Consider the following 71,015-nt stretch of genomic DNA (forward strand, 5'->3'; position numbering starts at 1 on the left):
TGAAATGATTCAGCAACAGTGCTACATGTAAGGGAAGCCGATTCTTCAATGTGATTTTTCAGGTCCCTGATTCATATCTTGCCTCCCTAGAATCTAAGGGAAATTACCCCTAGGATAAGATCTCATCTTTGTCTCCATCTTACCAGCACATCCACTCTCGTGTAATTTCTAGTATTATCTATATAACATCTCCAGTTTTTGCTAATTGGAATAAATGAGTTTATTCAAGTGATTTTCCAAAAGCTCAGGTCTGATCATGTCACACCTGTGCTCAGTAAACTCCAGTGGCTCCCTGTGGTTTCTGGGAGCAAATACGAAATGCTCTGTTTGGCATTCAAAGCCCTTCCTAACTCAGCCCCCTCTTACCTTCCCAGTCTTCTTGCCCCTTCCTCCCAAAGTGTACTCTTGGGGCAGCTAGGTGGCGCAGTGGATAGAGCACCAACCCTAGATTCAGGAGGACCTGAGTTCAAATGCGACCTCAGACATATAACACTCACTAGCTGTGTGACCCTGGGCAAGTCACTTAACCCATTGCCTAGCAAAAAAAAAAAAAAGAAGAAGAAGAAGAAAAGAAAAACCAAAGCGTACTCTTCTATCCAGTGACACTGGCCTCCTGGCTGTTCCACTAATAAGATCCTCCATCTCTCAGCTCTGCTCCACTCTGACTACTGACCTCTCTGGCTCCTTATAAGTCCCAAATAAAATCCCACATCCTACGGGAAGTCAACTCCTCTTAATTCCAGTTCCTTTCCCCTATCAATTATTTTTTATTTATCCTGGATATAACTTGCTATGTATATATTTGTTTCCATGTTGTCTCCCCCATTAGATTGTAAGCTCCATGAGGACAGGGACTTCCTTCAGCTTCTTTATATATCCTCAGCCTTTTACACAATGCCTGACACATAGTAGGTGCTTAATGACTGTTTATTGAGTTGAACTGTTCATTGTTTGTAAGGGTCTTTTGTGTCACTAGCATTTTATGGGAAAGAGTTAAGCCTCCAGATGCAAGCTTGAGGTCAATTTCTGCTTTAACAGCAATAAAGGAAGTGATTTGTTTTGAGGCCATTGTACCTTAGATAAGCAAAATTTAGGGGGCCAGATAGATGTAATTCTAGTCTGGTGCACCCTGGGAGGCTGTCCTAAAGGGGTCCAGCCTGGTGGTACTCAGGAAGCTTGCCTTCAGCTTCCTTCTCAGCTTTCATGGCAATTTTCCTCATTTCCTCAAGGGTGGTCCAGACCTCGGATTGTGTCTATCAATGCCTCCCCTGAGCCACATTTAGACTACCCAGTAGACACACATGTCTATCTTACACAGGCACAAACACGCTTTACCCCTGGAGTCTAGCACGGTGCCTTATACATAGTAGGCACTTTATAAAGGTGTTGAATTGATTTCCATACCTCTTCCCTTCTCCCCCCTTCCCCCCATCCCTTTCCCTTTTCTGAACATCTTCTTTTCATCGTCCCCTTCCCTTCTTTAAATTCTTCCTTCTTTCTCCACTACCATCTAAACGAGGTATTTGTAAAGCATTAGCAAGCCTTAAAACCCTAGGTAAATAATGATGAGCATTACTATCTTCCTCTGTCTGTCCCTCCCCATTCATTGTCCCTCCCCTTCCTCTCTCCCTCCCCGCTGCCCCTTCCCTTTCTTTTGTCTCTCCCCTCTGCCTCCTTTGCTCCTCCTTCCCATCTCTCTTTCCCTCCTTCCCCTTCCCTAGAGACTGCCTGTTCCCAATGAACTATCCCCCTACCCCAGCCTAACTTAGGCTTAACAGAGAGACTAATGGGTAGGGAGGTGGCCACTTGATATACTGTATTCTGGGACAATCAGGATAGGAAGGTGCCACAGAGGCCAATCAGGCCTTGGTGAGGCTGAAGGACAGAATGGTTGTATTGGGGGTGGGGGTGGGATGTGGGGAGGGTGATGTGAGAGAATGTGGTAGAAATGCTGGCTGACTCTGAAGAGATTGGGGTGAGAAAAAAAGAGGAAGGTGGGATTCAGAGATGGCCAGGGATCCTATCCACTGGCATCTCCTCACCCATCCTCTCCCAGCGTCTGCTCAGCAGCATCCTCAGCCGGGTGTCCAGGGAGTGACTGGGCATCTGGCCAATGGAGAGACAAGCCGTCCTGGGAGTGCACTCCTGGCCCCTGAGTCAGTCTCCTCGCCAATGCAAGCTGTTTGTGGGGCTTGGCGTATTCCTTCTCTTCAGGATGCCTAGCAGGTGACAGTTCTTCACTCTTGTGCTGGCAGTTCTTGGAGAGCAAAGGGATGACATAAGCTCCATCAGGAAGGCAGTGCTGCTACTGCAGACCACCCCCCAGACCCGACCCTCCCCCTTCTAATAATCCCACCCATGCCCCCTACTGTGTGGTCATTCAAGAAGGAGATGGGGCTGCTTCTCGTGCCATCCATGCTTAGAAGCCTCTTGGCTGGCTGACCAGAAAACCGTGGAGTTTGTACCCAAACCAGCCCACAACTGTCCTTCATCATCTCAACCAGACAGAGCGTGCCATTGGCCCGTCTGGTCTTTGTGGGCCTGCCCCCAGAATCGGGGAGGCCAGAATCCCTTACTGTCCCCTCCCATTCTGGTTCCACATCACCAGTCCATGGGCTGGAGCTTGAGTGAAGTCTGTCTTCTCCCAAAGAGTTCAAGGTGAATCTCTCTGTTCAGGGTCCAACTCAGACCTCCTGCTTAGATGGCTTCCTTCTCAGAGGCTTCTGCCGTTGAGGAATCATCCTGGCTCATCCCATTTTCTAGATTTAACCATCTCCAAGGGGGGGGGGGATGGAAGAGCAGCCGCTGGCCTTTCTCCTGAGGCCATTCTGACTGCTCAGGGAAGCCCTAACCACACCTGTCCTGGAAGGTTTGCATTTTCATCTGGCTGAAGGCAGGGGGCTGAGCCTATTGACCTCTTCAGATCCTTCTTCAGGCCCTGTGCTGGACACCCGAGAGAGACGGCAGGCCTGGCCTTACAAGACTAAGAGAGAAGAGGCAGAAGAGCTAGGCTTCATAGGACTGAGGCTGTCATATGGAGAAATGGTAAGTGCTGGCATGAGGGTCAAGAAAAAATCAGAGATCTGGTCTGAACCCCAAGCTTTCTTCTTACCACCCTGGTCCTACATATTCTTGATTTGCCTCAACTCAAAGCTCCAGGAGACCTGCTCCCCTCCCTCTGCGTTTGCCTATCCCCCTCCCCACTATTTCCTTCTCTCCTTTCTGTCTCTTTCTCCCCATTGCCCCCTTCCTTTTTTTCTTTCCTTCCCCTCCCCATTAACTCATTCTTTCTTTTATCTTCCTTCCCTCCACACTGCCTTTTCCCATTCTTTCTGTTCTCCTCTCCCCTCCCCTTCTCCATATCCCTCCTCTTGTTTCTACCCCAATCTCTCCCCACTGCCCCTTTCCCTTCTTTCTGTTCCCCTATGTTCCTCATTTCCCCCAACCCTCTTTCCTCCTTCTTCCTCTCTCCTCCTTTCCCCATGAAGCCTATGTGAACCGCACACACGGCACCCAGTCTCATACTCAAGAAGTCTCAGTTTCCATGGTTTCTCCCAGGTTGCTTGGTGGGGACTTCCTGGGGGAGGTCCAAGAGGGATGTCAGTGAAGAGGAACAGACCTCAGGGTTACCTTGCCAATTTCTCTTTCCAAATCCTGGACTGCTGTCCATTCCAATCCCAGTACCTCATTGTTGGGATCAGGAGCATCGTCTGGCTACACCAATGGGGTCAGGAGAAGACACCAAGTGCTGGTTGACCCTATGTCTCCTAAGGAGTGGAGAGGCAAATGTGTCCATGTGTTTGCACTTGGGGCCAAAGTGCCAGGGGCCCCAGGATGGATGTCAATATGAGTGAGTTGGGATGCATGTCTGGAGTTTCCAGGCACCGAGAGTGGATCCCAGTGAATGTGCCTGGCTATTAGGGAAAGCAGCAACATGTATGTACCTGGGAGAGAATCTGTATGGTGATATGTGTGTCTAAGTGAATGCCTGTGCCTACATTGGGTGAGTGCCAGCATAGTATGTGGTCAGGAACCAATGTATAATTGGGTGTGCGTGTCAGTGAGAATGAGTGCCTACTGGTGGATTGGACACGGAGGAGGCACTTATTAGTGTTTATTGATTAAAAGACTGATTAGTAAGAAGTGTCTGTGCATGTGGGAGGCATTGAGTGTGTTTGTATGTGGGGCAGACATATACAGGTGGGTGAGTATCACCAAGCAGGTGACGTGAACCCATGTTGGACATATCTAGGAATTACGGACCTCGCACTGGAAGAGACCTCAGGTCCCATCTTGTCTAACCCCTTCCTTTTACGGATGAGGAAACTGGACCACAGGATCATACCTTTAGAGACCAAAGGGACCTTGGAAGTCATCAAGTCCACCTTTCTCATTTTACAGATGAGAAAACTGTGGCCCAGAGAAGCTCACTGATTTCTCCAAGGCAGCACAGTAGTAAGCAGCAAGGGGTGAGATTTAAACCCAAGTTCTCTCACTACAAACCCACCGTTTTCCAATGTGTCCTTGTGTTAGCAGAGCCAGGAGGGAAGGAAGAAGATCAGTGTTAGGGTGAGAATGTCACTGGTTAGATGGGTCCACGTGTACATTGATGGGTACATCAGTGTATGGGTGAGAGTGGGCTGGGGTAAGGCTGCTGAGAAACAGGGTTCAGAGGAAAGGAGAAAGACCGGAGGAGTGTTTGGACAAGGCCATGAGAAAACAGGTGGTAAGAAGTCTGATGGTGCGTGTGCCTAGACTGTGTGAGCTAGGGCCAGAGGTCAGTGGGATGGTGACTGATATCCAGAGCAGCTAAGGTAGGATCCGTACCAATAGGTACTGTGCTCAAGAGCCCCTGGAAGCAGCCAAGGACCCAGAGGCCCAAGGACAGAGGATGTCAAGGAACCATGAGTGGGGACTAGAAAAATGGCAGCTGAGACCCTGACTGATCCAGTGAACCCATGTAAGATTTACAGGCCCAGGAAGGAGTCTGACCTGTTCCATTTGTCTTTGAACTTGTCCTGTGGCCTTTGAGCCCCAAGGGTCTGTGTCATGGAGAAACTTCCCAGGGGCCTGGCACAAAGGTGCCCCAGGATGGCCCTGTGCCTAAGTTTCTTCTCAAACCTCTTGCTGGGCCCACTTTACCCCAACATGCTCTGTCTCTACTCACACACCCAGGACCAGTATGACAGGAAGGCCCCAGGATTGAGGATTGGAGCCCTCCCCAGGCCTAGCTTTCTCCCTGGGGCTCTGGGGAGGGAGCATAGCTTAGGTAGGTGGAGGTGGCGTCTTAGGGATGTGTCTACACTCAATCTCCACCGGCAGAGGGTCATAGATGCTGCAGGACGGAGTGTTTCCCTTGCAGTAAATATTAAGGTAATTGCGGTGCTCCTCTTGGTAGGTTTGGTTGTTGAGACATAAGACAACATTCTTGTCACATTCACACGTCTGCTTGTCACACTCTGTCTCGTTCTTCTCACCTGTAGGGGGAAAGGCAATGGACTTGGGGCTGGCACCTGGGGGTGCATAGGGAACCTGAGAATCTTCGATGGTCAGAGCTAGGAGGTCCCTTAGAACCCAGAATGTCAGAGCTGAGAGGGCCCTTAGAACCCAGAATGTCAGAGCTGAGAGGGCCCTTAGAAGAGCTGGGAGGTCCCTTAGAACCCAGAATGTCAGAGCTGGGAGGGCACTTAGAACCCAGAATGTCAGAACCAGGAGGGCCCTTAGAACACAGAATGACAGAACTGGGATGGGTCTTAGAACCAGGATGTCAGAGACTGGAGGTATTATAAAGGTTATCTAGACAGATCCTTCATCTTACATGAGAGGAAACTGAGGCCCAGGGAAAGAGTTTCCTCAACCAGGAAGTGACAGAGCAGGTGCTTGAACCCAGGACTTATTTGCATCTCCCCCCACCTCTTCCACCCCTCCTTGACAGCAGTAACTGCGCTCTTTTTGTCTTCGCACCTCCAGAGCCTTACAAAGTTCAAGCTCATAATAGGCATTTGATAGACAGTTATATAGAGAATCTCTCCATTAATACAGATCAGCAACTCGCTATAATTTATAGTTTCAGGGAGTTACCTAGGGCCTGAGAGGTTAAGTGACTTATCCAAGTTGACACAGCCATGAGAACCTGGCTCTTCCTAACTCCCAGGCTAGCCCTCTCTTCTCTAGCCATGATGCCTCTCCTTCACCATAACATGCCCTTAATAACTCTTTGCCTTTGTTGAATTGACTTGTAGACTGACCTCTAAGGAATCTTGGGGCTGAGTATAGGATAGGGGAGGGGTTAGGTGAATACAGTGGGTACAGTACAGGACTTGGAGTCAGGAAGACCGGGGTTTGAATCCTACCTCAGACCTTTAATAGTTGTGTGATCCTGGACAAGTCTCTTAACCTTTGTCTGCTTTGGTTTCCTCATTTGTGAAACGAGGATAATAATAGTATCTGCCTCTCCAGGTTGTTATGAGGAATAAATGAAATCACATTTGTAAAGCGCTTTGTAGACTTTGAAGGGCTCTATAAATGCTGGCGATCATCATCGTCACTGTCATCATTATTATTCTGCTTTGTCGGAGCCTGGGAAGTCTCAGCTCACCAGCTCCCAGCCTGAAGGATCAGGCCAGTGGCGGGTAGCTGCCCCAAGCCCGCCCTCCAGAGGAAGCCATACTCACTGCAGGTGATCGTCTGAGTTTCGTTGTCAATGGAGAATTCGTATAGATCAAGAAAGGGATGGCACCCCTGGTCAAACAGCTTCTGGTAGCAGCAGTCATGGGCGTGGCAGCACCTGGGGTTGGGAGGCAAGGAAGAGCACAAAGGAACAAAGGGACTGTAGCCAGACCTCTTCAGCTCCTACCTACCCTTAAGTTCGTAGATCGAGAGCTGGAAGTCACCCTCATTCACAGAACCCTCCATGAACCTCCCCTTCCCCAGTCCTCTCCCTTGGCCACATCAAGATGGTTGTCGTTGAGTCATTTTTCAGTTCTGTCCGACTCTTTGCGATCCCATCAGGGTCACATCTTAGCAAAGATACTGGAGTAGTTCGCCATTTCCTTCTGCAGCTTATTTTACAGATGAAGAAACAGGCAAATAGGGTTAAGTGACTTGCTCAGGGTCACACAGCTAGTAAGCGTCTGCAGTTGAATTTGAACTCAGTTCTTCCAGACGCCAGGCCCTGTGCTCTGTGTATTATGGCGCCTCCTAGCTGCCCTAGGGTTGGTTTAGCTTCATGGAATCTTAGCTGTAGAGCTGGAAGAGGCCTTCATCATCTAGTTCAAGCGCCGCATTTCATGGATGAGGAAACTGAGGCCCGAAGAAGGGCTGTGACATTCAAAGTCACTTAAGTAATTAAGCAACAATGGGAGGCCACACAAGTACAGTGGAAGGAGCAGGGGCTCTGGAGTCGGAAGACTTGCATTCAAATCCTGCCCCTGATACTTCCTACCTGTGAGACCTTGGGCAAGTCATTTAGCCTCAGTTTTCTGGAAAAGACCAATGCTGGATGATGGCTCGACATCATGGACAGAGAGGTGGGGGCCTCTGGGAGCTGAATTCGAGGTACAAGTTCAGATGTGGCCAGTGTGTCAATTTGTTTGGCTTGGTAGTAGTTTGTTTTTGGTTATAAGGTACAGGTTTTTGTTTGGTTTTTGTTTTAATGGTGGGGGGAGGATTTGGGAGGAAGAGACTAGAAATGGGCATGGGGGGGAAGGAAAAGAAAGGAAATATTGGTACTGTGACACTTAAAAGAGAACAGAAGAACAATTGATTGTATTCTCTAAAGAATGTCTCTGTCCTCTTCTCCTGTTCTTTTGTGCAGCTGGTGCACTTGTGTTGGTGGCTTTTGTCACCTTCGAAACAACAAAAAATTGAGATTAGAGGAAAAGGGAGGGGTTGAGGGGCAGCTAGGTAGCACAGTGGATAGAGTACTGGCCTCGGAGTCAGGAGGACCTGAGTTCAAATCTACCCTCAGACACATAATACTTACTAGCTGTGTGACCCTCGGTAAGTCACTTAACCCCAATTGCCTCAGCAAAAAAAAAAAGGGGGGGAGGGGTTGGACTTGACGGCCTTGGAGGTCCACTGGGGTTCTCCATCTGAGACCCCCTGAAGTAGGTGCTGTAGGGATTATTCTGCCCATTTCAAAGAAGAGCAGCCTGAGTTCCTGGTTCACACGAATAAGTGACAGAGCTGAGATCTGAAGCCAGGTTCAAATCTACCGCTCCACTCTGCCTTCCTCTGATGGTACTTGAGCATAGAAGGAAGAAGGACCGGATTCAAATCCTGTCTTTAGCACTCGGTATGGTACTTCACACAGAATTTTGTTTAGTCATTTTTCAGTCATATCTGGCCCTTCATGACCCCTTTTGAGTTTTTCTTGGCCAAGACACTGGAGTGGTTTATCAATTCCTTCTCCACTTCGTTTTACAGATGTGGAAACTGAGGCAAACGAGGTTAAATGACTTGCGCAGGATCACACAACTAAGAAGTGTCTGAGGTCAGATTTGAACTCACGAAGATGAGTCTCTCTGACTCCATCCCCTGGGCCACCTACCTGCCCTGTGCACAGAATGCGCCATTAATAAATGTTTGAATTAATCAATCAATCTCAGAGCTAGGCCTTGAATCCATATCTCCTCCCTCCTAGTTCAATGGGTTTTCCTCTAGCCACCTTGTCTCAAACTCCTTTAGCTTCTTCATTCTTTCCCCACCCTCTTTCCATCCCCAGATCCTCATCCCTCTCCCTTAATATGTGGCTTACATCCTGACATAAAGCCAAGAGAGGGGCCACAGGGTTCAGGCAAGGACCATTCGTAATGTCAACAACATGACCGAGGAGCCTGAGTTGCATTCAGACAAGACAGTTGCTGTCTACCCTGTGCAGAACCCTGGAAAAGGCCTTGAGTACACCCACAGAAAATCAAGAGCTTGGCTCAGCGTGCCCAGTAGGACGGAGCTGGAACCCTGGGGAGCAGAGGGAACTTACCAGTCCACTTCGTCCATGGGCAGACCCCTGCCTCCTAGCCCACAGTAGCAGCCATAGCCCACAAAGGAGAGGATGGCACTTCTCCCTGTGATGGTTTCTACCATTGACTTCAAGTTCAGTAGGCCTCCATGGACCATTGGCAGGACTGAAAAACAGGCCAAGGGGTAAGGTATTTAAAGGAGAATTCTGCTGGAGCATGGGGGTAGACAGGAGTCATGGGGAAGTGACAGATTATAAAAACAAGAAAAGAGAATCAATAAAACAGTATTTACAGAGGTAAGAGAGACAGAGAGAGGAAGAGACAGACAAAGAAGACCAGGATAAGGGGCAGCTAGGTGGTGCAATGGATAGAGCACCAGCTGTGGAGTCAGGAGGACCTGAGTTCAAATCCAGGCTCAGACACTTGACACTTACTAGTGACCCTGGGCCAAGTCACTTAACCCCTGTTGCCTCACAAAAAAAAAAAAAAGAAGAAGAAGACCCAGGTACCCCACGTGTCATCTAGCAGCATCACCGGGGTACAGTGTTCTGGCTGGTTGTCTTCCTCCCCTCCCCCATTGGGTGTCATCACTAGAGCTCTGAGTTCTCTCTTCTCTCCTGTTCTTTTCCTACCAATAGGTCACCTGCCCAGCTGCCCACATAGGCCAGGTTTCCCTAGGGCAGCAGCAATGGTTTGAAGTCTGAAGGCACAAAAGAAACCAGAGACAGTGGAAAGAGCACAGGATCTGAAGTGAGATGTCCTAGGTTCAAATCCCACTTTCACTTCTACCTCTACAAAATGAGGGGGTTGGATTGGATGGCCTCCAAGGTCCTGTCAAACTCTAGATTATCCAATCCTAGATTTAGAGCTCACCTCACGTCAACGAATCCCATCAGCTGCCAAATCTGGTTGGACCTAATTCCTCCTTTCTCACATCTGTTCCCTCCTCTCAACTCACACAGCCACTACCCTTGGTTAAGAGAAAATAACTTCCGGGCTGTTTCAATCACCTGCTAACTGGTCTTTCTCTCTAATCCCTCCTCCGTGCTCTCCTACTCAATAACCTTCCTTCCTCTCCTACACCTAATTCTCTGGACTTCTTTCTCCATCATACTCATCCTGGAAAATCCCTCCCCTTCTTCAGCCCCTTCCTCTGATTGGTCATTTCCTCCTGCAACTTCCATTTGAAGGAAGGACCCACTGTCCAGCCACCGTCACCCCTTCATTTCTCTCTGGGTCCCACTCCTGACACTCTGAGCTTCTTTCTCCACTATGTGTGTTTAATTCTCCCCTCTCCCCACTCTGAGTTTCCTATTTTATATTCTCTTCTGCCATTATTAGTACATAAGTTCCTTGAGGGCAGGAATGGTCTTTCTTTTTGCTTCTATTTGCATCTCCAGTGGTGGGCACAGTGCCTGGCATATAATCAGTGTTTAAATCATGTTTGTTGACATCCTTTGACTCTAATAAACTCTAGTCAACTCTTGTTGACCAAGGGATCAAATACTGGCACAATGGATAGAACATTGGGCCTGGAGTCAGGAGGACCAGAGTTCGAATCTAGCTTCATACTCTTGACTCTTAGCAAGTCACGTAGACCCTGTCAACCTCAGATTCCCCATCTGTAAAATAGGGACAATAAACCCTGTCCCCCAGGGTTGTTGTGAGGATCAAATAAGATAATAATTGTAAAGTACCTGGCACATTATACTGTGTAAATGTCAGTTATCATTATTATTATATTATTTCATCTTTACTTTAACCTTTTAAAATTTCTGTTTTGGGATTTATACTATTCATTATTATTCATACAAGTATATGATTATATAATTCATAAATAAGTAAATATACTGTAATAGAGATGCGTGTTCAAAATTTTTTTAACTACTGGGCATTCGCAACCAAAAATTCAGAGGCTCACTTCTCCAAACCGCATTCTCCAGCACAGAAGCAGAATGACCTTGGTCTGGCCTACAAGTTATTAGGAAATCCCGTAGTTAGCATGCCCCCATTGAGAAGCCCAAGTTAATGCTCGCTGATTGATTGACTGTTTCCTGAGAAGTATGTATTCTCTCTCATTTAGGACTAAGTTTCCCTCACTAGCTACCTTGGAAGCTTCTACTCTAACCTGTTCCAATTTTCTTCTGAAAGGAAAGATTTCCCATTTCTCTCTCTTCTTCCCATTCTCCCGGGATCCCAATGCCTAGGTTCTTAATGATGGTGTTATTTTCTAAGCTCAAAAGCACTTTATCACTCTTCGAAAAGACAAGGGGAAGGGTAGCCTGTCAGGACCTGGCTTTCTCTGCATTCCTTCCCCTTTCCAAAATCAACTCAATAGATTTTTATTAAGTACTGCCATGTGCAAGGCTCAGCACTAAAGGCTATGGAGAAGGGTCTCATAAAATACTGTCTTGGGTTTGCACTGGAATGGAACTACCCAGCAAGCTGGACCCATGTACCTTTCCTTCCCTACAGATTCTGCTACCCAGGCCCTGAGATTGACTCGTTCTCTAAGAGAAGGCAAAGCTGGCTGGGACAAAGTTTCGGCTCAGTTAATAAAGTCTTCTTGCTTCTGGACTTCTGCATTCTTAACCTTTAACTCCTTAAGTATCTATTCCTGGTGTAAAACCATTTGCCTCACCCCACCCCCATCACCTGAGAAAGGCCTAAAACCTGGATTGGTCAATCAGGAGAAAGACATTTTGGCCCACTCTGAGCTTAGCCTACCATAATGCTTTGCTTTGCTCTCTGAGTGAACCCAAAATGCCCCTTCCCGTGTCAGCAACCCCAAGGCCAGATGGAGCTGACCAGGAACATTCTTCTGTTTATGACCACCAAGGACAAGGCGCCTTGAGCCAGACACTATCTTGAATAATTGTTATATTATGTCACGTTAATGGTAAAAGAAATACAGACATCCTGGATCTATAATTTCAATCGACACTTTGACATTCTCTTGTCTTATTGCATTTACAACCTATTCCACTAAGAAATTCCTTTCTCATATTATAGTTAACACATGTGGAGACTATCATTTTGGTTGATACAGGCATCCTGACTTGATTCTAAGTATATAAAGGGTCTCTGACTCCATCATGCATGATTCTCTGGCTTAATGAGAATAAATAAACACGTAAATAAATAAGCAAATGTAAAGCCTGATTCTGTTTGCTCCTTGTTCACATCTTTGGTAAGGTGAACCCCATTCTGTTTGTACTTTGGACAAACCTTCGGTTAAAAGGGAAACTGATTCTGTTTGTTTCTTTGGACCAAAGCTTTGGTAAGTGGGTGACACTGGGGATCTCTTAGTTCTTGACCATATCCATAGAATCACAAATTCTCAGTGTTGGAAAGAGCCTCACAGGCCAGATTGCGCATCCTATACTTGAACAAACCCTTGAGGGACGCTGGTGATGCCACAGAGAAAGCAAAGGACTTGTAGTCAAAGCTGGTTTTAAATCCCAGCTTGGCCACATACTACCTATGTGACTACAGGCAAATCACTTCTCTGGGCCTCAGTTTTCTCATCTGTAAAATGAGGGCACTGGACCTGATGAAGGTCTCTTCTATCTCTTCATCTATGATTTCATGGATCCTGCCTTTTGCCTTTCTTTGAATAGCCAGCACTTACCAAGCAGGCTAGGTGGCTCAGTGGGTAGAGCTCCGGGCCTGGAGGAAGGAAGATCTAAGTTCAAATCCAGACTCAGACACTTACTAGCTTCATGACTCTGGGCAAGTCACTTCACCCTGCTTGCCTCAGTTTCCTCATCTGTAAAATGAGCTGGAGAAGGAAATGGCAAACCACTCCAGTATCTCTGCCAAGAAAACCCCAAATGGGGTCACGGAGAGTCAGACACGACTGAAAAACCACTGAACGACAACAGCAAACTTTGGAATCATGTATTCTCAGGGCTGGAAGGAAACTTAGAACTCTCACCTTGTCCGACCTCCTCACTTACAAAGGAAGGAACTGGGGCCTTGAGAGGTAAACAAAGGAACCAGGAGTCAGACCTAAAGGCCTATAGTATTTACAGCTTGTACTTCCCCTCCTCAGTGATACATATGAGGAAACTGAGTCCCTAAGAAATTAAGTACCTTTAAAATAATAAAATCAGGACCCAAACTCAAATCTTCTCAGCCAAGACTAATACTTTCTTTTTTTCTTCAGAAAAAAAAAAATCTAGGGGCAGCTAGGTAGTGTAGTAGATAGAGCTCCAGCCCTAAAGTCAGGAGGACCTGAGTTCAAATCCAGCCTCAGACACATAACACTTACTAGCTGTGCGACCCTGGGCTTAACCCCAAATGCCTCGCCAAAATAAACAAATAAATAAACAAATAATCGAATATGCCCATTCTACCCTCCTCCCAGGAACTGACACCTCCCTTATATTTATTTTTTTATTATTATTTTTAGGCAATTGGGGTTAAGTGACTTGCCCAGGGTCACACAGCAAGTAAGTGTCAAATGTTTGGTCTGAGTCCGCATTAACTTCAGGGCTGGTGCTCTATCCACTGCACCACCTAGCTGCCCTGACACCTCCTTTATAACAAAGAAAACCGCTTAAGGAAAAAAATTAATACAATGACTGCCTCTGATGATGTATATAAAGTTCTGTCAAGCAGGCCCCCACCTCTCAAAGGAGGAAACTGAAGTTTGCTTCCTTATCATTCTCTAGCATCATTATTGGTTAAAAAAACAAAACAAAACACAATGTTCATTCTAGTATGTTACATAGCTTCTCATCTCCTGATGTCAATTCCCTTTCCACTGAATTTAATATAGTGGACATCAGCTTAAATATGCCGAAGAGATTACACACTCAATCGTGCTTGTGAACAGAGGACAATTTACACACACATACACACACACACACACGTACTCATATGTACACATATGCACACATGCAAGTCCACACAAGTATTCACTGCATCTCAGTAATGCAGGAAGCGGCATAGTATTAGTGGAAAGCATTTGCTCTGTAGTCAGAGGACCTGGGTTCAAATCCAGTCTCAATTACTTACTACTATTGTTGTTGTTCAGTCATATCTGACTTTTTGTGACCCCATTTGGGGTTTTCTTGGCAGAGATATTAGAGTGGTTCTCCACTTCCTTCTCCAGCTCAGTTTACAGATGAGGAAACTGAGGTCTAGAGAGGTTAAGTTAGTGAGTAGCAGAGCCAGGATCTGAACCTGGGCCCTCTGATTTTGAAGGCAGTACTCTTTCCCAATGTACTGTACTGCTCCTCCCTACCCAGTCCCAAGGCCCGTGGCCAGCTCCTCCAGTTGGGCACATCCTCCTCATACAACCACCTGCTCCTCAGAGAGGACACTAAGTTCTTCTGCTACAGTGACTTTGGGCATGTCACTTACCTTCCTCTCCCCCTTCCTCAGAAGCTTCCCCTGCTCTGCCTCCAACCCCTCCCCAAGCTCTGCTGGGGCCATTACTTGCTCCCCAGCAACTTAAGGGTAGCCAGGGAGTGCACAGGGACAGGAGACGCACCATAAACATCACCTTTTAATGAGGCTTGCTTAACTCTGGGGCCCTAGCAGGCTCAGGCCTCATAAATGCCAGGTGACGGGTTCCCGGTGTTTGTACATGGGCAGCCTGGGGTTAAACAAGAAGGAGGAAGCTGGACTGGGCACAGTACCCACAGATGACAAGAGGTCACTTGAGGACAAACCAGAGAAGTCTAGGAGACCCCAGGAATGAGCCCTTACTCACCGCTGCCTGCTAGAATGGTGATTGTGAACAACTTCCTGATGCCTGGGATGGACCTGCAAGACAGAGAAACCAACATCCCTCATCAAGTTCCCTTCATGCCACATACCCGGGCCTGCTACAACCTGTGGAGCCCTGGCTTCACGTTCCCATAAACACGTGTTAGATGATGCGGCTGCCCCAGCTCCGCTCCCCTCCCCTCAGTCCACACCAATATCTGTTTTTAACACCTGGCTGCAGGAAGAAGGTGGCAAACACCCTAACTCCTTCACTGTCCCCCTGCTTCGAGGCAGAAGGGATCCATTACTGGCCTTGCTATTGAGGGGAGGGAGGCCCCAGCCAAGGATCCATAAGAACTCAAAGAGTAAGCCATCAGAGCAATGATTGGAGGACGGTGGCCCATGGAGAAATGGAGAGGAGGCCAAACATGAGGAGGAAAACTATAGCATTCAAAGTTGGAATGGACACGTAGGGGTATTTCAGTCCAAGCCCTTCATGTTGCAATAGAGGAAATTGAGGCCCAGATTTGTCCCTTCTCCTCAAGTGGCAAAGGACTTGGCCAAGGTCATACAACTATAAAGGAGCGGAGCCTAAGGATTCTTACTCCAAATCTGGGGACACTGAGTGTGGGACTTAATATGATAGGGGTCAGGAGACCAGCTCTGCTATGGCCTTGATCTTTGACCCTTAACCTTGACCTTAGCCTTTCAGAGGCTTGGTTTTCCCATCCATAAAATCAGAATGGTGAGAGCAGTATTAGATTAGACAATCTCTAAACATTTCTATGAGTCTAGGGAATTTCTCAGACTAGGATTTGGGAAACCAGATCTCCCTTCTCTGAAAAACACTAATATTTAGAAAAATCCCACCCTACTTCCCTAAGGATGCCCATAAGATTGGATCTTCTTCTCTCCCCTAAGGGCCTGGCACTTACTTGGTGGCCTTCCAGAAAGAGGTGGCCCAGGGGAAGAGCATCCCAGTCTGCTCCACTGATGTCTTCCAGGACAGGGGTCTAACCAGCCCCTTCTTCCTGAACTCTTTGGGGTTGGTCTGAGCCCCATCTTCCATCTTCTGAGGTCTGGAGGGCCAACAACATAGGGTTTGCTCTGTCCACAAAGCACAGGGAAGGCTCCAGGGAACAGGCCCCAGCTTCACTCTCTCTCTCACACTGGTGAGAGGCAGTCCTAGAACAATGACCAGTGCCCAAAGGAGTCAGGGTGACACACGCCCTGTTCCTCCTCCTCCTCTCAGGGAAGAAGAAGCACCACCCACACCTGGCTAAGGAATCCCCACCCATGTCTGGCTAAGTGATGGTGCCCTCCTAGCAGCTATGTACTCCCCCATGTCTGGCATGGTCCGACCCTCTCCAAAGTCAGTGGGATAATAGGAGCATAGTTCTAGGGCTGGAAAGGATCCCAGAGGCCTTTGAGTCCACCATATTCCCTGGGAAGTTCAGCAAGTGTAGGGATAGGGTGGGGGAAGGGAGCAATGTTGTTTGCCCCTCTGGACAGTGGCTCTGAGACCCTGAATGCTCTGGTCAGAGGCCAGACTTCTGAGGGATAGGTCTGGGCCTGAGCATTCCACCCTGGCATCTGGCAGCATCTAATGGGAAAGACAAGAAGTCTGGGAGTATAGAATACTCATAGGGCTCTGGAGCTAGAAGGGACCTTAGAAACCATCTGGTCCATTTTACAGAGGGAGAAACTGAGACTCGGGAAAAGGAAGTAACCCACAACTAGCTAATAGGACAACCAAGCTTAGTTTCTAGTCACTTCAATTAAGCATTTATTGGCCACCTACTATGTGCAAGGCCTTATTGCTAGGTATCTCCAGGATCAAATATGAAGTCGTCTGTTTGGCATTTACAGCTGTCTGTCCTCTCATGACCTTTCCAGTCTTCATATATTTTCTTCTCCTCTAGGAATGCCATGTCTAGCTATGCTAGCCACTATAGTCCATCTTTCTTTCTTTGCACAAGCTGATCTCCGTTCCTAGAAATGTTCTCTCTTCTCACCTCTGCCTCCTGGCTCCCCTAGGTAATTGCAGAGGACTGCATTAGGAGCAAACAGGAAGCATGTCTTAAGCCCAGTCTAGAATAACCTGGTATTTTGATACTTGGATAAACCCAAAGATCCCAATGATTGGAGCAAGAACTATTCCACAAGCTGTTGGGAAGACTGGAAAGTAGTCTGACAGAAACTAGAGACAGGCCAACATGGCACACTGTACCTCAAGATAAGCTCAAAATGGGTAAGTGATACAGATAGAAAGGGTGATATCATAAGTGAATTGGTGGAGCATGGAAAAAGTTACCAGTCAGATCTATGGATAGGGGAGGAGTTCATGACCAAACAAGAGACAGAGAGGTTTCCAGCAGGTAAAATGGATAGTTCTGACTACATAAAATTAAAAGGGTTTTGCACAAGCCCTAACTATGTGCCAGTCATTATGCTAAAGGCTGGAGACACAGAGAAAAAAACAAAACAAAACAAAAACCAGTCCCCACCCTTAAAGAGTTTAGATTCTAATGGGGGAGAGAACATGTATGTAGATAAGTACATATATGATCCATGCAGAGCAGGTAAAAGGAAGGCTGGGGGCGGGGGTGGAACAGGGAAAGGCCTCCCCTGGAAGGTGGGATTCATGCTGAGTATTGAAGTGAGTCAAGGAAACAGAGCCAGAGGTGAGGAAGGAGAGAAAGCATCCCAGGCCCTTGAGTGCCCCTGGCTTCCTTCAAGCCTCAGCTCTGATCCCACCTTCTGCAAGAGGCCTTCTGGACTCTACACAATTATTGGTCCCTTCCTATCTGTTCTTCCTATAGCTTTCATATACCAGATTATTCATATATTGCCTCTTTCCCATTAGAATGTAAATTCTTTGAGGACGGGGCTGGTGGTTTTGCCTTTATAGTATAAGCACAGTGCCTGGCACGTGCTTAATAAATGATTTTTGCTTGACTGGTAGAATACAGAGGTTCTTAACTAGGAGTTCATGAACTTTTCTTTTTAATGCTTTGATAATTCATTTGGTATAATGGGTTTCCTTTGTAAATCTCATGTATTTTATTTGTGCATTTAAAAATATTCTTCTGTTTGTTTGTTTTTTGAGGCAATTGGGGTTAAGTGACTTGCCCAGGGTCACACAGCTAGTAAGTTTGGTCTGAGGCCGGATTTGAACTGAAGTCCTCCTGACTTCAAGGCCGGTGCTCTATCCACTGTACCACCTGGCTGCCCCAAAAACATTCTTCTGAGAAGGGGTTCTTAGGCTTCACCAGACTGACTGGCAAAGGAAAGGTCTGTAACTGACACACAGAAAGTGAAGAACCCCCAGTGAAGTGGCTGCTTTACCTGGAGATAGGTGGAATCCCACCTTTGAAACTTACCAGCTCAGGGTCCCAGAGCAAGTCCCATGTCCTTTATAAGCCCCAGTGATCTGATCTGTAAAATAGAAACACCACCACCACCACCACCAGCACCCGCAACAGCAATACAATAATGACAACAATAATAATAATAACTGTAGCACCTTCCTTGCAGGACCAAATGATGTACTGTCCTTTGCTAACTAGAAACTACGGTATAAATGTCAAGTATGATTCAAAATGAATGAAATCTAGGTCCTGCCTTCAAATAGCTCAAATTCTAATGTGAGAGGAATAAGACATTCACCCAGGGAGCTCTAATACAAGGTTGAGTGTAATTAACCTAGAATTTAGGCACTCTATAATTACTTGGGGGGGTCACAAATTAGGAGGAGACTAGAGACTGTACCATACAAAGATCAGCTGAAAGAATTAGGAATCTTTAGCCCAGAGAAGGAAAGATGAAGGGAATGGGGGTAGTTCTGATAGCTTTCTTCAAGTATTCAAAAGGCTGTCCCCTTGGAAGAAGGGTCAGACTCAGTCTCCTTGGAAGAAGGGTCAGATTCAGTCTCCTTGGAAGAAGGGTCAGACTCATTCTCCTTGATGCCAGAGGGCAGAGTGAGGAGCAGTGAACCAAAGTTGTAGGGGGGAGATTTAAGGTTAGGTCTGAAAAGGGAGAAAAACTGAGAGCTGTCCTAAAGTGAAATAGATTATTTTGGGAGGAGCGAGTCCCCGAACACCAGAGGTCTTCAATTAGTCAAGGATTTTGCGGAGGGGATTGCTGCGCAGGAATAACTTGGACTAGATGCCCTCCAAAGCCCTTCCTCATTCTGAGTTTGTGTGATCATCGCTATATGAGTATAATAAGAATCAGAGGTGAGCCAATGTGATTGGAGAGACTGACCCAGAAGCTAGCTAGTCTAGAGCTAGCTAGAAGGAATGTTAGTGGTTGTCTAGCCCAGTTGCTCAATTTGCAGGTGAGGATGCAGGGCCCAGAGAGGTTGTCACCCATCCAAGACTGTGTGAAAATCTTAAGTCTCAGAGTCAGGATTTGAGCCAGGGTCTTCTGAGCCAAAATTCAACGTTCTGCCCACTGCTCTGAGGATATGTAACTGGAAGATATATACTGATATAACTGAAGACATATAAGTAGAAGGCCAGACATGTAGAAAGAGTGAACAGGTTATGTGATCCCTGGATAGCTATGAAGCCTGTTCAACCTGTCATGAGGTCTTGAAGAAGGACTCCAATCAATTGGGTGAACCCCACCCCCATAAAAAATTTGGCCTAGATCTAGAACGTGAAGGGACCTCAGAGGCCATCCATTAATCCTAGGGTCGTAGATTTAAAACTGGAAGAAAATTTAGAGATAATTTTGTTCATCCCCTCTCATTTTATAAATGAGGAAACAGGCTTAGGGAGGCTGAATGACTTGGATAAGGATAAATATCAGTGGTAAGATTTGAACCCAGGTCATCTGACTCAGAGCTGGTGTTCTTTCCACGGTACTGTAGTTGCATCCCTATGTCTCTTCCTGCCTGTGGGACTTTGGACAAGTTATTTGGGGCTCCTTCCTTGGGGCTCCACTTTCTCATCTGTAAAATGGGGGGAGTGGGATTGAACTATTTGACCTCTGAGTTAGTTTCTGGTTCTACAATCTGTGCTACTGTGAGACAGCTGGGTGGTGCAGTGGATAGAGCACAGGGCTTGCAGTCAAGAAGACCTCAGATACTAGCTGTGTGCCCCTGGGCAAGCCACTTAGCCTCTATTTGCCTCAGTTTCCTGAGATGGGGATAACAATAGCACCTAAGTCCTGGGGTTGTTGTGAGGTTGAAATGAGATAATATCTATAAAGCGCATAGTAGGCACTTCATAAATGCTGGCTACCATGATTCTCTAGGAGGATGTGGATAAGTCACACAGGATGAGATGGCATTCCTAGGACCCAATCTGCACTGATGGAGGAAACTGTTCCCATTGATGTGATCACAGGTACATTGAAATATCAAAAGAGATTTAAAAAAAAAAATCTCTCCAAGCCAGAAAATGAGCAAGAACTTGAAGGTGCTCCATCTATTTGTCCCAACAGCCCTACCTCAGCCCCATGGTTGGTCTCTAGTCTGGTGGGGGATGGGGAAGGAGGAGGGCTGGATCCCTGTGCCCTTTCAACAGCAAACAGGAAATGAGTAATCAGCAGCCAGGATTCCAGCATAAACAAGTAAGAATAAAGAAGCTTGGTGTTCCTGTCCCAGTTCTCCTGCCTCACTGCTTAGGGGGAGGGGACGAGGATGGGGGGAAGGAGAAGTCCAATCTACCACCATTAATCAGGGGCTTGATTAAGTGGGCTGGAGTCCAGACAAATCAGGCTACTCCCAGGATCCTAGCATCCCACAATCTCAGAGATGGAAGGAACCCCAGTGGCCATCTGCTCTAACCTATACCTTCCCAGGAATGTCTTTGAGCACTTTCCTGAATGCAGGTAAGAGATTTTGCCATATGCAACTGCACCTTCCATCCAGGTGCACTCAGAGGTAGAGAAGCCAGGTGTCCCTCAGAGGGATGTGAGGTTTCCTGGAGAGGAGGCTCCTATGTAAACATCTTGCTTCTCTTCCAGCTGTCATGAATGTAAGGAAAAAATAAGCAAACCAAGTGCTCTTAGATCTCACCAGCTCCTATGGGTTTCAATCATCATCTGTATGCAGAAGGTTCTCAGATCTATTTAATGAACCCTAACCTCTCTTCTGAGCTCCAGTCTCATATCACCAACTGCCTTTTGACTCTGTGGTGCAGGGGATGGAGTATCAGGCCTGGAGTCTGGAAGAGATATTACTGGGTTCAAATCCAGTTTCTAACCCTTACTAGCTGTGTGACCCTAGGTGAGTCATTTAACTTCTGCCTCAGTTTCCCCATCTGCAAAATGAGATAATACTAGCACCTACTTTCTGAGATTGCTGTGAAGATCAAATGAGATAATATTTATGTAGCACTTATTACAGTGCCTGGCACCTAGTAGGTGCTATCTTCAATGTTAACAAATCAGCTATTATTATCTCAAACTGGATGTCCTGGAGGCACCTTAAACGAAACACTCCAAAACAGAATCCATTGTCTTTCCCCCTAAATCCCAGCTCTTCCTAAATTTCCCATTACTGTTGAGATCACCACCATCCTGCTGTCACCTAGGTTCAAGGCATAGGGGTCATCCATGACTTCTCAAGCACACACCTCATAATCTGTTGCCAAATCTTGTCAACCTCTCCTATATTTGTCCCCTGCTCTCCACTCACACAGCGACCACCACCCTGTGACCTAGGACCTCATCCCCTCACCCCTGAACCAATGAAATAGCCTGATGGTGGATCACTCTGCCTCAACTCTCTCCCCACTGAGTTCATCCTCCACTCAGCTGTTGTGGGTTTCCTAAAGCAGAAGTCTGTCAATGTCACTCACCCCACCCTTTTAATCAATTCAGCCTTCAGTGGCTCCCTGTTACTTCCAGGGTCAAATACAAAATCCTCTGTTTTTTAAAGCCTGTCACAACTTGGCCTCCTCCTTCTCTTCTAGTCTTCTAATATTTTACTCCCCTTAAATACCCTACAATCCAAAGCCATCAATCTTCTTAACAATGTTCGTTTCTTGACCCCAGGCCTTTCCACTCCCTGTTCCCGTCTGGAATTCTCTCCCTCCTCCTCATCTGTGCCTTGGAGTTTCCCTGGATTTCTCTAAGACTCGTTTCTTTCTTTTTTTTTACATTGTTAATTTATTTCTTTTTAGTTTTCAACATCCTGGCATGTAGAATGTGTCTAATGAATGATTGTTGTCTGACTGATATGTTGTTCATAGGAGGGTCATTTTCAATAAATTTAGATCTAGGAAAGACCTTGGAGTTCATCAAATTCAATTCTTTTACTTTATAGACAAAGAAAGGAACTGAGGCCCAGTAAGTTCAAAAGATTTGCCCAAGGTCACACAGATAGTGAGTCTCAGAGGCAGAATTGAACCCAGGTCCTTTTTCAATTGACTTGTTGCATCAGTCGTGTCTGACTCTTCATGACCCCATTTGGAGTTTACTTGGCAAAGATACTGGAGTGGTTTGCCATTTCCTTCTCCAGCTCATTTTACAGATGAAGAAACTAAGGAAAACAGGGTTAATAACTTGCCCAGGGTCACACAGCTAATAAGTATCTGAGGATAGATTAGAATTCAGGTCCTCCTGACTCCAGGGCTGGCATTCTATCCATTGCACCACCTGGCAGCCTGAATTGAATTAGTGTATGCTGAAAGCGCCAGAGAAGGCCTTGTTGTGGCTATCAGTACTGAAAAGTGTAGATTCAAGTTTTTGTCCATTCAATTCAATTCTATGTTCCGTTTTATGGTCCTTACCAGCTTTGTTATCTTAGGTCCCAAGCTGAGTCAATTAATCCATCAGCAAGTCATTATTAAGCTCCTATGTTCTAAGGTCCTTCCCAGCCCTGACACTGCAGGTTCTAAGGCTGCTCTCAGTTTTAAGATTCTCTATTCTAAGACCGCTCCCAGCTCTGGAGTTTTGTGATTGAAGCTCTGACATTCTGTGTTCTAAGGGCCTGGACAGTTTTAACTTTCTGTGTTCTAAGGGCCCTCCCAGCTCTGATATTCTATGTTCTGAGGCCCTTCTCAGCTCTGACATTCATGTTCTAAGGCCCCTACCAACTCTGACATTCTGTGTCCTGAGGGCCCTCCTAGCTCTGACGTTCTGTGTTCTAAGGGCCCTCTCAGCCTTGATATTCAGTATTTTAAACCTGCTACTAGGAAAAAACCCAACTATCTACTCTCCATGGCTACACTTCTCCCCACCTCCCCCAAGATCTTTGCAATTTCACTTCAGACTGCAGCACTACTAAAACCTCTCCTGGGTTACCATCAATCACTTAGTTACCAAATCCAAAGAGCTTTTCACAATAATTGTTCCTCTTGACCCCCCTTTCTCCTGCATACTCTCCCCTCCCTGAGTTTTCATGACACTGCTCTCTCCTGATTCTTTTCCTACCTAAATCTAAACAATTAACAAAACAGTGAATCAAGCCCTGACTTGTAGCATCTGCCTGTTCCTGGTGCAAGTGCTCACGCTGCATTAACATTAAATCTAACAAAAGGCAAGGTGCAACCAAAGACTTTAAGTGAGGTGCTTCCTCTTCTCTCTACACACTTCCTCTCTCATCAGTTACATGCGTTCGATCATCATCTCTATACAGATGTGTGTGTTCCCAACCCTCATCTCTCCTGTGCTCTAGTCTGACATCCCCAACCACCCACTAGCCAGCCACCTCCACTTGGATGTTCTGTAAGCATTTCAAGCTCAATAAATCTAAAGGTAAAACTCATCTTCTTTCTTTCTAAACCTACCCCTCATCCCACCTTCCCTAGATTTTATTGGTTTCTGATGACTTTCTAGTCACCAAGGTTCCCAATTCCAGTCATCCTCATTTCTTCATTCCCATTCACCCCCACATCTAATCACTTGTGAAGTCTGATCAATTCTACCTTCACAACATCTGCTGCTTAGCATAGTGCCTAGCACATAGTAAGTGCTTAACAAATGTTGGTTGACTGACTGACTGACTCTTGCATGACTCTCTACTAGCATGGTGGCCCCCATTCTAGTTCAGGCCTTCCTCATCCATCACCTCAACTATGGCTATAGCCTCCAAATTAGTCTCCCTGTAACCAGTCTCCAAAGTGATGACCCTCAAACAGGTCTGACCAAGAGGTCTTAGCAGCTCCCCATTGCCTTTATCTGACATTTAAAACTCTGTGAAAACAGGCTCTTTCCCATCTTTCCAGGCAGATTTCCTATGCCCTCCTCATGCCCTCTGTCTCTTAGCTAACGTGGCTCATTTGTTGTTTCCTTCCATTATGTGGCATGATATCCCTCCTCCCATTATGCCTTCCCCCAGGCTGTTGCCCATGCCTGGAATACTCTTCCTCTCGTCTGCCATCTCTTAGAATTCCCAGCTTCCTCTAAGGCTTGGCCCCAGTGCCTCCTCCTGTATGATGCTTTCCTGAACCCACAATGCTTTCCCCATCCTGCTGGAAATCACTTGCTGTTCACTTTGTATTTATTTATCTCTGTCTGTGTCATTTTCATGTCAATAGAATGTAAGTTCCTAGAGGGCAGGGACTGTTTCATTTTTGTGTTTGTAGCCAAATTACCTAGCACTGTGCTTGGCACATTGGAAGAACTTGATACGATGCTTGCTAATTGAATTAAGGTCTGTCCCACATCCAGTAGGTAATTAACCCTAGAAATTCTAGCAAACTCTTCTGACTTCTTCACCAGGGCTGGTCTGTTTACCCAAACATTTCCCAATCATTAAGCTGTTATTCTAGGGTAGGTAGGCATCAATTATTATTATTCCTATTTTATGGAGGTGGAAACTGAGGCTGGGAAGCTATTTATCCTAAGTCACATGAGTTGGGGAAGGGGGGTAGCCAGACTCAAAAAGGAGAAGCCTCTGAGACCTTCCAATACTCCCTCCCACAGCTCTGCCCCCCATCACCCTCTTCTTCAGAATTACCCTGTGTTCCCATTCAGGGGTGGGGGGCGGGAAGGAGAAAGCAGAAAAGCCACTGAGGCATAGATACTCTCTGATATTGTTTAATCATCTCTCAGAGATGGAAAGATTGCCCAAGATTATACAAGTAGTAAGGGCAAAGGGAGGACAACAAAGGCAAAGCTCCTACAACCAGAGCCTCCAAGAAAAATATGAATCGGTCCCAGGCCATGAAAGAGCTCAAAAAGAAGTTTGAGGAACAAGTAAGAGAAGTAGAGGAAAAACTGGGAAAAGAAATGAGAGTGATGCAAGAAAATCATGAAAAACAAGTCAACAGCTTGCTAAGGGAGACTCCAAAAAATACTGAAGAAAATTACACCTTAAAAATAGCCTAACCCAAATGGCAAAAGAGGTCCAAAAAGCCAATGAGGAGAAGAATGCCCTAAAAAGCGAGATTGGTCAAATGGAAATGGAAGTCCAAAAACTTACTGAAGAAAATACTTCCTTAAAAATTAGAATGGAGCAACTGAAAGCTAGTGACTTTACGAGAAATCAAGATACTGTAAAACAAATCCAAAAGAATGAAAAAAAAATAAAAATTGGATGGTCTCCAAGGTCCCTTCCAGCTCTAAATCCTATTCTTTCCAAGTTTCACATTCTCTCTACTTACTACACCACATTACAGAGAAGATGGTGCAATTTCAAGGAATAACTGGCTAATTTCCTCTCTTAACCTTCCTATTCTCCAGCTTCCAAACAAAGAACCCCGACTATAGGACCTGAAGGGGCCAAGGTAAACCTTGGGATGGATATTTTAAGCAAGGTCTCCCTTTGCTGTAGGCAGTCTATGCTTTTCCCTGGCCTGCCCCACCTGGAACTTCTCTGAACCAGAAGAAAGCATCCAAGATCTTGACTTCACTGTCATTGATTGGTGGGGTTCTCCCCCATTGGAATCTGACTATCCCTGAGGTACCAATGACCCTAGACAGATGTTCTCCATCTCAGGAGGCTCTCTGGGACTGTCTCTCTTACCTGCCAATAGATGTATTCCACCAATAAGTATATGACAGGATCACATATTCTATGAGTTGGAAAAGACCATAGAGGAGATCGAACACATACCAACTTGACCAAGGATCCCAATAAGTGGGCATCCAGCCTTTAAGCTAAGCAGCCTTTAAGCTTTTACCTCTAAGCCCACACAATCCACTTTGGTACAATCCTTCTTGTTAATAGGGTGGTTACTGTTGTTGTTGTTTTTCTTGTGTGGGACCCACATCTACTTCCTGTACAACTTCCATCTACTGTGGCTGCTTCTGCCCTCTGGGGCCAAGCAGAAGAAAGCCAATACCTCTTCTACACAAAGAGGTATTAATTCACAAAGAATTGAAGATCTTGATCGTATCTCCCCCAGACTGTTCTTTTTGAGCCTAAATAGCCCACATCCTTCAAATGATATTTACATGCTCTCCCAGTAACCTCATCAGCTCCCATGAATCCCATGATTATCTCTATTTTGATGACTTCCAAATTGATGTATCCACACAAAGTCTATCTCCAGTCTTGCATCAGCTGCTGGATATTTTGAGCAGAATATCCCAGAGACACATCAAACTGAACACATCCCAAACTGAAATCTGTCTTATTACCACCCCCCAAACCCAGTCCTCTTCTGAGCTTCCCTCCAAAGAGGGTTTGGCCATCCTCCCAGTCACCCAGATTTGCATCTTTGACCCTAATCACTTGCCCATTGTTGTTAATTTTACCCCCACAACATCTCTCTAGAGTTTCCTTCTCACCACTCTTATCCCTTGTTGCCCAGACTATTGCCATATTCTCTTAATTGGTTTTCCTGCCCCAAATCTCTCCTCTCTCCAGTCTGTCCTCCGTACAGCTGCCAAAGTGACTTTTCTGAAGTAAAAGTTTGTCCAGGTCATTCCTTTGCTCAATAAACAGTTGTGTAATTTTCTCCACCTTCATTCAGCAGCACCTGTGCAGCAGCAAAGGTGGAGGATGGTGAGAGTGATCCAACATCAAGGCTCACTAGGGCAAGATCAACAAGAAGATAAGGTGGCTTCCTATTACCTATATGATCAAATATAAATTTCTCAATTGACTTTCAGAGCCTGTCACAACTTAACTCCAACCTGTCTTTCTAAGCTAGTTATACTTGTCTCCCTTTCATGTACTCCATGGTCCAACTAAATTGGTCTTCTTGTGATTCTTCATACATGATATTCCATTGTCCATTTCCACAACTTTGAACATGACAACCCCTAAGACACAACTGTATTCCTTCCTCACCTTCACATTTGAGAATCCTGAGTTCTTTCAAAGCTTAGCTCAAACATCACCTTCCACATGAAATCTGTCTTTCATTATTCCCCTACTAGGGACTCTTCCTCAAAACTATCTTGCACTTATTTTATACAATATGTATAATATTATATATGTATTACATATAATATTGTATATAGTGCTTATATGATATATCTCCCTATAAGATGGAAACTCTTAGAGGACAAAGACTGTTCCATTTTTGTATTCATAAACCTAGCACATTGTCTGGCACATAGTAAACACTTAATAAATGTTTATCGATTTATGATTGACATGGCACCATTTCCAATTGTCTTATCAACTAGGTAGGTAAAGGATGATCATCCTCTTCTGTTGTTGTTGTTGTTGTTTTAGGCAGTTGGGGTTAAGTGACTTGCCCAGGGTCACACGGCTTGTAAGTGTCAAGTGTTTGGTCTGAGGCCACATTTGAACTCAGGTCGTCCTGACTTCAGGGTAGGTGAATAGCTTTTTCTTTTTTAAGGCAATTTGGGTTAAGTGACTTGCCCAGGGTCACACAGCTAGTAAATAAGTGTTTTGGTCACCCTCTTCTGGATGACCACCAGCTTGCCAGTGGCCTTCCTAAAATGTGGGCCCAGAACTGAACACATTAACCTGGATACAATCTGAACCAGCACCTTTGTCAGCGGGTGGGTGGGGCCCATCTGTGATGGATAGTGGGCAACTAATATAGTCCAGCCAAACACTGTTTAGATATTCATGCCATCTGGTCCCCCATGCCTGGAATGTTTTTCCTCTTCATCCTCACCTCTTTTCCAAGAGCTTCCTTCAACACTTAGTGCAAGTCTCATCTGCTACCTGGGCCTTCCTGATGACCACAGTTGTTACTATTCCACTCCCCACCCCGAAATTTGCATCTACTATATCTATCTATATACATATGTATATAGATAGATAATAGATAGATGGATAGATATAGTAGATGCAAATGTACATACGTACGTTGTGTGTGTATATTTTTTTTTATCCGTATACATGTTTCCTTCTGGGAGGAGATAAACCCCTTGAAGGCAGGGACTATGTAGTTTTTGTCTTTGCATTGCCATCATTGTATTTGGCACATATCAGGCACTTTAAAAATGCTGATTGAATTGAGTTGGGCAGGACTTCACATCCCTTACCAGGGAGTAGGATGGCTCTGTGCATACCATCGTGTTCCCATGACTCATGCATGGGTCATACAAAGATTGTCCTGCTTCCCACATACAAATAATAGCTAATGATTATGTGGTGCTCTACGGTTACAAAATGCTTTATGCTTGTGATCTCATCTGATATTTACAACATCCTGTGATGTGGGTCAGGGAAGTCTTATCATCCTTTTTTTTTTTTTAAAGGTCAAGAGACTAATCCTTAGAGATGACTGGGCTTTAAGCTTAGGTCTATAGGAACCAAGTGAAGTTTCCACTACACTGATGAGGGGTGAGGGAGAAAGAGACAGAAAGGGAGTCAGAGACACAAAGAGACAGCGAGAGAGATAAAGACAGTGAGAAGGTGGAAATGGTGAGGAAGATGATAAAGAAGATTTTCTTGTGTGGCTCAGGGAAATGCATCTTTGCATATACATATTATTTCCCCCAATAGAGTATAAGGATAGAGATGGTGCCATTCTTGTCTTTGTAACCCCAACACTAGGCATATATAGGTGCTCCATAAACACTTAACCGATTGATCTCATTGGATACCAGGACCATGGATTCAGAGCTGGAAGGGACCACAGAAAGCAGTTAGTTTGACCCCCTCATTTTTCATATGAAGAAACTGAGGCCCAGAGAGGTAAAGGGACTTGCTCAAGATCACGGAAACATCAAATAGTCGTGCCAGGTTCCAAATCCAGCACTCTTTCTACTCTATCGTGCTGGTTTCCCTTCATTTCTTTTTCAGTCTTGTCTTGTATAATAATGTCCTGCACTCACTTCCAAGGAGAGTCATGGGCTTGCAGTGCTAGGCTTGGTGAGTGTGGGCCCAAATCTCCACCTCAGACTCTTGCTAATCGTGGGACCTTGGGCAAGTCACTGAACCTCCTGTGCCTCAGGCAATTCCCTCGTTGTTCTTCTCTTGAGTGTCTTGATACTTTATCTTATCACTGATCTTGCTGTGCCAGCCCTCAACCAACTCCCACAATTCTCTACCTTCGTTCCTACATGGGTGCTGCTGAAAAAAGATGGAGGAAATCAGTCAACTGTTCTGGACCCACTACAACTTTTGTTATACAACCTTAGCTGGGCCCTCACTGCTGCTAGGCAACCCTCCTATACCTCCCTTATCAACTCACTATGCCACTCTCCACAGAGGCTCTTCCAAACTTTTTCATGCCTGCTCAAACTTCCATGGCTTCCCCTACCCCCATTATCTTGGATGAGAACCTTACCTTATATTTTACAGGAAAAAAACGAGGGCATTCTTCTGTGAGCTTTCTTTTTTCCCCTTCTCATCTCGTATTACTCATATCACAGATGCCATCTGCCAGTATCTCCTCCTTCTCCTCTGTCTCACGTAAAGAGTAGTCTTTTTTCTTGGCCAAGGCTAATCCCTCTACCTGCATACAAATATTCCATCCCATTTTCTCTAATAGATCGCCCCATCTCTCATCCTTACTTTTATCCTTACCTGCAGTCTCTCCCTATCTAACAGCTGCTTCCCTATTGCCTACAAGCATGTCCTTGTCTACTCCATTTTCAAAAACACCCTCACTAGATTCTCTTATCCCTGCTAACTTTCATCCCATATCTCTTCTGCCTTTTGTGGCTAAAGTCCTTGAGAAGGCCATCTATAATGGGTACCTCCACCTTTTCTCCTCTCACTCTTCTTAAGTCTCTGCAGTCTGACTTTTGACCTCATCGTTGAACCAAAACTTCTCTCTCCAAAGTTACCAATGATCTCTTAATTGTCAAATTTAATGATCTTTTCTTAATCCTCATCCTTCTTGACCTCTCTGTTGCCTTTGACACTGTTAATCATTCTTGTCTCCTTGATACTGCTCAGGAAGACTTTCATGCTTAATGCCTCAAATATTCAGTGCTTGCTGTATACAGATACCTGTGCTTGGCATTGGTGAAGACACAAAGTTGATTCAAAGCCTTGATCTTTGCTCTCATGGACCTCCCCAGTCTTGGCATGATTAGTCTCATTGGGTAGGTTCCACATTATTTTATAATGAGGTTCTGAAGGGATCTTTGAGTCACACAGACATGCTGTAGTTGAGCCTTGGCCTGGGAAAGGCACTGCCCAGACAGAGACCAGATCAAAATTAGAGCCCTATTAAAACAGGGGATTTTCTGGTACTGACTTTTGAAATGTATTCCCTCCACCCCTTAGCCTGGGATGGTGCCATAATGGAGAAAGTGTAAGACCCGAAGCTGGAAACCCCACTAAGGTCAGTGTGACTTGGTCTACATCAGAATAAAAAAAAATAGTAGACTCTTAGAGTCATAGAGGGGAAGAGATCTTCTGGTCCTGGACCCTCCCTTGGCCAGGTCTGTCAGCAAACCATAGTATGGAGCATGTTTTAGACTGGCACTTTACATTGTTCATAATTTTAAATAAAAGTATCCCCTACTTTCCTTACAAGAACCCTATGAAGGAGGTGATATAAGTGTTATTATTCTCATTTTACAGAAAAGGAAAGTAACTTGCTTCAGGTCACATAGCTAAGAAAGTGACAGAGCTGGGGTTTGAGCTGGGGTGTGAGCTGGGGTTTGAGCTGGGTTGTTCTTATTGCAAATCTTATGCTGTTGCCAGGGTACCATGTTGGCTCATTTAATTCAGTTCAGAGGCGGAAAAAAACAGTCAGGCATAGTTTAGCCCCACAAGATTAATAGTAGTTAACATTCATATAGTGCTTTAAGGTTTACAAAGCACTTTACAAATATTATCTCATTTTAGACTCATAAAAATCTTGGGAACTAACAGAGGTTATATGACTTACCCAGAGTCACACAGCTATTAAACATCTGCGGCAGAATTTGAACTCAGTTTTTTTTTCTAACTCAACAGTCAGTGCTGTATCCAATGCATTTTTTATCTGCCTAAATGAATCTGGGTAATTAAAATCCTTTGACTAGTCTACCTACTGGGAGTTAGTGAGAAGAATCTGACTTTTTAGCTCACAAGCTGTTCTTCAGTCTGCAGCTGGTCCATGAACAAGGATACAGACCATCCAAAGTTGTAAGATAAAGAGGGTAGGGTGACCTAATTAAAAGAGATGAGGAAGGAAACTACATCTTGCTAAAACGTACCATAGATACTGAAGAAATCAACTTAAAAGAGCAAGGAATAGTCTATCTGTCAGATCTATAGGGAGGGGAAGAATTCATAATAAACAAGAGATAGGGAGCATTATGAAATTTAGAATAGATATTTTTGATCATATTAAATTGAAACACTTTTGTACAAACAAAAATAATGCAACCAACATTAGAAGGAATGCAGAAAGCTGGGAACCAATCTTTACAGTAAGTGTCTTTGCTAAAGGCCTAATTTCTCAAATATATAGAGAACTGAGTCAAATTTATGAGAATACAAGCCATTTCCCAATTGATAAGTGGTCAAAGGATGTGAACAGGCAGTTTTCAGATGAAGAAATCAAAGCTATCTATAGGCATGTGAAGAAACTCTCTAAATCACTATTGATTAGAGAAATGCAAATTAAAACAACTCTGAAATACCACCTCTCACCAATCAAATTGACTAATATGATGAAAAAGGAAAACAATAAATGTTGGAGAGGATATGGGAAAATTGGGACCCTACTGTTGGTGGAGTTGTGAACTGATCCAACAATTATGATGAGCAATTTGGAACTATGCCCAAAGGACAACCAAACTGTGCATATCCTTTGATCCAGCAATACCAAAACTGTATTGGTCTGTATCCCAAAGAGATCTACTATTAGGTCTGTATCCCAAAGAGATCATAAAAAGGGGGAAAGGACCTATGTGTGCAAAAATATTTATAGCAGCCCTATTCATGGTGGCAAAATATTGGAAACTGAGAGGATGCCCATCAAGTGGGAAATGACTGAAAAAGTATACTAGTGTAATGGAATACTATTGTGCAATAAGAAATGATGAACAGGCACATTTCAGAAAAAACTAGAAAGACTTGTGCAAACTGGTGCAAAGTGAAATAAGCAGAACCAGGAAAACACTGTATACCATATCAGCAATATCGTGTGATGATCAATTATGAATGACTTAGCTTTTCTCAGCAACACAGTGACCCAAGACAAATACAAAGGACTCATGAAGGAAACGTTATCCATATCCAGATAAAATGCAGATCTAAGCATATTTTTTTCACTTACTTCATTCTGTCTCATGGTTTTTTTTTTCATTTGATTTGTTTCTTCTTCTACAGCCATGATGAATATGAAAATATGTTTTACATGATAGCATATGTATAAACTATATCAAACTGCCCACCATTTTCAGAAGAGGGGAGGGGAAGGAAGAAGGGAGAAATATTTGGAACTCAAAATCTTGTTAAAATGAATGCTAAAAATTTTCTTGATATGTAATCATGGGAAAAATACTATTTAAAACAAACAAATAAAAAAGACAGAGAGAGAGTGAGGTGACTGGGACCTTGTCCCAGGGCACCAAAATTCAGATCAGGAATCTTAACCTGGAATTTGTGGGTAGATTTCAGGGCATCTGTGAATTTAGATGGGGTGGGAGGGAGGAGAGGGGAATGGTATCTTTATTTTCACCAACCTGTAGCTGAAATGGAGCATTTCTTGAAATTCAGTTATGAATTTAAGCAAAATATAGGATTACAAAAGCTCCCTAGGCTTCACCAGACACTTCCCAAGGGGTCCATGCCACAAACAAGGTGAAGACTCCCTGAGTTAGAAGATGCTGGCCACCTTTGGTAGTCCTTCAGCCATAAAGACACTCCCAAAGTTAGCACCTAGTTACAAAAACAATAGGTTCAACCAGAAACCTACCAGGGGACAAACTGATAGTTTCAGCCCATAAACTCTTTCCTGCCAACTCCCTTCCCACAATATGGCAGCCGAAGCATTTGGAGACATGTTTCATGCAGTACATGGAAATGTCTAGTTATGGCTCAACTCCAAGCTCTGAATCCCCTCGGGATAGAGACCAGCCATATCTTAGATCATGATCCTTGTTCTCCCTTCTCGTTTACATAAGTTCTTTCCATACATATTGGCCCACTTAATCCCCAGCACAATCCTGTGAGGGAAGGGTGGGGCAGGGATGACAAGAGCTATCATTTATATAGCATTTTAAAGGTTTGCAAATTCAGTTTACATACGGTATCTCACTTGGTCCAGACAACAACTGGTGAGGTAGGTGCTATTATTATTCCTATTTTACAGACAAGGAAACTGAGGCTTTGAGAGGTTGAGTGACTTGTCTATGATCGTTGTTATCCTTCAGCCCTTTCAGTCAGATCTCTTTCTGGCCCCATTTGAGGTTTTCTTGGCAAAGATACTGGAGCGGTTTGCCATTTCCTTCTCCAGCTCATTTTACAGATGAGGAAACTGAGGCAAACAGGGTGAAGTGACTTGCCCAGGATCTCACAGCTAGCAAGTGTCTAAGGTCAGATTTGAACTCAGGTCTTCCTAACTCCAAGTCTTTTGCTACATCCACTGTGCCACCTAGTTTATATATCCTATTCCCCATTGCCTCTTTTTGATCCATTCCTTGCATCTATCCCCTCCTGTCTATTTCTACTCCCAGTTTAGTATGGGTCATCCAATACTCCACTATACTTCCTATGCTCCTATAGCATCAATTTCTTTTTAAAGAGATTTAAAGAGTCTCTTTTTAAAAAATAGTTACTTTCCTCTTTCATTTTTGTATCACCTGCATTCTGCAATGTATTCTTCCCCTCCCAGATGAATCCCTTACAACAAAGAATAAAAAACAGGGAGGTGGGTCTCGAGAAGGGGAATAAGTTTAGCAAACCAACCAACACTAAAAAGTCTGACATTTTATGCAGCATTCCCCATCTGTCCTTCTCCTCACCTCTACAGAAAAGTGAAAGCAGGTTTTTTTCTCCTGTCCCTTCCTTGAGCTCATGCTCCTTCACTATAATTTCTTAGCACTCGGTTTTTATTTTGTTCTCGCTGTTCTTCCCATTGATGTTATTGCAGTCATTATGATACTGCTTTCCTGATGCTGCTGACATTACTTTGCATCAATTCATTTATGTTTTCTCATGCTTCTCTTTATTCATAATATTCATGGTTTCTCACAGCACAAGAGTATTCCATTATATTCATATACCAAAAAACTTGTTGAGTCATTACCCAATTCATGAGCTTTGTTTTTGTTTCCAGTTCTTTGCTACCACAAAAAGAGCTGCTATATATATTTGGGCATTTAGGAGGACTTTCTTTTTGCCATCAATTTACTTGGGATATATGCCTAGCAATGGTCTCTTGAGGTCTGAGGGTATGGTCATCTTAGCCATGTTCTTTGCATAATTTCAAATTTCCTCTCAGAAATTTTGTACCAATTCACAGCTCCACTAACAATGTATTAGTGTGCCTGCTCTTCATAATGCCTCCATCATTAACTATTCTCATTCTGGGTCATTGTTGGGTTACAGTTTCTTTTCTTTAATAATTAATTATTTTTATTTTTTAAATAATTATTTTTAGTTTTTAACATTCACTTCTACAAGATTTTGAGTTCTAAATTTTCTCTCCCTTTTCCTCTCCTTCCCCTGTCCCCTTCTTAAGATGGCATGCAATCCAATATAAGCTATATATTCATATTAAACATTTTTTTCACATTAGTCATGTTGTAAAGAAGAATTGGTAAAGTACTCATTAGTTGTAAAGAAGAATCAGAGTAATCATGAGAAAGAAGAAACAATAAGAGAGAGAGAGGGAGAGAGAGAGAGAGAGATTGAGAGAGAGAAAGAGAGAGAGAGAGAGAGAGAGAGAGAGAGAGAGAGAGAGAGAGAGAGAGAGAGAGAAGCATATGCTTCAACTGCGTTCATACTCCATAGCTCTTTTTCTGGATGTGGATAGCATTTTCTGTCATGAGTCTTTTAGAGTTGTCTTAGATCCTTGTATTGCTGAGAAGGGTTAAGTCTATCAATATTAGTCATCGCACAATGTGGCTGTTACTTTGTACAACATTCTCCTGGTTCTGCTCACTTCACTCAGCATTACTTCATGTAAGTCTTTCCAGGTTTTTCTGAAATCTGCCTGCTCATTATTTCTTATAGAACAATAGTATTCCATTACATTCATATACCACAACTTGTTCAGCCATTCCCCAATTGATGGGCATCCCTCAATTTCCAATTCTTCGTCACCACAAAAAGAGCTGGTATAAATATTTTTATACATGTGGGTTCTTTCCCCCTTTTTAAGATCTCTTTGGGATACAGACCTAGGTTACAGTTCCTTAACAGGAGTTCCTACCTCCACTCTCACCCCCATTCAATCCATCCTTAACAAACTTCCAGAATTATCTTTATACCATTCTATAGATCTAGTTGTCACTTGTCACCCCTCTGCTCAAAATCCTTTAATGATTTCCTATTGGCTCCTTAGCAAGGTACAAACTCCTTTCCCTGGCATTCAAGGCCCTCAACTACTCTCCCCCTTCCCAGTTTCATTTTTTCCTATCTATATTTTCCGTTTTAGCAGTGTAGGAACTTTCAGTGAAAAAAGCTCCCTCTACCAATGTAGATAGCTACTATTCTACAACTCATAGTCTTAAAGAGCTCTCTGGGAAGTAAAATGAATAATTTTAATGACACTAAAGTTAAAAAAAATTTTGCACAAACAAGATCAACGCAGCCACAATTAGAAGGAAAGCAGGAAAATTTAAAAAAATATAAAGTTTCTCTGATAAAAGTCTCATTTCTCAAATATATTGGGAGCTGAGCCAAATTTATAAAAATAAGAGCCATTCCCCAATTGATACATGGTCAAAGGATATAAACAGGCAATTTTCAGGAGAAATTGAAGCTATCAATAGTCATATAAAATTGCTCTAAATCTCTATTACAGAAATGCAAGTTAAAACAACTCTCAAGTACCACCTCATATCCATCAGATTGGCTAACATGACAGAAAAGGAAGATGACAAATGCTAAAGGGTTGGTAGGGAAAATAGGAACACTAATGCATGGTTGGTGGAGTTGTGAACTGATCCAACCATTCGGGAGAACAATTTGGAAATATGCCCAAAGAGCTATAAAACTGGGCATACCTTTTGTTCCAGTAAGACCACTACTAGGTCTGTACCCCAAAGAGATAAAAGGAAAAAAGAAAAAGACTCATCTGTCCAAAAATACTTATAGTAACTCTCTGTGGTGGCAAAGAATTAGAAACTGAGGGGACACCTGACAGAAAATTGTTAATATAATTGTTCATATGACAGAAATTGTTAATACCAAATGTAATATGGACTGCTACTCCTTTAAATGATTCTTGTAATGTCGGAATTTCAGTAATGTCCTTATATTCCTACTCTTAAAATATTCACTCTTGATTAGGTTGAGCTGAACAATACCCTAGGTCCCCCCACCTAGCAGTATTGCCTTATGGGGAGCCCACCTCAAGCTGGATCTCAGCCAATGGTGTCCTTGCCCTCTTCCATTCAGATTCATGGATGAAGGGCAAGACAGCTAGAATGAAGTGGCTTTCTTGCCCAGATTGCCAAGAGTCACTGGGGTCTCAGGATCAGACCTCGCTACCTCATACTGTCTCCTCCCCTTCTCTACCTAACAGCATAAGAAGCTTTTGCATGGGTCTTAGAATTGGGAAATCCACTGGTTATCCCCCAGGGTGGCAGGTCTGCTGCCCTGTTATCTCAATTAAAGACACTCTATTCCTCAAGTCATGGCTTTGATTTATTTCAGGAGTTGACATGCCCATCAATTGAGGAATGGCTGAACAACTTGTGGCATATGATTGTAATGGAATACTATTGTGCTATAGGAAATGATGAAGTGGGTAGTCTCAGAAAAACCTGGGAAGACTTGTATGAACTGATCCAAATGAAGTGAGCAGAACTAGAACATTGTATATAAACAGCGATATTGTAATTATAACCACTCTGATCAATACAATGATCCATAACAATTCCAAAGGACCCATGACGACAAATGCTCTCCATCTCTAAAGGGAGAGCTGATGAAGTCTGAATACAGATTTCTGGAAGAAGGTGGTTTTTTTTTTAACTTTCTTTGTTTTTCTCTGTGTGTGTGTGTGTGTGTGTGTGTGTGTGTGTTTGCAACATAGCTAATGTAACATGGCTTCTATGTATACTAGATATAGCATTTCTTGTCTTTTCATTGGGTAGAGGAGGGGTAGAAGGAGAGGGAATTGGGAACTCATGACAGTTTGTTTTTTAAATAACTCTTTGCAAGGTGCTGAGGGGTTAGATGATCAGTCTTCCTGATTCCAAATCTGGCTCTCACTTCCCAACCTTATGTTCCTTTCTACACAGTCTATGCCCTAAACTCTACTGTTCTCTGAAAACACCTGCACTTTCTCACCTCAGTGCCATTGGTTGCATTGTTTTCCTCTGCCTGGAATGTTCTCCCATTTCTCTCTTCACCTGTCAAATCCCTATTTATTCCAAAACACTACATCAAATTAGTAACAAATGCCATCCAGGAAGCCTTCCGTGATTGCCCCAGCCAGTAACAACTTTTTTACTCATATAGCACTTTGTTTTATACCTTTCTAACATCCCCATCTCTATAGATACCTGTGTACTTGACTTCCCCCCCCCCCCCCCGTTTGATTGTAATCTGTTTCATTTTATCTAAACTTTGTATCTCTCTCAGGGCTCAATATAGCATTGTGTATGCCATAGACATTCAAAACAAAATAATGAATGCATCCCCATTTTGCAGAAGAGTAAACTAAGGCTAAGGGAGGTTAGGGGATTTGCCTGAAGTCATGGATCCACCAAGTCATGAAGCCAGATCTCAAACCCAGCTCTATTGATTCCAAGTCTTCTAGTATAACCCCTGGCTTTCACAAAAGGACGTGTTTGCTCACGTGGGCCACGATAGTGAGCCATTGTTCATGAACTGATTCAGTTGCCCTAAGTAACAAAGTTGCCAACAATCGGCCCGATATGCACATACAGACTTGCTCCCTGCTTCACAAGCACAAAAGGGGTGTGTCTTTCACGCTGGCCTTTGGGACTTGGTACTCCAGGACTGGGTAGAGTTGCTAGCTTCCCAAGATTCACAGGGAGCCTCCAAAAACTTGTCAGAGAGCTCTCAACTTCCAGTCATGTTTTTTGTGTTTTTGGGGTTTTTTTACAGATATCAGGGTTGTCAATACCAGGAAGATGAGAATAAGAAGTTAGGAGAAGACCCAGCCATCACTACCACTCTCACCACCCTTCCCTTACCTGAAAAGCATCCCTGAATTGGAAAAGACTTAGATGACGAATTTAGGAGAGCTTGAAGAAAGTGGAGGTGGTTTCCAGAGTAAGAAGAGAGAGAGAGTGTGTTGGGCATGGCTGGCCAATGACGAAGCCAGAGAAAAACTTTGAGACTCCTTTGCAAGGATGCTGGAACTGATTTCTCTCCCAGTGGAACAGAATTTGGAGAAATGTAAAATACAGCAGGAAAAGTGCTGGGCTCAGAAAACTAGCTTCTGGTCCTTGTCCTGACAATTCCAAACAGCTGTTTGACTTCAAGCAAATCATTTCTCTTCTTGGGCTACAGTAGCTTCTACAAGAGTAAGTGATTTTAGAATATATATACATATATATGTTTATGTACATGCAATATAAATATATGTGTATGTGTATATATACAGTACTTTACAAATTTTAAATGGTATATAATTATTACTATTATTATTGTTACTATGCTAAAATTTTAGCAAAAATATCCATATTTTTTGATTCAGAGATTCCCTCAGCTAGGTATATACATCAAGGAGATCAATGGTAAAAAGAAAGACCCCTTACGCACCAAACTATTGTTGACAGCACTTTTCCCTGGTAACAAAGAACTTGAAACAAAGTAGATTCCTATGGCTTGGATGGATGGCTAAACAAATTGTGGTGGGGGATTACAATGGAATATTTCTGCACCATAAAATTTTTTTAAATATGCAGAATTCAGAGAAGACTGGCTAGGTATATGACCTGATGCAAAATAAAATAAGAACTGTGAAACCAACATATACAATGGTTCCAGCAACATCGGTGTTAAAAAAACAACAACATAAAACTGAAATTGATAACGAACAAGCTTGGCTCTGAAAAGAGCTCAGTCAGGACACCTCCCTCCTCTCTTCACAAAGGTGTGGGACCATGGGTGTGGGATATTGCACAATTAATATTCTGTTTGGGTTTGCTGACCTTTTTTTTTTCTTTTTTCCTTTTTCATCTTTCTTATAAAGCATGGCTCACTGGGTAAGGGAGGGAAAGGGATGTATTCAGGAATGAAGGTGATGTAAAAACAAAAGATACCAGTAAAAAGGAGATTTTGAAAATAACCCCCAAAAATGTTTAAATGAAAGGGGTGAGTTAAACAATCTCTCTCCAGCTCTGACATCCTATGTTCCAAAGTCCCTTCTAGCTCTGACCTTCCACCTTACAATGTCCTTTTCCCAGTTCTGACATTCTGTATTCTAAAGACACTCACATCTGATATTTTGTGTTCTAAGGGCCCTCCCAGCTCTGACATCCTGTGTTCTAAGGTCCCTCCCTTTGTGTTAAAAGGGCCCTCCCAGGGGCAGCTAGGTAGCAACGTGTATAGAACACTGGCCCTGAAGTTAGGAGGACCTGAGTTCAAATCTGGCCTCAGACCAAACACTTGACACTAGCTGTGTGGCCCTGGGCAAGTCACTTAACCCCAACTGCCTTAAAAAAAAGGGCCCTCCCAGCTCTAGCATTCCTTATTCTAAAATCCTACTAGCTCTAATATTCTGTGTTCTAAACTTCAGGTCCCCACTGCCCTGACCCTTTCCAACCTCCCTCCTCCCAATCCCAGCTCTGACATTCTTGTCCTTCCCTTTTCTCACCATGACTCTCCGAGGCCAGCATATTGCTCCTGGGGCCAGTCTGGGCCATGGGCCAGTTCTGTTTCTGTTCATAGCACTGCTGCTCTCAGAGTAACCTGGAAATTCCCTCATTCTTCTCATTTCTGGAATACAGCTACTGTTGCTCATTAAAAAGTATCCCAGAAAAAGGGGAAAGAGCAAGCTTCCTTGGTTGCCAAGAAGGGCCCAGGACAGGATCAAGCAGCTGGGATAGTGAGAAGGATGGGTCAGTGACTATAAAGGGAACTGGCCTCCAGCTGGTGGAGATTACAGACCTGTAGGCCACCAGCCTCTAGCCCCAACATCTGAGGAAGGAGAACCTTGAAGGTGAGAAAATTCTGTTCTGTTCTTGGGCCTCTTCTGTACCACGGGGGAAAGGAGAGAGAAGAATCAGTCCCAGGTTCATCGTTTCCCTAATGATAGGAAAAGTCACTATGTCTCGTTCGTTTAGCTCCATTGGCACAACGGGGTCATCAGTGGCTGCTCTTCCTTCCCAGAGATCAGAGTGAATGAGATACGAACTAGAAGGGGCTGAGAGCTTTGTATTTGTTCAGAGGGTGCTCAGGGTTCAATTCAACAGTTCAACTGACATTTATTAGGTGTTTACCACATGGCAGGCATTATGCTGCACCTGGCTAGGGATACAGAGATGAGTGAGCTCTTCCCTTAAACAGCTCACTTTCTACTGAGGGAATAATACAACATCCAGTCACACTGGCAAACATAAGGTAACTTGAAGAGAGGGAGAGGGGAACACTGGGGGCATTAGGCAACGTTTTACAGGACAATCAGCAGTTGTGCTAAGCCTTGGAGGAAGCTAGAGATGAGTTCCTAACCTTAAGTCCAAGAACTTGCTTTATTTGTCTTTGGTTTTGGGAAGCAATTGGAGTGAAGTGACTTGCCCGGAATCACAAAGCCAGAAGTTTTTTCTTTTTGTTTTTTTTCTTTTTGACAAGGCAATCAGGATTAAATGACTTGCCCAGGGTCACACAGCTAGTAAGTGTCAAGTGTCTGAGACTGAATCTGAACTCAGAAATCCTCTGCATTTTAATTTTTGCATTTAAAATGCAGCACTCTGAGAAGTCCCTTGGCTTCACCAGACTGCCCAGGGGGTCCTGGAGACATACACACACACACACACAAACACACACACACACACACACACACACACACACACACACACACACACACACTGTTAAAAATCCAAGTTCTTGGGATAGAGGGGACCAGGCAGGAACTAATTGCTACAACTAGGTTCTGATTAGAGCAAATAATGAATGCAGTGAAGTGGTCACATATGTTTGAAATCAAGCTATTTAAAGAAAAATATGGTCATTAATACCAACCCAAAAGAAAGATGCAGTGTGAATTTGAATTGTGAGACCACTTCAGAGGAGTCATTATTTACACCGATCAAGGCTTAGCTTACTCCAGGGTGACTGGAGTGCTAGGTGATATTGTAGCAAGGTTGCTGCTGCTGTTGCCGCCACCATGAGTCAGAGGATCTGGGTTCCAATCCTGCCACAGAACCTTTCTACGTCTTTCATCTTAAGCAACCCACTTAGCTTCATTTGGCAAATGAGGAGGTTGGACTAAATGTTCTCTGAGGTCCATTCCTGCTCCACTATCCTGTGAATATTGAACCTCCTTGGGCCTCATTTTCTGTAAAACAAAGGGACTGGGCTAAGTAGCCACCGAGGCGGTACCTTCCAGCTCCAGACCTACGGCCCTGTGAATTTAGAGAGTATAAAGGGGTGTAATGGAAAAGAAGGCTAGAAATGTAGGCGGCAGTCTGTTGTGAAGGACCATAACTAGCAGACTGAGGAGTTTCTATTTTTATCCCAAACGTTTGGTGGATGCCTGCGGAACGTAGTCAGAACTCTACCTTTGGGACTCCAAACACAAATCTTTATCTCCCCCTTGGCCCCAAACTCCTAGATCCTTTGAAACCATCTTTATTTTCCCCTTCCCTCCATCTCTCCAGACCTTCAATCTTTTATCCTTCTATCTCTCATTCCCCCAGCCTTTAGCATAGCATCCCTGTCCTAATTCTCCATTCATTCAAGACAGCCCCAGGATCTCCAAATGGTTATTTCTCCGCTCTATGTCCAGTGTTCTAGTTTAGCAGCTATCCATTAGGCTATACCACCCCCTTCCACTTCCTCATCCATTCAGTCATTCGGATCATAGGATTTTAGAATTGGAAGGTACTTAGAGATCATTTCAACCAACTCCTTCACAGGTCATAGGTTTAGAGCCTAAAGAGACCATACATAGAGGCCATCTTGACTATTTCCCTCACTTTACAGATAAATAAACTGAGGCCAAGAGAAGTTAATCGACTTGCCTAAAATCACACAAGTAATAAGTGACAGGATTTGAACCCAAGCCCTCTGACCTTCTTACCACTTTACCCTGCTTCCTCAACAGACAAGGAAACTGAGGTCTAGGGAGGGGGAGGGACCCGTTCAAGGTCACACGTGTAAGGTAGCAGAGCAAGAATTGACATCCAGGTTCTCTGACTTAAAAATTCAGTGTCATTTCCAGTCTGCCACATGGTCCCCCAGGCTTCTAATGCCCTCAGTATGATGTAGGAGGAAATCCAGGTTTGAATTCCTCAAGGCCAGATTAGGCTTTGAGACCCTAGGCAAAGTCCCTTTCCCTCAGCCTCAGTTTCCTCATCTGTAAAGTAGGGATGTTGTAATGATCCAATGAGATCATCTATGCAAAGTGCTTTACAAGCTTTAAGACATAAATTGAAACATTTGCTATTATCATTATTGAATGGAACATCTTTTTGAAACTCTAAACTGTGGCGACACATAGTATGGTGGACGGCGTTCTTTTCTGATAGTTTGTGTAAAGTACATTTTCTTTTCTTGAAGTTAACACCATCCTAGGAAATCCAATACGGCTCCTGTATCCCTGCCCCAAGCATCTATGAAACCTTGAAGAAGCTTGGCTGGGCCACAGGAAGAAGGACATCTCCAACAGAGCAGCAAGTGATTACGTAGGGTTTTAAAGTTTGCAAATGGGTATTATGGATATTAGCTCGTTTGATCCTCACAATAACCCTGGGAGACAGGTGCTATTATTGCTCCCATTTTACAGGGAGTCAATAAATATTATTAAGCACCTACTACGTGCCAGGCATTGTGCTAAGCACTGGGGGTGGGAAGGAAGGAAGGAAGGAAGGAAGGAAGGAAGGAAGGAAGGAAGGAAGGAAGGAAGGAAGGAAGGAAGGAAGGAAGGAAGGAAGGAGGGAAGGACAGAGTAACAGACTAGGGAGGAGGCAAGATAGAGAAGTCAAAGATGTACCACAGTAGAGGCACCAGGTGAGAAATCAGTTCTGAGCTAAGCTCCCTTTTTAAATGGAGATTGAGGAAATTGAGTCAAGTATTGATTAAGTGATCTGCCCAAGGTCACACAGCTTAGGAGGGAAGCTTCTGCCTTCCATTCTGGTCCAAACCTTCATAGCTCGGTTTTCTTCCTTGGTTTTTTTCTAGCCCCCATCAGGACAAGGTCACAGGGCAACTGAGCCTGTAGTTCATACAGCTTATCCATCCAGCTTGGAGACAGCCCAGACTGACCATACCAAGACTGTCTTGGACCATGAAACTGGTACTATTGTGGGTTGTACTTATTATTTCAGGTGAGTAAGGTCTATCAAAAGGGAACTGGCCCTAAGAACTGGTAGCTCTTCTAGTCCCTTTTCCTCCCCCCAACTGCCATCCAGGTTAGTCTTTTCCCAAAATAAAAGGCCCAGCCAGAACTACCTCCTCCTGCTATCTCCATGGATGCAAGATGGAAGCCACCATTACTTGGTGTATTTCATCTTTGCAACATCTCTTGAACAAGGCTCCTTTCCTCCTCTGATACTGCCACGACTCTGGTGCAGGCCCTTATTACCTCACATCTGGACCATTGCAATGGTCAGCTGGAAGGGTGGTCTGACTTCTGCAAGTCTATCCCCACTCCACTCCATTCCCCCATTCAGCAACTAAAGTGATTTTCCTAAAATGCAGGTCCCTTCATGTTCCCCCTCTATGCAATAAACTCCAGTGGCTCCCTTTCACCTCAAGCATCAAATACAAAATCCCCTGGCATTCAAAGACTTTCATCACCTAGCCCCCTCCTACCTTTCCATTATTCTTACATCTTACTCCCCAACATTCCCTCTTCAATCCAGTGACATGAGCCTCCTGGCTGTTCCACAAATAAGACACTCCATCTCTTGGTTCTGGCATTTTCTCTGGCTGGGTATCCCCCCATGCCTGGAATGTTTTCCCTCCTCATCTCTGCCTCCTGGCTTCCCTAGCTTCCCTAGGCAGCCTTCTCCAACCCCTCTTAATCTCAGTGCCTTTTCTCTGTCAATTATTTCCAATTTATCCTGTATATAGTTTGTATATATTGGTTTCTTTGTTGTCTCCCCTGTTAGAGTTGACTTCCTTGAGGACAGGAACCGTCCTTTGCCTCTCTTTTTATGCACATCACTTAGCATAGTGCCTGGCACAGAGAGGGTACTCAATAAATGTTATTGACTAACATTAGTTCAAAGCAAAATAATTTAATTCAAAAGCCCAGCAAAATAAGGGTCAAGAACAATTCAACCATACAAATAGGAATCCCTTCTATCAAAGATTGCCACACCATCAATAAGGGAGGGGCCAGATTCAGGGAATATGTGTGACCAGGGCTCATTTGTGAAGGGAACCCATGTGGCCAGGGTACAACTTATGGCTGAGGAGGACTTACACCTCCAATGTTATAGAGCCACCAACAATGATGTCTCCTCTTCCTTTTGTCTATGAACAACCTTCACTATTCCAAACACCAGTCACTTCTACCCAGAGCTCAGCTTGGGAGGCTGAGCAGCCCAAGAATATAGCTGTTATGCTGCTGAATCTTGGGGAGTGACTTTGGCCAAAGCTAAGGGAGGGCATTTATACACCCTTATGAGCTTTTCAGTTAAGCAGTTATTCCTGTTTTTACTTTAGACCTTATTTCCTTTTCTTAATCAGATTTTAAAGCCCAGTTCAAATGCTGTCCATATGCAAGAAGAGGCCTTCCCTTATCACCCAGTCCTGAAGGACCTTCCTCTCTCAAGCGGCGTTTGGGGGGGGAGGGTACATCTTAAAGCAATTATTGCATGATGATGTAATCATTTTTGTAGATTTCATATCCCTCTGCTAGATTGTGAGCTCCATGAGGGCAGAACAAGCTAAACTTGGTAGTTCTAGAATTCAGCCCAGCATTTTTCACATAGTGGGTACTTGAAGTTTTTGCTGAACTGAATTGATCTTTGTAACATCAAAGCCACCTGGCATCCATGTTTCATTTTAGGATAGCAACAGAGCCAGGGACAGGTACTGGACTTTTGGTCATACTGGTATATGGACCTGGTAGAGGGACCACTTGTAGCTCTCTCCCTGCCCTGTAACACGGTCTTAGTCGCCTTGAACAATGAGAGATTCAGTGACTTGCCTGGCGTCACATAGCCATAAAGTGTCAGAACGGGGACTTGAACTCAGGTCTTTCTAGCTTCAATGTTAGGTCTCTAGCTACTGCCTCACACTGTCTCTCAATCTCCCATTTTGCTGCTGATGTTGTTCAGTTGTTTTTCAGTCATGTCCGACTCTTGTTGACCCCATTTGGGGTTTTCTTGGCAAAGATACCAGAGTGGTTTGCCATTTCTTTCTCTAGCTCATTTTACAGAAGAAGAAACTGAGGCAAACAGGGTGAAGTGACTTGCCCAGGGTCACACAGCTAGTGATCGTGGGAGATCAGATTTGATCTCAGGATGAGTCTTCCTGATTCTAGGCCCAACACATGGCACCACCTAGCTGTTCCAGAAGCTAATTTTAAGTTTTATTAATATTTTGGTCATTTGTGTAGCCCTAGGACACTAGAACCAGGAAACCTCCATGATCATCTGGTAGCATCTAGTACCATCCAACCTGTACCTGTATGAGAACCTCAGCGTTCTGCTCACCTCCTGAAAGAGTGGTGATGGTCTCAAGAGGCAGAAGCAAACATAAGTAGCTAAGAAGTATAATGGATTTTGAATCAGGGAGATTTAAGTTCAAATCCAACTCAGATGCAATAGCTGTGTGACTCTAGGCAGCTCACTTAACCTTCATCTGCCTCAGTTTCCTCATTTGTAAAGGAGGGTAATAATAGCCCCTACCTCCCAGAGTGATTGTAAGGAATATATGAGAAGACCTAAGTAAAGCTATATGGGTGCTGGCCATTATTATAACATTTTTTGAACTGGCCAATATAGTCATTTGTTTTGCATAACTATGACTCTATGTCACAAGAATTTTGTTTTTTCTTTTTTTTTTCCCAGTGGGGTGGATAGAGGCAGAGAAAAATAGATTTAAGTGAAAAAAATTAATAAAAAAAGAAATCCACCTATCTCTGTACCATTTCCAACAAATGAATATCCTTCTTCTGCTTGAAGCTCCCAAGGGAGGGGAAAGCCTCCTTCCCAAGGCAACTCATTCTCATTTTGGCTAGCTGGAACCACTAGGAAGTTTTTCCTAACATCAAGTTTACATTTTCTCTTTACAGCTTTCACTGCGCATAGTTCTACCGTCTGGGGACAAATAGCACACATCTAGTCCCTTTTCCTCCTAATGACCCTTTAAATATCTAAAAACATCTCTTGTGCCCATCCCTTTCCCACCCTTCTCTTCCCCAAGTTAAACGTTTTCCAACCCCATGACTGATTCTCATAACATTTCTCTTTCAGGAAGGATGGTTCCAAGCCAGGGGAGCCTAATACAACTGATCAAAATGATTAAACAGGCAACAGGAAAAAATCCTGTCTTCAGCTACCTGAACTATGGATGCTACTGTGGACCAGGGGGCAAAGGTCAGCCCAAAGATGCAACTGACTGGTAACTACCTCCTTTCACAGAACTTTCCAGGCTCACCTCATCTACCTCATCGTGGAGTCATAGAATCTCTATATAGTCCTCAGCCAGCCCAATTCAACTTTAATTCAAGGGGTTTTATGGCCACAGAATTCAGTCAGTCAGCATTTATTAGGCACCTATTAAGTCCCTACCTCCATAGAGTTTGCGCCGTAATGGGAATTTATCCCCTTCTAGACTTACTGCTAGTGACGAGCCTCTCCACACATAAGTAGGCTGATCCTTGTAGCCCAGATAAAGTCCATGGCTCAGGCCCAAAAAGGAGAGAGTGCTCACATTGGGCCCTCCCTCCTGAGCTGATATCTCAGGCCATAGGGTCATCTCCAGGTATCCTGATCTATATCTGGCCACTGGACTCAGATGGCTCTGAAGGAGAAAGTGAGGCTGGTGACTTTGTCTGGCCCTAGCTCACTTAAATCCAAGTCACTTGCAAATCAGGGTCCTCTTCAAGAATGAAGGACAAACAACACACAGTGTTATCTCAGGACAAAAGGCATCAGCCAAAGCCTCTAATCTGAGGAGATTAAGAAGCTGTTTCCTCCCTTCCAAACCTCACTTTGAGAGGTTTAAAAAAAAAGATATTCCTTCACCACTTCTTTCTATTGCTATGCTATTCTCTGTTCTAGGGCCTCTTCCAAGTCAAGCATTCATTGTTCTAAGGATCTTCCCAGCTCTGACATTCTGTGTCTCAAGGTCTCTTAAAATTCTGATATTCTATGATTCCATTATTCTCTGATATCAAAGCATAGGGTAAGGCATTAGCTTCATATTGGTACATGCCTTTCCTTTCCCCCATGGGGAACCTAAAGCCAGTTTTCTTACTAGGGATAGGGGATCAATCATTAAGGTGTCACTTCTCTCTCCCAAAGTTCAGTGGGCAGTGGCAACGGTAGAATTGAGGGAAAGCTGGAGAAAGCCAACAGGCTGTTTCATGTCTGATCTCCCATCTTTTCTCCCTGCCTAGGTGCTGCAAGATTCACGACTGTTGCTACAAACGCCTAATGCAACAGAGATGTCATGTCCTCGTGGACAGGTACAACTACAGCTCTATCAGCGGCGACATCAAGTGCTGTGAGTTTCTGGTCCAAGGTTTCCCTAGTCCCGAGGGATTATGTTGAGGTTTACGGGTGCTGGGACCCCAAGATCAGAACATGCAGGTCCTACTCAAAAGAATTCGACCCAAGCTAGAACATCTGTCACATTGGGCAGACTCTTAAGGAGTCTGAACATTAGTAAGCTATTGGCTAGATTTTAAGAATCTAAGCATCTTAATGGAGACAAAATGGACCTTATATACAGAAAGACTGCAGGAGGGATCTAGGAGTGGCCAAGTAGTTTGGGATGATTGGAGGAGGGGTCTGAGGAAGATCTGAATGGGATCAGCCAGTAAACTGGGGTGAACAGAACTCCTGGGACCTGGACAATGGAGCCTAGCTAGGATTAAGTGTGGGAAATGGCAGGTGGCCATAGGGAGGTAAGACAATGGAGGGCAGATTGGGTGTAGCCACAGTGAAAGGCCAGTTGATGGAATTATAGCCTGAGGGGAATGCCAGAGATTTGGCCATGTGGGAAAGCCCAGGGTTTTTCCTTTCTGGGGTCTAGATCCCATCCTCATCATTTAGATGGTACATCAAGGACCTAACCTTCATCTGGACCCTGACTGATTGTGTAGTTACATACTAAAAGGTTCTAGAGCTGGAAGGAAACTTGGAGGATCATGTATTCCAACACTCTTATTTGGCAAGGGAAGACCTAGGCCTAGAGAAGGGTTTGAATCCTGGCTCTGTCCTACTGGGTAAACCACTTCCTCTCTGTGGGCCTCACTTTCCCCATAAGTAAGATGAGGAGGTTTGAACTAGATGACCTCTAAGGTCCCTTAAAGGTCTAAAGCCTCATTGTTTAAGTTATTAAATGTCATTCCTGGGCTCTAGAAGTAGCATCTCCCTTCTGTATCCTAGCTGGGGATGATGGGAAGAGGATAAGCAGACATGCCCTTTACTGCCTACCTTGGGAAAGCCAAGCTAGGCAATTTTCCCATGGTTAATGTGCCCCCACCATCCTCCATAGGGTCATAATTCCTTCCAAGCCTACCCAAGATACCTCCAGGATCACACTGATAATGAGAGCTAGTGTATCTCTTATTAGCACTTAGAGAATTACAAGGTACTTTGCAGACTATCTCATTTGAACCTGGAAGATAATTGTTACTACAGGTGTCATAGATGGGGAGACCAAGATTCAAAGATCAGTGACTTGTCCAGGATAACCCACCTAATAAGTGTTAAAGATGGAATTTGAACAAAGTCTTCCTGACTCCAGGCCCAGTAGTATATTCACTGTGCCACCTAGCCAGCACATAGCTTTAGGGTTTGAAAGGACCACAGAGATGATCTAGTAGGACCTCATTTTGCAAATGAGGAAACTGAGACCCAGGGAGGCTGAGTGACTTGCCTGGGGTCATACAACCTCTGGCTAAAGCTTGAGTATCTGCTACCTCATTCTTAAGTGGTGATATTTTCCCAAATGGGCGACTAAGGGGGAGCCCCTAGCCTGTAGCCAGGAAGACTCCTTTTCACGAGTTCAAATCTGGCCTCAGACACTTACTAGCTGGGTGACCTTGGACAAGTCACTTAACCTTGTTTGCCTCAGTTTCCTCATTTATAAAATGAGATGGAGAAGGAAATGGCAAACCACTCCAGTATCTTTGCCAAGAAAATCCCAAAATGAGGTCGTGAAGAGTCAGATACAACTGAAACGACTCAACAGCATTTCCCCAAAATATGAAAATAGAGCATTGATTTTGGGAGACCACAGAAATCCCAGTCATTTGACTCTGACTCTCACCAGTAATGGGGAGCTCAGCACCTGAAAACAGGCCATTCCATTCCTGGATATCTTTAACTTTAGAAGCCCATGAGGTTCTTCCTCCCAACCCTGGAGGGTGTCCCCAGTGAGAGCACAACGGCATTCATTGAGGCAGCAGGTCCCAAAGCCAAGAGCAGAAAGCATCATTCTCTTTGGTACTGAGGCCTATGGTGTTGTTGGTGGGTGTTTAGGCTGATGGGGGGGGGAGAATAATAGAATGTAGGCAGAGCCTATTCCAAGTTTTTTTTTTGTCTTTGGCTTCCTATCAGGTGGGAGGACCCAGTGTCAGAAGGAGATTTGCCAGTGTGACAAGGAGCTTGCCCTCTGCCTGCAGCGAAACTTGGTTAGCTACCAGAAGGCCTACCGTTTCTCATGGAAGTCCCTCTGTCAAGAGAAGAACCCAAAATGCTAGAACGAGGCCCTCCTATATCCCTAGTGGGAAGAGAGCCCAGGATGGGGTTCTAACTCTGCCGGGAAGCCTTTAAAAAAACAAACAAAAAATAGAGCCTATACACTGGTTCTGAGAAGTCACTCTTCAGAATAGACTGGAGTCTCTGCAGTAAACTCATTAGATTTCATGGTACTTTGGGTAAGGGCCCTTCCATAAGGGCCCTTCTAGCTCTGACATTCTGGGTTCTAAGGCCTTCCCAGCTCTGACATTCTGTGTTTTAAGACCCTTCTAGTTCTAACATTCTGTGTTCTTAGGTCCCAGATATGATGACATTCTCTATTCTAAGGGCTCTCCCAACTCTGATTTCCTGGGTTCCCAGGGCCCTCTCAGCTTTGATACTCTGGGTTCTAATTCTCATACTTTACATTCTAAGGTCCCTCCTGCTCTGATATTCTCTGTTTTTAGGGCTCTCCCAGCTCTGACATTCTGTGACATTCTCTATGCTAAGGGCCTTCCAGTACTGACTTTCTATGATCAATGATCTGTTCTGAGTACTATCAGCCTCCCTAGAATAAGTGTGTGGCCACCCAAGGTCACTTCTCTGGGAGATCAATGATTAGTCAGATACACAAGCTCTCCTCTGTTTATTGAACCACTAGATGGGTAGTTTTATTGTCACATCTTACATTGAGGCCTGGGGTGCCTCATTCCTGGGCTCTAGGAGCAGCCTCTCCCTTCTGCTTCCTTGCTACAGATAATGGGGAGGGGGCAAACAGACATACTCTTCACTACCTACCTTGGGAAAGCCAGGCTAGGCAACTTTCCCATAGTTATAATGGTCCCCACCATCCTCCACAGGGTCATGATTCCTCCCAACCCTACAAGACACTTTGTAATAATGATAGCTGGTCAATAGTCAATAAAGATTTATTAAGTACCTACTGTGTGCCGAGCACTATATTAAGTATAGCGCAGATGCAAATACACGCACAGATATACACACCAAAAAACTACCCTAAAAAATAAAGACAGTCCCTGTTCTCAAGGAGCTTTCAGTCTGATGGGGGAAAACAACACATAAAAGAAAGCTAGAAAGGGGGAGAGGGCAGAGGAGATGAGTTTTCTGAAGAAGGAAGGCAGGTGGAGCATTCCAAAGAAGTCCAAAATCAGTGCAGCTGGTGGGAAGTGGGGTGGGGGAACTCTGCTATGTCCCTCTTTTTTCATTTTAAATGTTTATATTCATTTTGTTAAATATTTTCCAATTATATATTTTTTAATTAACACTCATTTTTTAAAACATTGAGTTCCAAATTCTTTTCCTCCCTCATGCCTCTGCCTTACCCCTTAAGAATGAGCCCTGTCTTTAAACAGAGGCCCTGGAGCCCATGGCCCTGCCCTCTAGTCAGAGGGTCCAAGAAGGGAGAGAGGGTCCTGATGAGATGTGAAGGGCTACAGAATGGCATTTCCCAATGATGAGCTTCCTGAGGGAGGAAGACATGTTGGAGAGGTCCAAAGAACACAGAAGCAGGGCAGCTGATGGGAAATAGGGTCAGGTTATAGTGCTTCAAGAATTTGTAAGATGATTTGCAGATTCTCTTTTGATGCTGGAAGATAGCTAAGTTACAACTGGTGTCTTTATTGCCCCTGTAACAGATTGGGTGATTCAGAAATCAGTGACTTGTCTCTGGTATTAGAGGTGAGATTTGAACTCAGTTCTTGAGAAACTCCAGGACCAGTGCTCTTTTTGCCATACCACATTCCCTCTCTAGCAACAAGATCCTCACCACCCCACACCAACCCATCCCTAACACAACTTTAGTGTAATCCTTCATTTTTCATCTCCATTCACCTCATATAAAGAATCAGTTGCCAAAACTCGGTGTTTTCTACATGCAGGACATCTCCCCCATCATTCTTTCCTATTAGGCCACCTCCTCCACAGCCTCTGACTCATCATATCCAACATCCTGAGATTATCTCCTGGAGATGGTCTACTCTGGGGCCCCACTCTCCTGATTGACTCTCCCAGGAAGACCATTTCAAGAAATCCCTGGCCATCTTTCACTTCACACTCTCTCCTCTCTAACAAACTCCACCAACTCATCCCTGAGCCCCTCCAGTTCTGGAAGTATAAACCATAATGGGTCAACTTTACCATGGTCCCTGGATGGGGCATGGCCAGCTACTGCTTTATGGTTCTATTCTACATTCCTGTAATTTTCCAGATCAAAGTGCGCTTGGCTAGCCACCGCTACCATGTGAGGTGTTTCCCCCTTGATTATAAATTCCTTCAGGCCAAGAACTGTCTTTGCTTTTGTATTTGTATCCCTAGGTCTTAGTAAAGTTCTTGGGACAAGGAAAGAATGACATAAAGGCTTCTTGCTCTCTCTCATTCTCCTTCTCTCTACTCGTATAGCCACCACCCTACTTTCTTAGACTTCTGCCTCTCATGCTCTAATTTTGTTGTTGTTGTTCAATTTTTTTTCACTCGTGTTAGACTCTTTGTGACCCCATTTGGGGTTTTCTTGGCAAAGACACGACGTTTCAAAAATTTATTTTATTTAGTGGTTTGCCATTTCCTTCTCTAGCCCATTTTACAGATGAGGGAACTGAGGCAAATAAGGGTAAGTGGCTTGCCCAGGGGCTGGATTTGAACTCAGATCTTCCTGATTCCTGGCCTAGTGCTCTATCCACTGAGCTACCTAGTTGCCTTGTTTCCTTAGCTTCCTTCAAAACTCAACTCCTGCTGAAAAAGACTTTTCCCAGTCCCCCCTGCTCCTCCCCAGTTTCAAGAGCCTTCCCCTCGAAAGCTGTCTTCCAGTTATCCTGCATCTATCTTGAATGTACCTATCCACAGACAGTCATTTTCCCCATTAGAATGTGAGCTCCTGGAGGGTAAAAGCTGGTTTTTGCTTTGTCTCTTTATCACCAGTGCTGTGGGCCTGGCATAGAGTTAGGGCTTTGGGGAAGGCTTGTTGAGGGGTTGTAATCAGTTCACTGAATCTATGCAGGATTTCTGTACATCTATCCAGGCCTCTAGGGCACTGAGGCTAACTTCTGACAGAGTAAAAGCCCTTGATGAGAAGAGAGTCATTTCCCTGCCCAACACCCTAAACTGGTCATTGCCTAAAAGGGGATTCTTGGGCACATTGCAACCCCATCAGATAATTTCCCAGCCTTGGATCAGAGGAAGACTCCCTCCCCCAGCCATCAGGGTGGTAGGCCAGCATCATTGGCTTCAGGGCACTTTAGGATGGGCAATGACGGAGACTCCCTGCAAAGCCCAGAGTTTGGACAGTGGCAAGTGAGAGGAAAAGAGTGGTCCCTTTCCCCTCTGTAGCAGCTCATTCAGCACTGCCAGCTAGGCCCCTGGCCTGAACATTTCTGGGGAGTCCAGGCTCTTCCCTGGCAGTCCGCTTTGTTTTATTTATTTGTTTGTTTATTTGTTTGTTTGTTCATTTATTTATTTATTTATTCATTTATTTATTTATGTCCAGGGGCAGATAGTTCTGAGGAGAACTTCTCTACGATGTTTTCAGGTTTCAGCTAGGTGGCCCCAGGAGTCAGAAAGACCTGAGTTCAAATCCAACCTCAGACATTTTCCAACTGTGTGACCCTGGACAAGTCACTTCACCTCTGTCTGCCTCAGTTGCCTCAACTACAAAATACGGACAATAGTAGCACCTATTTCCCAGGGTTGCGGTGAGAACCCAATAAGATAGTATTTGTACAGTGCTTAGCACGGTGCCTAGGACACAGCAAGCATTTATAAAATGCTTGTCCCCTTCCTCTCCCCAAAAGTATGCCCTGATATTCATGCCCATTCGTTTTTCCATATTATATGCATTGAGAAAAAAAAAAGTATCTCTTCTATGCTAAGGTGAGGCCTGTGAATACAGCATTGATAGTGATTAGATTTACTGAACTAATTTTGTTTTTAATTTTAAAAAATTATTTGTTTTAAAAGATACATGGGGGTAGCAGAAAGGGGGAAGGTAATAGGGGAAAGAAGGTTATGTAAAGACAAAAGGTATCAATAAAAATTCAAACGAAGCAAAGTGCTCTTTTGATGATTACACTAACTCTGTAAACAAATCCAGAGTATGGTCATTTTTACTATGTAAAGCCGCCCCATCCATGAACACTGAATATCCGTTCAATTTAGATCTTTTACTTCATAGAATCCCAGAGTGGGAAGGAGCCTTTGATTTAGAGTTAGAAAGAACCTGAAGTCCCAGGGAGCTTCATTAATTGACCAAGGTTACACAGGTGGTGGTTGGCAGAAACTAGAATCCACATCCTCTGACTCCCAATCTGGTGGCTTTTATTTATACTACATTCCCATCTTTTCTGATACACACTTATACTGCCTTTGCTTGAAGCCCTTCAATGAGATCTTCATTATTATTACTTTACATGTGAAGAGAGACCTCTTTGGGGAATTATATAGCCTCAGGGATTTCGGTGAATTTATACCCTCTTTGAAAGCAGTGTAAGTCAGTGTAGCCAAAAGAGCTTTGGGTTGGGAGTCAGAAGATATTTTAATCTAAGCTCTGCTATTTACTTCCCATGGGACCTTGACTGAACATATCATTTCTTCTGCCTGGGCCTCAGTTTCCTCACCGGTAAGATGAGAAGGTTGGGCTAAGATCAAGCAGCTAGGTGATACGTTAGCTCTAAATTCTACAAGCCTGTGAGGTTTAAGGCCTATTATGCTGAGCCCCACATTAATCTAGTGCCTTCCTCTTCCTCCTTTTATTCCAACCCCAGAATAAGAAACTTGGGAATGGAGAGGGCCTGATCTCCTCTTTCCTATTTGACTTTCCCTAACAATTTGAAAGAGATAATGCTGTGTTTGCTGTTACAGTTAGAAGGGCTTAAGTTTCCATAGGTAGAATAATGCAGAGATTTAAAGAACAAAGGTCCCAGGAGGTGGCACACTGTAGGTGGGCTGGGCTTGACCAATAGGAAGTAAGTGGATTGTTCAAGAAGACCCCAAAATCAAGATACGGGTCGAGCCAGCTCAGACCAGTTAGGGTCAACCCGAGGACACCTGAAAAATGTTAGTGCACCTGCTTAATGAACTTCATTACTATTATCGGACACACCCCGAATAAAATTAGAGCCTCATTAACGAGTCATGGGACGTATGACCAAGGGAGGGGGAACATACTTGAGCACATCAAGGGGAAACATGTTAGGAAAGGTGTAACCTGGGAAGGGATGGACCAATCCCGGCCTGGGAGGTTTCTCGCCCACATTCAACTGCATAAAAGCACACTTTCCCTTGCACTCAGGGCCCACCCCTCCTGAAGAGGGGTGGAGCCCGCTTCTGGCCAGAAATGTCTAAATCCTCTGGACTTTCTTTATAATAAATTTTCTTGATACTAAATTTTTGGTGTCAAGCCTATTTCTAACATTGCCACAGGCAGAGGCTGATTTAGAGGACAGAAGCTTTTTGCAGCTTATCAGCCCCCACCTCTCATCCCTCTATCCTCTTGGAGAGCACAGAACTGCCTAGAATCTCTGGCCCCAGGCATTCCACCGGTAGTAATTCTTTACCAGCGGTGCCCAATTCACCGGCAAGATGACCTCTGAAGCTCTCACCTTGATTACCCAATTCTGTTCCCTCCAGCGGACTTTCCAGAACCTCACTGAGGCCTAGAGAAGGCAGATGACTCTTCTGTGATGGCAATGGTAACAGATGGCAGAGTCAAGATTCTAACTCAGGTCCTCTGACTCCTTGTGCCTTAAACTCGGTGATCCTGCCATAATCTGGTCAAATGGGAATGGTGGCAGGGCCTCTCACCTTTCTTCCCCTCAAGGCACCAATCAATTAATCAATCAACAAGCATTTAGTAAGCACCTACTGTATGCCAGGCACTCTGCTAGGCGCTGGGGATACAAATACAATAAAGTCTCAAAGTCTCGGGTTCCTCAGGCACTGACCTGTGGGACTGCAAAAGCCCCGGTTTTCTTGTCTTATAGCATAGCATGGTAAGTAGAAGGCTAGACCAGGAGGGAGGAAGACTGGGGGTGGGGGTGGAGGATGAGGGAGAAGGGGAGAAGGAAACAACATTTACACAAATAAGTAAATTTTAAAAATATATATGTATGTATGTATGTATGTATGTATGTATCCATGTATACGTAGAGCCAGCCTGCTTCACATAGGCCTGTTTTCTCTATTAGTTTTCATTCATTCATTCACTGGATGAATTTTCATTCATTTCAGATTCATCCATGGATTTATGGATTTCATCACTGGGTTCATTTCAATGAATATTCGTTGGAAAATACATGTAGATACATATATGTGTATATAAATTCACTACCTCTAGTGGGGGGGAAAGGGAAGAAAAAAGGGGGAAAAAAGAAATTTACAAGATAATTTTGTTGTGTATTTGAAAAGAATAGCAAGTTGTTCATAGGAGATTTACAGTTTCACATGCAATCACTTTTTATTGTACCCTGTTATGGAAATGCTTGTTTTATTCTATAAATTAAAATAAAATAAATTTTTAAAAATTAAAAATTACATATATATAGTGTGTATGTGTGAGTGTGTGTGTGTGTGTGTACTCACACCAAGTTAGTACAAGGTAATATGGGGTGGGAAGCAGCTTATAACTGGATAGAGAAAATCACACGTAGAAGGTGGCACACTTGAAGAATTTCTAGGGATTCTAAGCAGTCAGGAAGAAAAAATAGTGAGCATTACAGAAACAGGGAACAGCCTGGGCAAAGATATACAATTGTATATAATCAACAACGTGGAGAAACATAATGGGAAATGTAAAATGGGAAATCTGTCTGAAAGCAGCCTGGAGCAAGATTTAAATACCAAACAAAGGAGTTTGCCTTTTATCTTAGAGATGACCTGAGCTTGGAGTCTCCTAGCTCTAAGCACTAACCAATCCCATTTGGACTGGTAGGAAAGGTCACATTCACTTCATGAGAATCATTTTTTCACCTAGACTATAAATTCAGCCTTGCCTGCCAGGAAGAACCAAGTCCCACAGCCTTTATCTAGGAGGCCGACAGCGGACAAGGGCGAGGAGGAACTGGAGCTGGAGGTCCCTTCAGATCAATCCCCAAGATGAAGCTACTGTTGCTTGGCCTGGCTGCACTGATCATTTGTGGTAAGTGTGGAGAGGCCCACTCCTCCTCCCCTCACTCTTCCTGGGAGACCAGTCCTCCAAGATCAGCATGGGGCTTTCTGGGGCTTTTGACTAAACGAGGGTCTGAGTGAAGAAACTATGGTAAAGTAGTGACTGTCAACCCTCCACCACCAGGAGGGACCCTAGCACATAGAATGTCAGAGCTAGGAAAGACCTTAGAACACAGAATATAAGGGAATGTGACAGCTGGTAGGGGCCTTAGAACATAGAATGTTAAAAAAAAAACCAAACATAGAATGTAAGAGTTGGGATGAGCCTTAGAACACAGAATGTTAGAGCTTGGAAGAACCTTAGAACAGAATGTCAGAACCAAGAGGGCTCTAAGAATAAAAATGTTAGTATAGGAAGGACACTTAGAGATTGTCTCATCTAACCCCCTCATTTGACATGTGAGGAAACTGAGGCCAAAAGAGGGGAATTGACTTGACCAAGGTTGCACACAGAGTCGGTGGAAAAGGTGGGACTAGAACTTGGTCTATGACACTACACTACCCACTACGATAAGACAGGAACATGCTCGAGCTGAGCTCATCACAGAAGATGGGTAAAGGTGCTCAGATCCCCAAAACTGATGCCATTCCAGGATTGTTTCCTAAAGGGTGCTATGGACATTGGAGACCCTAAAAGGCTGCTTTAGTGATCGTTCTGGGGTCATGGGATTTAGAATGGAAAGGACCTCAGAGAACACCCAATCTAACCTTTTCACTTTACAGAGGAGGACACTGAGACCTGGGGAGGGGGTGTGGCTTGCCCAACAAATAGTAAATGTCAAAGGGAGGATTCAGAACCTGGATTTGCTGTCTTAAAATCCATTGCTTTTCTAAGCGTCTTTGAAGCCTTTCCATCCACTTGGAGATCTTCATTCTGTCATGGTGGCTGTGGGGGAGGGAGCCCTCTGAGGCAGTCTGTTTCATACAGACCTTCCCCCACCCCCTTGGTTTTCATTCATTCATTCATTCAGCTTTTTGTAGGAACCTCAAACAAAAGTCTCATCAATTTTATTTTCCTTAGGGGAACAAAACAGGTTGAGTCAATGATTTGTCTTATTTAGGGACCCAAAACACACTTGTTTGTTTTTTCTCTTTCCACTCACCTGCTCCCTTCCTTCACCCAGCTTTGGAATTCAAAACTCTAACCTACATCCATGTTCTGTCTTTTTCTTACTTTGGTATTCTATATTCTGAATTCTCTTCCATGTCTCTATACTCTGAGTTCTCCTATAGTTCAGATATTCTGTGTTCTAGGTTCCCTTCCAACTTAGATTTTCTGTGGTCCAAGGACCCTCCCAGCTCTGACATTCTGTGTTCTAAGGGCTCTCCCAGCTCTGACATTTTGTGGTCTAAGGGCCCTCTCAGCCCTGACATTCAATGATATAAAGTCCCTTCCTGCCCTACAGCTGGAGAAATTCTTTGTTCAAGCAATACCATCAATTTAAGGGCCCTTTTTAGGACCTGGAGGAGACACAAAAGATGGAGATATTATTTATGACCTTAAATGAGGAGGTCCCAGCCTAGTGGGTGGGGAGGGGAGAGAGACAGAGACAGAGACAGAGATAGAGATAGAGAGACAGAGAGAGAAAGGAGTCAAGAGCCAACACAAATAAATGTATCAACTAGTAAGTGCAGAACAACCATTCGCTAGAATGATACAAACTCATTTCAAAGCTCTAACAGGGGTGGGGAACCTGTGGCCTACGTGTGGTGCTGCTTTTTGGCCGAGTCCAAGAACAAATCCTTCTATTAAGGGGATTTGTTCTGTGAAGTTTGGATTCAGTCAAAGGGCCGCACTTGAGGACCTACAGGGCTACATGTGGCCTTGAGGCTGAGGATTCCCCAGCCCTGGTCTTAAGAGGTTGAATAGCTGAGCCTTGAGGATGGGGTAATCAGGGGAAAATTCCTCGAGGTGGCAAGTTTTTGAGTCTGGTTTTAAAAGAGGGAAGGAACATGGTGGGAAGTAGGAGGAGGGCCTGGTGATAGGTCTAGAGAAGAATTGGTCCCGAGGCTCTTGAAGCAGGGATAAATTAAGTGCTGGATTGGGATCAGGGTAGGAGCCTTCAAGCCTGTATTGGAGAGTCAATAGAAATGAGGATGATGAGATGGCCAGGGGAGGGAGGGACTGCTAAGCCTAGCTTATTGAGGTCTCCTTCCTAACCAGACCCTCTCTTTCTGAAGGGCTAATTTCCCCTACCAGGGGAGATCTGCTCCAGCTGAGGAAGATGATCAAGAAAATGACTGGGAAGCCAATCACGCATTACATCAGTTATGGCTGCTTCTGTGGCTGGGGAGGCAAAGGACAGCCCCTGGATGCCTCTGATGGGTAACTTTTCCTCTTTCTTCACACTAAGCGAGAGCAGCCAAGGTAGCAGCTGCTCCTCAGGAGCTATTGCCCCCAGCTATGACAGAGAGACAGAGACAAAGACACACAGAGAGAGACAGAGAGAAAGAGGAGAGGGAGAGAGACAGAGAGAGACAGACACACAGAGAGACAGAGAGACAGAGACAAAGACAGAGAGAGACAGAGAAAGATACAGAGACAGAGACGCAGAAAGAGGAGAGGGAGAGAGGGAGAGAGACAGAGAGACAGACACACAAATGGAGAGAGATAAAAACACAGAGAGAGAGACAGAGACAAAGACAGAGAGAGACAAAGATACAGAGACAGAGACACACAGAAAGAGGAGAGGGAGAGAGACAGAGAGATAGAGATACAAATGGAGAGACAGAGACAGAGACAGAGGGAGAGCAAGGGCATCAGAGCTGTACTTCAGGGAAAGCCCTAAGCTAGAAATCAGCAAATAATCCAGTCAGTTGGCTTGTGGACATGGATAATTCTACCAGTAATTCAAGAGTATTAACCTCTCTGTCTCCTTTTCCCATATTCTAAAAAGTGAAGAAGCACTGAGTCTTAGAACATAGAATGTCAGAGCTGGAAGACTTTAGATAATCAATCCACCAATAAGCTTTTATTAAGCACTTCCTGTGTGCCTGACACTGTGATCATTGCTGATTATACAAAGAAAAAGGAAAAAGAACTCCATTCCTCAAGGAGCTTACATTCTAATGGGGGAAACAGCTCTATACTTACACAATACATAGGAAGGAAACAAGCATTTATTAAGCACCTACTAAAGAAATGATAAGTAAGCACTTTTATCAGCAACAATCTGAGGTTTTTGTTGAGTCCTTTCAGTCAATTGGGTCAGATTCTTCATGTCCCCATTTGGAGCTTCCTTGGCAAAGATACTGGAGTGATTTGCCATTTCCTTCTCCAGCTCATTTGACAGATGAAACTGAGGCAAACAGAGCGAAGTGACTTGCCTAGGGTCACACAGCTACTAAGTATCTGAGGCTGGATTTGAACTCAGGTCTTCCTGACTCCAGACCTGATTCTCCATCCACTGGGCCACCTAGCTACCCCTCATAATCCTAGGATATAGGTACTATTATATCCTCATTTTACATTTAAGGAAATTGAGACAGAGACTGTCACACAGCTAGTAAGAATCACAGAGCAAGTAAGTGCCTGAGGCTGAATTTGAATTCTAGTCTCCCTGACTCTAGGCCCACAATAACTCTATCTACAATAACACCTAGCTGTCTACCTACAGAGTCAAGATGAAAAGTAACCTTAGAGGAGGAGGCATTAAACATAGAGGAGGTTGAAGGTGGAAAGGGCAAATGACCAAGAAAGGTGAAATTGAAGCTGAAGGAAGCTGAGGGAGAGTTGACAAGGGACATGAGGAGCAACCAGTGAAAGAGTATGAGAGCAGGGGCAGCAGTGGATAGAGCAGCGGCCCTGGAGTCAGGAGGACCTGAGTTCAAATCCCATCTCAGGCACATAAAACTCACTAGCTGTGTGACTCTGGACAAGTCACTTAACTCCAATCGCTTCACCAAAAAAAAAAAAAAAGAGTATGAGAGGAGAGATGGAATGTTATATACATGGGACAGTAGGCTGGTCGGTGTAACTGGCTGGTAGAGCTTAGAGTTTGTTCAGGGGAATGAGGTCTAAGAAAGGACTTTACATGCCAACTAGAGGACCATATTCGATCTTGGAGGTGATAGGGAGCCACTGAAGTGTATTGGGTAGATCACTGTGCAGGACGGAGAGAGAGATGTGAGACAGGAAGACTAATTAGGCACAAAGGCAAGAGGTGATAAGAGCCCAAACCAGGGGGAAAATGGGCCTACAGGAGGGACAATGTAGAGAGAGGACAAGGATTGGCAGTTTATTGGCAAGGATGTGCAGGCTTATCGAAAGAGAGGAAGTGAGGATGATGCCAGTGTTGTTAGACCGTGTCCAGAGGGATGGTCACCCCCTTGACAGTAACAGGGAATTTTGAAAGAGGGTGGGTTTAGAAGCAAAAGTAATTCATTCTGTTTCAAACTCGACTTCGAGATGCCTACTGGGCATAGTTTGACTATGTAATGCTGAATCTGGGGGGATCCTTAGAGCATAGGCTGTCATAGCTAGAAGGGACCATGGAACACAGAATGTCAGAGCTAGAAGAGACTTTAGAACATGGAATGTCAGAGCTTGGAGGACCTTTAGGACAAGGAATTTCAGGGCTGGGGCTTAGAACACAGAATGTCAGAGCTAGAAGAGACTTTAGAATGTGGAATGTCAGAGCTTAGAGGGCCTTTAGGACAAGGAATTTCAGGTCTGGGGCTTAGAACACAGAATATCAGAGCTAGAAGAGACCTTAGAACGTAGTATGTTAAAGCTAGAAGTGTCCTTAGGACATAGAATGTCAGAGTTAGGAGGGGCCTTGAAGCATTGAATACTAGCTCCAGAAAGGCCTTTGGAGATAATCCAGTATGTCCCTCTCATTTTCTTTTTTTTTTTTTAATTTGTTTATTTGGTTTTTTGCGAGGCAATAGGGTCAAGTGACTTGCCCAGGGTCACACAGCTAGTAAGTGTCAAATGTCTGAGGCCAGATTTGAACTCAGGTCCTCCTGACTCCAGGGCCAGTGCTCTATCCACTGTACCACCTAGCTGCCCGAGGCCCTCTCATTTTAAAGATGAGGAAACTGAGTCAGAGGACATGATCTGCCCAAGGTTACACCTGCTTAATCTGTGTCACAGAGCTCTTGTGAAAACATTACTAAAAATATAGCTTATAATACAAACTTGGTATAATAATAAGTTAAAACCAGGGCCTATCCACAGAAATGCTGGCTTAATTTTTGAGTACTTTGAGGGACTGTGTTTTTGCCTGTCTTTGTATCCCTAGTGCTTAGCACAATGCCTGGCAAACAGTAAGGGTTCAATAATGCTTTTTGAATGGCTGACTGACTGATCGGTCTGCTTAACCCTCCAAAGGAGCAGAGAAAGCTACTCATCTGTCTCTGCACTGGACAGAAGTACTTCTTCCTCACTCTTTGGCCCAAGTGACAACACTAACCTCACACCCTTAGAAAGCACAAAAGTCTCTAATCATGAGAAACAAGGAAAGGACATATTTCCTGGATAGGTTTCCAATTTTCCAGATGTGTTAAGGATGGAGGTTAAGGTAGGTAGTGGGCTAAATTCCAAATATGGGGTATGAATGGCACAGACAGAAGCTAAGTGCTGGAAATGAGTGCTGATGGAACTGTATCAGGGAGGATGAAGGATGCCATTATTGACGAGTGCTAAGGGTGTATGTTACATGTGAGGGTGATTGGTTAAGTACAAAGGATCGCGGCTAAGTGTTGGGGATAAGGAGGGCTAAGTTTCAGGGATGGGGACCAAGTGCTAGAAATGAGAGCTAGGTTACGGTTGTGGGGGCAGAGCTTAAGTATAAAGCATAGGGTCTAAATGGTCTGGAAATGGATAACTATATGCTATGGATGGGAGTTAAGCATCAGGAATGGGAGCTAAGCATCAGAGACAGGAAATGAATATCAGAGTTAGTTGGAGGAAATGCTGGGGATGTGGGTTAAATCCCGTGGATAGGACTGTGCTGGGGTTTAAGTGTTGGGGACTAGAGCTCAGTGCCATGGGTGGCAGGGTATTGGGTCTGCCATGCCTGACAAGAGTTCTGGCTCTCCCTACAGGTGCTGCCAAGTTCATGACTGCTGTTATGAAAAGCTAAAAGAAAAAAAATGTTTAGCCAAATTGAGTTCGTATAAATATAGCATCCGCAATGGGCAAATCCACTGTGGTGAGTAGCTTTGAGAATCCTTAAATCTGTCGATCACTGAATGGCTAGAGGCTAAAGTGTCAGGTGGGACATCCGCTTGTGCCAGAAACATCCTCATGATACCAGGCCACTTGGTAAGGTCCAATGTCATTTCTATCAGAAGCAGAGAGACAATTCCTGAGCCCTTGACATCTCCATCCCCAAATTTCTATAGAGGAAATTATCTGTAGGATTTGGGATGAGTTCTTTGGCCTCTCTGCCTTTAGTTTTCCAGTCCAGTAAAACAGGACAGTGAAACTTGCCCCTAAGAATTACACAGCATGATTCTGAGCCTCAGAATGCACAGAGCTCTAGAATACTTAATCATCTGGGCCATGTGTCTCAGATTCAATCTAATGTAGAATGAGGAAAGATGAACAGAATATAACAGGAAATGGGATTGAGAAAGACATAATCACCATTGTCACCCTATTACCATCAATATCATCATCCCCATCACTACATCATCATCATCATCATCATTCCTATCATCCCCACCCCCACCACCACTAATACCAGCACCATCACCATCATCATTACCACCAATGCCGCCTATGCCATTGATAACAATGTCATCACCACTATTGTCACCATCATCATCACCACCAAGTCACTTCACCCTGTTTGCCTCAGTTTCTTCGTCCATGAAATGAGCTGAAGAAGGAAATGGCAAACCACTGCAGTACCTTTGCCAAGAAAACCCCAAATGGGGTCATGAAGAGTCAGACATGACTGAAACAACTGAATAGTCACAAACATGTGCCAATACATGGAGAGGCATTAGACATACAAAGATTTTTAAGAGTATTTTATTTTTCCCAATTACATGTAAAGACAATTTTCAATATTATTTTTTGAAAGATTTTGACTTATAAATTTTTCTTCCCACCTTCTTCCCCTCCCCCCTCCCTAGGAGGGCAAGCAATCTGATTATAGGTTATACATATGCAATAATGTTAAACATATTTCCACATTAGTCATGTTGTGAAAAAGAAACAGAAGAAGGGGGGGGTAAAAACAACAAAAAAAGTGAAAATATTGTGCTTCAATCTGCATTCAGACTCCATCAGTTCTTTCTCTGGAGGTGGACGCATTTTCCATCATGGGTCTTTTGGAATTGTCTTAGATCATTATATTGCTGAGAAGAGCTAAGTCAATCATAGTTGATTATTGCACAGTGTTACTGTTACTGTGTATAATGTTCTGGTTCTGCTCACTTCACTCAGCATCAGTTCATGCAAATCTTTCCAGGTTTTTCTGAAATCCGCCTGCTCATCAATTCTTATGAAATAATTTGATTTCATTTCTTATAGCACAATACTATTCCATTACATTCACACACCACAACTTGCTCAGCCATTCCCCAATTGATGGGCATCCCTTTAATTTCCAATTCTTTGACACCACAAAAAGAGCTGCTATAAATATTTATACATGTGAGTCCTTTTCTCTTTTTTGTGATCTCTTTGGGATACAGACCTAGGAGTGGTATTGCTGGATCAAAGGGTATGCACAGTTTTTTAGCCCTTTGGGCACACTTCCAATTTGCCCTCCAGAACGGTTGGATCAGTTCATAACTCCACTAACAGTGCATTAGTGTCCCAATTTTCTCACATCCTCTCTAACATTTATCATTTCCTTTTCTGTCATATTAGCCAATATAATAGGTATGAGATGGTACCTCAGAGTTGTTTTAATTTACATTTCTCTAATAAATCGTGATTTAGAGCATTTTTTCATGGCTATAGGATTGCTTTGACTTTTCCAGTCAAAGCTGAAAACTGCCTGTTTATATCCTTTGACCATTTATCAACCGGTGAATGACTTATATTCTTATAAATTTGACTCAGTTCTCTGCATATTTGAGAAATGAGGCCTTTATCAGAGACACTGGCTGTAAAAATTTTTTCCCAGCTTTCTCCTTTACTTCTAATCTGGGTTGCATTGGTTTTGTTTGTGTAAAATCATCTATTTTGCATTTCATAACATTCTCTATCTTTGTTTGGTCACACAGTCTTCCTTTCTCCGTAGGTCTGACAAGTAAACTTTTCTTTGCTCTCCTAATTTGCTTATGATATCACCTTTTATGTTTAAGGACTTTTTAAAAATCAAGCAGACCCTGCCCTCAAGAAGCCTACATTCTACTTGATGAGATAGCATGTATATAAATAAGGATATATGAAAAAAAATGTACAAAATAAATATCAGGTGATTTGGGGCAGGAGGCACTAGAAACAGGGTGATTTGAAAAGGCCTCATGTAAAAGTTGGTCCTTGAACTAAGCTTTGGAGGAATCTAGGGATTCCAAGAGGCAGAGGTGAAGAGGGAAAAGCACTGTAGGACAGAATGTAAATGCATGGAAACAGGAAATGAAAAATCATGTTTGATGAACAACAAGAAAGCTAGTTTAACTACTAAACTGTGAATGATTAAGTAACATTCATATTTATAGATGTCAAAGAGCTGCACTGTCTGCATCCTGTTCCACTATTCCAACTCTGTCATTGAAGAAACAGAAGGGATAAAGGGCCAAGAAACATGGTTTTTATTTCACCTTTTCTGGGAGTGGGGGTAGGCAATCAGGGGTAAGTGACTTACTCAGGGTCACACAGCTAGTAAATGTTTGAGGCTGTATTTGAACTCAGGTCCTCCTGACTCCAAGGCCAATGTTCTACAGCTTTCCCTTTATATTACCTTTCAATGGTTTTTAAACTTTATAATTGTAGTATTCAATGTATAATGTGTCCCAAAAAAGAGAAGTTGAAATTAATTCCCCTCAAAAATGTAACATCTAGGAGAAAAAAAAATAAGAAAAAAGGGTACAGCTATTTTCTTTTAAAGGAAGCTGAATCTCTAAAGTAATGGGGAAGGCTTCCAATAAGAGACAGAATTCCAGAGGTTCCTGAGGGGTAAGCCTGATTCTGCAGCCAGAGTCTAGAATCCATACTTTTCCACCTCCTCTTTCCCAAACAGGTGGCAACAAATGGTGTGAAAGGAAGAGTTGTGAGTGTGACAAAGAGATTGCCCTCTGTCTCCGCAAAGAGATGAACACATACCACTCTAAGTATCGCTGGATTCGCTGGTACAAAAGGAATTGGTGCAAGAAGCCTACAACCCCCTGCTCATCTGTGAAGTCCTGATCTGGCTTCTTTAAATGCCAAGTGGTAAGCTGACCTGGCCCTGCCCGCCCACAGCAATCACTGTCTATCCTGGTGGCAGGCTAAGGGTTTTGTGCATGTGAGTGCATGGATGTGTCTGGATGTCATATGGATGTCTCTCTTTCTCTCTCTCTCATATATACACACACACACACATGCATGAAGATATATGTATATTTGTATACATATATGCATATGTACATCCATGCAGATATGTGTATATATGTATAAAATCACACACAAACACGGATATATTGCAGAGTTGTAGAGCTGCAGAGAAGGTATTGACCTGCATTGGTAGAGGAGTTTCCTCTTCTGAGAGTTCCCTGTACGAATAAAAGCACAGGTACAACTCTTGTCCCTATCCAATCCATGTATGTTGTGGGTAGTATCAGAGGCAGGATCTTAAACCCATTCCTCAAGTCTCTGAGTTTATTCCATAGTACCCTCCTGGTACCATATTGACTCTCTCCCTTCAAGGCAACCCCCTGGGAAGATCAGTTTCTGGGGACACAGAAAGGCAAACTCAAGGTAGCTCAGGAGGTGCTATACTTCTTGCTCAATGACAGTGTCATATTGAGAAGCCTTGCTATTTTGTCTGGTCTGGGTCTGTCTGTGTGTCTGTCTAGGCCTGTGGAGTGTTGTAGAAAGATCACTGGTCTTGGAATAACAAGGCCAGAATTTGATTCCAAGGTTTAAGTCCCAACTGTTTAATGCATAAAAATACTCATTTTGGAACCCAGGGAAAATCCCTCAACCCCTCTGAGCCTCAGTTTCCTAATCTGTAAAATAAGGATAATAACCCCACCTCCCAAGAATATTGTAGCACTAAAAAGATGTAAGCTATTTATTTTTTTGGCAAGGCTCCTAGTTCTTCCTACTTAAGTAAAAACAAACAAACAACAGAACCGGACTGATCTCTACTACTCATGTCAGTGAGACTCAAGTTCCTTCAATATTTGAAGAAAGAATCACTGTCAGAGAGATCATAAAGTATCTCTCTCATTTTATAAATCAAGAAACCAAGTCCTTGAGAGAGTAAGAATGACTTGGCCAGAGTCATATAGACTGGAAAAACTGGAAGTAGAGTACTATGATGTGTAATCTAGAACCCAGGCTGCAATCCTCGGACTTGTCTTTCCATCCTACAGTGCTCAGCTCCATTACACAGATGGAGAAACTGAAGCCTAGAGACTTGCCCAGGGTCACACAGCTAGTGAGTATCATGTGTCTGAGGCCAAATTTGAATTCAGGTCCTCCTGACTCAAAGGCTGGTACTCTATCTACTGTGCCACCTAGCTGCCCCTGATGTAAGCTCTTTTCTAATGGAATTCAACAAATATGGTCCTTGCTGTCCTCCTGGAGGACATAATCAAAAGACATGGAAAGGCAATCCAAGTCTAGGGGATGACAAGAGCAAAGGCATGGAATGGGGGCCACAGGGAACATACTGGTGAGGCATGACCCCCCAAGGCAGACCATGCCACTTTGGGATCGCTCTCATTGCTAGCAAGTTTATTGAGCCTAAAAAGGGGCAAGTTCTGGCCATTGCCTTCTGGGGCCAAGGAGATCAATGCTGTAGCTGATTCCAGTGTCCTCCACAAGTCTCCTGTTGGATAGGTTAAAACATCTCAAGTTCCTTCAGCCAATCCTCTTAGGACCTGGACTCGAGACTCTTCTTCATCCCGATTGCCCTGCTCCAGACCCCCTCCTCTAAACCTTTATCAGAATCTTTGCTCAGATACATCCCTGACCACGTACCACACCAGACATGTTCTGCCGAGAGCAAGACGATGAGATTGTCCTTTCCTTGTTCCTGGAAGCTGAGCATCTCTTAATGTGCCGTCGCACTTGCTTTTCTGTCTGCCTCCTACCATTGCTGACTCATTTGGATTTGGCAGTCTACTAAAACCCCCAGATCGTTTCCAGACAAACTGTTGCCTACTCCTGCACTTGTGAAGTAAAAGCAACTACTTTCTTTGGTTCCCTGTCTTCGCTGCTTACTATCTATGTCATCCTAGGTGAGTTCCTTTAACTCCCTGGGCCCTGTAAAATAAGGGATGTGATCTCTGGGAGATCTAGATTCTCTCATTATCTACTCCAAAATTTCATAGCTTGGCTTAGTCCAAAATTCTCTAGGCTTCAGTTTCTCCATCTGTGTAATAGAGCTGAGCATTGTAGGGTGGAAAGATGAGTCTGGGGGTTGCAACCTGGGTTCTAGATTACAGGTCATAGTATTCTACTTACCGTTTTCTGCCTGCCTATATGACTCTGGCCAAGTCATTCTTACTCTCTCAAGGACTTGGTTTCTTGATTTATAAAATGAGAGAGATACTTTATGATCTCTCTGACAGTGATTCTTTCTTCAAATATTGAAGGAACTTGAGTCTCACTGACATGAGCAATAGAGATTAGTCTGGTTCTGTTGTTTGTTTTTACTGAAGTAGGAAGAACTAGGAGCAAGGGGGGAGAGTTGGAGAGATGAAAATTTTGTTTCAATGTACAGAAAAACTTCCTGACAATCAGAGTGATCCCAAAGGGAATGGACAGGTTTGAGAAGTAGGCAAGGCTCTGTCTCTAGGTTTTCTAGCTAAGGCTAAGATGACCATTTGTTCGGGGTGTTATAGAGGGAATTCTCGTTCTTGTACAAGTTGGACAAGATGGCTTCTAAAGTACATCATCTGAGCCTATCTCTCAACTCTGAGGCTCTGTGATTCTGCCTTCCCAGATTTGATACACTATGTTCTAAAGTTCCTCTTAGCTCTAACATTTTATGTTCTAAGGCCCTCCTAGCCCTGACAGTCTGTGTTCTAAGAAACCTCCCAGCTCTGACATCCTATGTTCTAAGAGCCCTCCCAGCTCTGACATCCTGTGTTCTAAGGCCCTCCCAGCTCTGACATCCTGTGTTCTAAGAGCCCTCCCAGCTCTGACATGCTCTGAGGAGCAGTAAAAGTGAGTGTGGATTTAAAGTTAACTTGAATCTCCCTCTTCTTCTTGCTGATCTTGGTCAAGGCCCTGAGACTCTCTGGACTTCACTTTCCTCCTTTATAAAACAAAAAGTTTGGACTAGAGTAAATGGGGTCAAACAGATATCAAAAGTGGGGCCACTAAACCATACCTAAAGAGCCGTGCCAGCAGCATAATGACGTAGGAAACCACACGTTAACAATATTGATATTCGACTGTATTTTACTTGTTTTGTTGATCTATTTCCCAATTACATTTTAATCTGGTTCAGCCCCTGGGCCCCACGTTGGACACCTCTGGCCTCAATACTTTCCAAAGCCTCTTCCAGCCCGAAGTCTCATGATCACTACCACCCCCCACCCCAAATCTCAGGAGCCTCTTTTTTTGTTTGTTTGTTAACAGCTGAGATGTGGGACCATCTTGGAGGATTCTGGGAGCCCAGAGTTTGGAAAGCCTGGGGAGAAATAAGTGATAAGGACAAGAAAGGGACCTGACAGGCTCAGGCTAGGCACGGAACTCTTTTCTCACTTCAGCGGGAGTGGGGAAAGCCTCTGTATTCAGAGCTGAAGCTGCTCACGTGTTTCTTCAAACATTCAGCAAGTAGCTTGTTACAAATACAATTTTCAGCCTTACAGAAGTTCAAATCGTCTGGAAAAACAGAAAACAGAACGAAAATCAGAGGGGGAAGAACATAAGGAATTTTATCAATCTTCATGATTCCCAAAGATAATACCTGATTTTTCTATAGCGTCTTAGGGTCTATGAAATACATTATATAGATTTTTTCATTTGATCATCAAGAGTAGGTATTACTCATATTATCAATATTTTCCCCCTAATTGGGAAGAGAAGGGGGAAGAAGTTAGAGGGAGAAAAAAATGTTTGTTAATTTTTCAAAAATTAATTTAAATAAAAAGAAAGATAGAGAAACTATGATTCAGAAAGATGAAGTGATTTGACCAGGGTCACACAGCTAGTAAGCATCAGAGATAGGGTTTGAGTCTTGGCCTCTCTTGAATGATAACAGCTAATACTAGCTAACATTTACATAGGACCTACTACATGCCAGGCATTGTGCTAAGCACTTTACAATTATTATTTCATTTAGTCTTCACAACAACCCTGGGAGGTAGGTGCCCTTATTATTCCCATTTTACAGATGAGGAACATGAGGCAGAGATTAAGTGACTTGCTTAGTTTCACATAGCTAGTAAGTGTCAGCCACTGGATTTGAATTCAGATCTTCCTGAGTCCAGACCTGGTGCTCTATCCACTGAGTCACCTAGTAGGCCTTTAATGATAATTTTTGTGTGGGATGCCACTCCAATTAGAAATAAAACAAAACACAGAGGTGTCTGAGGAGAAACAGAAAATTAATTTATTATTATAATAATTATTATTATTATTTC

At 43.9% G+C, this 71,015-nt stretch overlaps 3 protein-coding genes across 7 annotated transcripts; 2 read left to right on the top strand and 1 right to left on the bottom strand.

Moving 5' to 3' along the window:
• Positions 1-4,097: 4,097 nt before the first annotated feature.
• On the bottom strand, positions 4,098-15,757 carry PLA2G2F (phospholipase A2 group IIF). The gene is made up of 5 exons (XM_020973231.2): positions 15,617-15,757; positions 14,686-14,738; positions 8,984-9,128; positions 6,675-6,787; positions 4,098-5,477 (listed from the first exon to the last, which is right to left on the bottom strand). The coding sequence occupies exons 1-5, from the start codon at positions 15,748-15,750 to the stop codon at positions 5,266-5,268; spliced, it is 657 nt and encodes a 218-aa protein (XP_020828890.1). The 5' UTR covers positions 15,751-15,757; the 3' UTR covers positions 4,098-5,265.
• A 22,396-nt stretch (positions 15,758-38,153) lies between these two features.
• Positions 38,154-51,074, top strand: LOC110198759 (group IID secretory phospholipase A2-like). Of its 5 annotated transcripts, none has more exons than XM_078145643.1 (6): positions 38,154-38,630; positions 42,829-42,953; positions 43,450-43,595; positions 46,698-46,845; positions 47,846-47,952; positions 50,016-51,074. In XM_078145643.1, the coding sequence occupies exons 3-6, from the start codon at positions 43,556-43,558 to the stop codon at positions 50,156-50,158; spliced, it is 438 nt and encodes a 145-aa protein (XP_078001769.1). In that variant the 5' UTR covers positions 38,154-38,630; positions 42,829-42,953; positions 43,450-43,555; the 3' UTR covers positions 50,159-51,074. The 5 variants fall into 5 exon arrangements, with proteins under 5 accessions (XP_078001769.1, XP_020828894.1, XP_020828893.1 ...); XM_020973234.2 differs by lacking the exon at positions 38,154-38,630 and adding an exon at positions 40,053-40,270; XM_078145642.1 differs by lacking the exon at positions 38,154-38,630 and adding an exon at positions 40,053-40,270 and having other exon boundaries at positions 42,829-42,945.
• A 6,162-nt stretch (positions 51,075-57,236) lies between these two features.
• LOC110198738 (basic phospholipase A2 RVV-VD-like) lies at positions 57,237-66,621 on the top strand. Its single transcript, XM_078146220.1, has 4 exons — positions 57,237-57,279; positions 59,490-59,634; positions 63,357-63,463; positions 66,413-66,621. The coding sequence occupies exons 1-4, from the start codon at positions 57,237-57,239 to the stop codon at positions 66,619-66,621; spliced, it is 504 nt and encodes a 167-aa protein (XP_078002346.1).
• Positions 66,622-71,015: the final 4,394 nt, after the last annotated feature.

This window comes from Phascolarctos cinereus, unplaced genomic scaffold (assembly GCF_003287225.1).
Source record: "Phascolarctos cinereus isolate Bilbo 61053 unplaced genomic scaffold, phaCin_HiC Scaffold_726;HRSCAF=1367, whole genome shotgun sequence".
NCBI lineage: Eukaryota > Metazoa > Chordata > Mammalia > Diprotodontia > Phascolarctidae > Phascolarctos > Phascolarctos cinereus.

Excerpts from the sequence above, each read along its gene's own strand:
- PLA2G2F (XM_020973231.2), bottom strand. The coding sequence starts at position 15,750 with ATGGAAGATGGGGCTCAGACCAACCCCAAAGAGTTCAGGAAGAAGGGG. Across the intron at positions 14,739-15,616 it reads TCTTTCTGGAAGGCCACCAA|GTCCATCCCAGGCATCAGGA; the intron begins GTAAGTGCCAGG and ends TCTGTCTTGCAG. Across the intron at positions 5,478-6,674 it reads AACTCAGACGATCACCTGCA|GTGAGAAGAACGAGACAGAG; the intron begins GTGAGTATGGCT and ends TTCCCCCTACAG.
- LOC110198759 (XM_078145643.1), top strand. The coding sequence starts at position 43,556 with ATGAAACTGGTACTATTGTGGGTTGTACTTATTATTTCAG. Across the intron at positions 43,596-46,697 it reads GGTTGTACTTATTATTTCAG|GAAGGATGGTTCCAAGCCAG; the intron begins GTGAGTAAGGTC and ends TTTCTCTTTCAG. Across the intron at positions 47,953-50,015 it reads CAGCGGCGACATCAAGTGCT|GTGGGAGGACCCAGTGTCAG; the intron begins GTGAGTTTCTGG and ends GCTTCCTATCAG.
- LOC110198738 (XM_078146220.1), top strand. The coding sequence starts at position 57,237 with ATGAAGCTACTGTTGCTTGGCCTGGCTGCACTGATCATTTGTG. Across the intron at positions 57,280-59,489 it reads GGCTGCACTGATCATTTGTG|GGCTAATTTCCCCTACCAGG; the intron begins GTAAGTGTGGAG and ends CTCTTTCTGAAG. Across the intron at positions 63,464-66,412 it reads CAATGGGCAAATCCACTGTG|AGTCTAGAATCCATACTTTT; the intron begins GTGAGTAGCTTT and ends TTCTGCAGCCAG.